At 35.1% G+C, this 72,089-nt stretch overlaps 2 protein-coding genes across 3 annotated transcripts; one reads left to right on the forward strand and one right to left on the reverse strand.

Annotated features, from left to right (window-relative positions):
• Window positions 1-1,429: 1,429 nt before the first annotated feature.
• On the reverse strand, window positions 1,430-40,094 carry LOC122055994 (UBX domain-containing protein 1-B-like). Of its 2 annotated transcripts, XM_042617716.1 has the most exons (12): window positions 39,860-40,094; window positions 39,618-39,765; window positions 38,511-38,606; window positions 37,742-37,818; window positions 26,705-26,784; window positions 21,505-21,565; window positions 3,788-3,855; window positions 3,604-3,685; window positions 2,594-2,677; window positions 2,408-2,485; window positions 1,876-1,995; window positions 1,430-1,800 (listed from the first exon to the last, which is right to left on the reverse strand). In XM_042617716.1, the coding sequence occupies exons 1-12, from the start codon at window positions 40,025-40,027 to the stop codon at window positions 1,624-1,626; spliced, it is 1,239 nt and encodes a 412-aa protein (XP_042473650.1). In that variant the 5' UTR covers window positions 40,028-40,094; the 3' UTR covers window positions 1,430-1,623. The 2 variants fall into 2 exon arrangements, with proteins under 2 accessions (XP_042473650.1, XP_042473651.1); XM_042617717.1 differs by lacking the exons at window positions 39,618-39,765; window positions 39,860-40,094 and adding an exon at window positions 39,523-39,609.
• A 19,528-nt stretch (window positions 40,095-59,622) lies between these two features.
• On the forward strand, window positions 59,623-60,665 carry LOC122054707 (2-hydroxyisoflavanone dehydratase-like). The gene is made up of 2 exons (XM_042616144.1): window positions 59,623-60,028; window positions 60,130-60,665. The coding sequence occupies exons 1-2, from the start codon at window positions 59,623-59,625 to the stop codon at window positions 60,663-60,665; spliced, it is 942 nt and encodes a 313-aa protein (XP_042472078.1).
• Window positions 60,666-72,089: the final 11,424 nt, after the last annotated feature.

A 72,089-nucleotide genomic window follows, 5' to 3' on the forward strand; every position in this document is an offset into this window, starting at 1 on the left:
CCACATATGGATTTGCAAATTAACTAATAATACAATATATCAACAATTAACAGGGAATACATTTTGATAAATGTTCAAAAGTTTGAGGGATTCAAAACAAAGATTTTCAAATATAAAGGGTAAAGTACAATATTTTTAAAAAAATTAAGTTAACTGTGATGGGCAAAATGAAGTTCTCTTTTAATAATTGCATTACTACCGTATTAAATAATTTATTACTACCTTAAATTTTTATGAGTAAAAGGCAAAAGAGAGCCATTTTTTTGGAATCTTGCGTCCTATTTTATTTTTTTTATGAAAAGCATTCCACCCCTATGTACGCCCAACTACTTCCATTACACCCTAACAATTTATTCCTATTATTATCTCTCTTAAATTTTTTCCATTTAAATCTCTAGACTGTAGCTACTGTACAATTATAGTAATTATATTTTTATAACTACTATAACTGAGCTATTACACAATTATTATAACTACATAACTAGAGATACAATGTATCAAGTTTAAACCCGACCCCGTATTAAATCCGACTCGTTCGGGATGAATTTAAACCCGGTGAAACAGGTTATGGGACAGATTTAAACCCGTTGACCGGGTTTAGAAGCTGGTTCAAGACGGGTTACAAGTTTCAATGAGCTCACCCTGAATCCGCCTTTTATATTTATATAAAAGGCGGATTGACGGGTCCAACCCACCCTGAACCCATTGATTTCAAGACACATTGAAAAAATAGACGGGGCAGGTTCTGAGATTGATCAAACCCGACCAAAATTTGTCCCATTATCATCCCTATACGTAGCTACTATATGAAAAAAAAAATTAAGACAAATAGTTTGGAACCTCCAAAAATGACTTGAACAATTTTTTTTCACTTGAAACCTAACCATTACTAGTTCCACCCTGTAATAATTATAAATATCTAAACCATCTTCGATTTGATATGTTATACCTCTCATGATTCAATCCAAATCAAAAATTAATCTTCATATTATATCAACTATGGAATCATAGTTACTATAACTATATAACAACTATAGAATCATAACTATTATAACTATATGATAACTCAATTGTAACAATTATAATGCACCCGATTTAGATGGGAAACCGGAGAATAATAAGAACCATATTGAAGGACAGTTGTGTTCTGTTACTAGAGAAAGGACACCCTTTTAATAAAAAAAAAGCAAGCAACATACTTTGACGATTCAATAAAAAAAAAACTTTTTGACTTTTAATAATTTTTATTTTTAATTATGAGTCACTACCTACAAGCATACGCCATGTAAAGGTATATATAGGAAGACAATGCGATAGATCAAACGCCATAAAAAACGAAGCTTGAAGTTGTATCAAATCAATAATCAGCATTTGTCTCATTTAAGCTATTAAATAGATATGAAACAAGAACATGGGGCAAAACAACAAATAAATCAAAAGACAGCATGGCTTTCTCAAGAAGTACAGAACACATCATTAAAAGTTGTTTGGTAGTTGACAGCCTCATTTTTTGTATCCAAAAGTGAACAGAAAAATATCATTATTTTAAGATTCGGTTTTTAAACACGGAGACCAGGAAGGAAAATAATGCTACGTTGGCCAAGTGTTTTGGAGCTCTACCAATTATAAAACTCCAAAAAATGGATTCGCTATGGCAGAGTTCAGCTCAGATCCAGCGGTGTTCAGGATAGCCATGTCAACTTTATCACGAGGTAGAAACAAAAACTCACCATCCTGCAGCTTTTCAAATCCGCATAGCCCAAGGAAATCTATGCCCCCATGCAGACTTCCAACTCTATCCTGTTCCATGATGGAGAGGAAACAATTCTCAGTTTCTCCACAGAAATTTTGTAAAATAACATAGTTTATGCTTACTTGAAAAGTAGGATTGTTTAGTCGTATCTTCCGAAACTTCTCTTCATCTGGATTCTTTGCTACATTGCCCACGTAAGCAAGAAGTGTTTGGAAAGATCTTTTAACTCTAGCATCCTCATCCTATGAAATTACATGACAGAAAAATGGGGGAATCATATGGCAACAGATGCCACAAACTGCCAAATTTATGAGCAACTAGAAATAGCCAACTTTTTTTAAAAAGCAAAATAATCAATAGTAGAACATCGTCATCTTCTTTCAATCAACACAATGAGCAAAGTTTCAAGAACTAATCATAGAGAAAGCACATGATAAATTTTGCTGGTAAAATATGAGTATTCAAAGATGAGATATGAAAGAATCAGTAGCCAGGGAGTAAAATTCAAGTGTATTGAACATGCCAATGGGCAAAATATCACAATAATCAAATTTAGCCGAAAGAGGTATTTAATATCATCATTTATTATGTCGAGGTAGTTTGCAAGTGCCAAACTTTTAGGCAAAAGCTACAAATTTGAGACTAAATCAGTACCTTATGATGTTGCTTGAGAGCCCGTAAACAATCTCTCATATATTCAGCCTTAGTAGCAGGTTTGACAGGTAATGAGCTCTGGATAGTACAGAAAAAAAGGCACTGATACATCCAATTCTTGATTACAGTAAATATGACAAACGTATTAATTTGGTTAGATGGTAAAGACAATTTATTTAAACATACCTTCTTGTCCTCTACTTGAGCTGTACTGGGTTTTGCAGTCTCAGGGTTTTCAGGTGGCAATCCAAGTTTCCGTCTCCTTTCTGCCTGCATTTGAAAATCCATACCAGCTTTATGTCATAAAGCTAGTTTTTGATGCCAGTAGAAAGAAAAGGAATCATGATGTCATACAACAATGTGCTTGCCAACTCATCTACATCCCAATTTCAAATATTGAAGCCCACCTCTTAAATCTAATTATTTGATTGCAATTATTGTCAACAGTAAGGTCAAATTCTTTTATAACAAGAACTTGTAGTTGACAGATATCAACTGTAGTAGATTAGCTTCATCCGTTATGTTACTTGCTTCTGTTCTGCATGCAATTTTCAGGATTTAACTGAGCCAAGGCCTGATTCAAAATTATAAATGTTGCCACTGGTAGACCTGCATACCAATATGCATGGAGAGTACACTGGTTACTGAAGAAGCTATACAAATGCAAGCATTAGAGAATGGCCAGTTTCAATCTGTAGTTTGCTGTCTTGCTACAAGTTAAAGGCAACCATACGGGATATATTTAAAATGTGTTAGCTCTTTATGAACCAACAATCACTTAAGTTTCATTACCATTGAAAATCACACCACAAAAAATGAAAGAACCAACAACAATAGAAAAGAAAAAAGAAAGAAGCACATTAATCAAACAAAATACATACAAGAGAAATCAGAAATTAATATAACTAGTTATATTGCTCTAGCGCAAGTATTACTAGCATGTTAAAATCTCACTGGTGATAAATGAAAAGTAATTGATTCATGAAATGTGACGGTTTCAAATATTTCATATTTCATAGAACTAAGATAATAAACTAGGAATCTTAATTCATAATGCAAACAATAGAAGAATCAACTCAATTTTTTAGGACATTAAAACTCCCAAATAGATTATAAATAAATGACATGATTTACACCCAAAGAAACATGTAAAAATAAACTAATATCAAGGAAGAATATGATAAGGCTTTGCAGACCTTATCCTCCTCTAATTTCTGACGGATCTTTTCTCTTGCTCTTTTCTCTTCCTCTTTCTCAGCCTTCCGTAATGCCATAATTCTGTAAACAAAAGTTTGGAGTTTACCAGGAAGTGCAGGACATACTGACATTTCTAATGCTTCCATTACAGAAAGACTAGAAAACCAACTTAAATAAATGAACCTTTTCCTTTCATTTTCCTCTTCAATCCGTTTGGCTTCTAAGAGCTCTTTACCAATGCGTATCCTTTCCTGCAGAAAGAACAAATATTAGCAGTTAAGCTGAAACTAACATTTGTAGTTGAATTATATGCACAAAATGCATCTTAATAACTCACTGAAAATAGGAAGTTTCATTAGTAATTAATGTAACTAAATATAGACCAACTGGAGACACAGAGTAAAGCTAATATAACTCAATCTGAATGAGCTAAGGAACACATCAACTTTTTATTTTCAACCAATGGTCAACAATGACTCCAAATTTCACCTAAAGTCCAAGTTAATAATAGGGTGCACCTTGAACTTATCAATCTGTTTCATTGTCACAGTTTGACACTTATGACTCCAAATTTCAGCTAACAACTAAAAAATCATCCCTATTTTGACATAATGCAAGGTTTTATACTTCTAAAGTTCCATCCCCCAAGCTATCTTTTTTAAATTTCTCCATGTTCAAGATTTGATTTTTCTTGGACACTAATTCTCACATCTCACTCAAATGAAACATTGACCCACTAATTCTTCTAGACCAACCATCAACCCAAAATGCCTAAAACCTAAGTTAAACCCCTTTATTAGCTCACAAAATGTTGAACCCCAAAATTTTCACTCATCTAAGCTTATAAACCCCATTCATTAGATCACAACTTTACAAATGAGACTAAACAAGATGTCACATACAGATGACATCAACCTAGAGATGAGTAAATACTAGAAGAGAGTTTAATCTATCTCCTTTAGAGTTCATCAAACAAAGTCCATCAAATAACACTAAAAATATGGAATGACAAAGGAAAATGATAATGAAATTATAATGTGTACTCCAATACAAGGTTCAAAATGTTGATTTGTGTTGAAGTTTTGGACTTTTCAGTGAAACGATATTGTTTTGGTACTGTACAGGTGTTTTGATGTATGTGCCAATGGAGAATTGGATCGAGGAAAGAGATGAAAAAGAATAACAAAAGACACATCTATATTTTGACTCTCATATAGACTCGTGCAATTGTATTGCATAAACAAAAGTTACAAAATAATAAAAATCATCACTTTAAGTTGACGCGGTTTATAGTATGTTAGGGTGTTGAATGTTAGTATGACACTAAACATCACGTTGTGTTGTGCTGAGTAATTTTGAGTTTTGGTAATTTATTAGAACGATTCATTTCGACCGACATGGTATGAGATTTTAAACCATTAGAGCAAAGGTGAAGCCGTCACCTTAGCGGCCCCTACAAGGTAGCCCCATACTCTGGAAGGGGGACGAGATTTCAAGCCATGCTCCAACATGAGATGGAGAATGAGACAAAGATTCACTGATATTGTTAAGGGGAATTATTCCTCATTAGGTAGCCCCTCTACGTTTATATATGCATTATGGCAAAAAAGAATATTACAAATCAGTCTTTTACCCTTTGCATATTTGCCAGCCTATACTGCTCCCCCCTCAAGCAAGTTCAAAAACATACTAGAAGCCTAGCTTGTTACAGACATATTCAACACTCTTTAATTTGGTCAACACTACCAAAAGAGGTGAGGATCTAATTAGACTGAACTTTTCCTTTCATGAAATGGCATCAATCTCTTTGTGCTCTCTCGAAATATGAGAAATGAAGCTATATGCATCACAGTTTATTTATCAAAGTAAAGCTTCACTAGCTCTAAGGGGCATATTATAAGTCAATTATAAAATGCTTAACCCAAATGAGTTCACATGTTGCTAAGGTCAACATTGTTTGATTATTACTCTTCCAAGAAATGAGGTTGCCTCCCAAGAGAATGCAATAAATGGATGTAGATTGTCAATTTATAAGAGAGTCTACCCAATTTGCATCGCCAGTGTAAAGATGACTCCAACTATGAAATAAATTACCTTTTCCAAAAGAACTTCAACAACATTTAGGTAATATAGAATCTACATGATTGCTACCCACTGGTCATGACACAAACTCTCTAGAATCTGTAATCAAGTTACCTACTTATTAAATGTCGAGTGTGGTGACTGAGATAAATCAATTTTCCTACCAACCTTCTATACTTCCTCGGATTAGCTAGTGACCTTTGTCCTAGTACTAATTCGACACTAGGGTATATAAGAGAATCTACTAGTTTAGTCCTTAGCATGTGAGCCTCCTCAAGCATATTTAGTACATACTTTGTTGAGAGATATAAATAGCTTCTTTTGAATGAGCAACCTATATACTATACTAAGGAAATACTTAATACAAATTCTTTAGTTTAGAAGGGTTGATGTAGATGATCTTTTAATTTTACAATCCCAATGGATTCATTATCGATGATAATAGTATCATCAACATATACAATAATAAGAATATGTTTTCCAAACAAACAAAATGAGGTACGGTACTAAGTGATCTTCATTAATTTATAGTAATTCTAGTTATGTCATATTGTAAAAGTGCTAAGCTAAATTTCCTAAATCAAACTCCCTTAAGCTCTAGAAGTTTTAGTCCTTTGACTTCTTTAGCTTATAGATCAGAGAAATCTCCCTTGAGCAACATAACTCTAGAGGTTACTGCATATATACCTCCAAAAGATGAACATGAATGAAAACATTCTTGATATTAAGCAAATGAAGAAGAGCTTAGTGAAAGGCAATAACTAGGGAGAGGAAGAGCTGAACTGGAGTAACTTTGGCCATTGGAGAGAACATATAGTGGTAATCAACACTATAAACCTTGGTGTTCCCCTTTACCACCAAGTGAACCTTAAGTCAATCGATAGTACCATCAAGTGAAAACTTAACGGAGAAAACTCATCTACAAGCGACGGTGGACTTCCCTAAAGGAAGAGGACTAGCTCCCATGTGTTATTAAAGTGGGGAGCATCTATTTCATCGATTATAATCTATCACCTTGGATCTGCCTCAAACAATTCACGGAACCAATTGTGTGTATACGGAGCACACAAAGGCAGACTATTTTGGCGATGTAGATACATAAAATAGAAAATGAGCACCTTTGCAGAAGATGATAGGAATGTTGAAATCAAAAGGAGGATCTTGGCCACTACTAATGACTACAAAATGGGAATCTTAAGGAGAAACAAGAGTGTCTTTGAGATGTGATTGTTGATTGTGCACCTGCAAGGGGTGTTTCAGATGGAGAATCAACAACAAATGGACAAGTAGTGGGGAACACAGGAGGGCAAAGGTGGGGTAGGAAAAGTAAGAAGTTCTAGTGCTGTCTCAAATGAAGAATGTGTAGAGGAAAAGTAGATTCGAAAAAGATCACATCTGGAGGGATAAAGACTTGGTGTGTCTCAAGAGAATAACAGGAACCATTTTGACGACAATCATTACTTAAAATAATTCACTTGTGGTAAAGGAGTATATATAGCTTCTTATAGAAATAGAATAGTGAAGGGAATTTGCCAATGAAGAGAAAAGATGCATCCCTTTAATGAGATAACATATACTTATTGGTGGAATTATGCCCTAAATGATCGAGCTCGACCATGGATTTTGAATTGTTAGGCAAAAGTTCAATCTATGATATATGCTTAAAATTTTGCAGAGGCAGGATAGGCATTAAGTTCGCGGAGCTAGTGACTCGACTCACATGATGACTTCGCATGGCCAAGATGACATGCTTAATGGCTTGGAGGTCTAATGGATTTTAAAGAAGCATTTGAGGGATCGCAGGACGAGAAGCATTGAGTAGTGTTGGAGAAGCTCGTGGTACTTAACAAGGCGTGACCAAATTGTTTGGCTTGATGGCTTAAGGTCCATTGAAGATCGAAGAATGATGAAATAGGACATTTGAGAGACTGCAAAACGAGGAGCATCGAGGTGGCAGCGTTAACGATAGCCAAAAGGAGATGAACTACATAGAAAAAGAATGAGAAATGGACCAAGACGAGAGCTCAGTACATCCAAGGGACTTAAGACCTAACGAGAAACAACGTTGCTGGCAAAGTGTAAAATAAAGTTTGTATGAGAGTTAAGCGACTTGTACTTTAGGTTTAGGATAGCTCTAGACTTAGATGAGACTTGATCATTAATTGATCGTAGTGAGGTTCTGAATTTCTGATTGACTAAAGAGTTAGGCTTGATGACTCGCACATAAAATGTTTATAATCGAAACTAAGTGGACAGGGCAATAGATTGAACATTTTGAGTTAGCGTGAATGGCAGACAATTAATTAATCCTTTGACAAACTTAGAAAGAAAAGCATTAAAAGACAATCAACTGAAGTTGGCATCAATCAACTCAAGTAGTTGATGCCAAGGAGAACAATCTACTTGTGTGGAACTGAGTCGACTAAGAGACTCATTGGTAGACTAAGGCTAAGGTAATCACAAAATTAATCAACTGAATTGGTATTCAGTCAACAAATCAACAATAGAATAAAAAAGGAAAGGACGAAGACAACTTGAAGGCAATATAAGGAGAACCAAGGAGAGCCCTTAAAGGCTAGTAAATTTGAGCAAATATTGTGATACTATTAAGCTTCTTTGTATTGCTTTATTTCTTATTTTATGAAAGGTAAATATGTATTAATCACCAAAAAGAATGCACAATAGCCACAAGGCAACTTATCATGTCTAACAAATTTTCAAATTTGAGAAAATGTCCAATGTTGTATTCATGTATCTATATTTTATTATGTGTTGCTCTACATTAACCCTTTCCCCCTCGAACAAGCTGAAATTTCTAGCTTGCCATACAAGATGAATCAGGGCTGACATTGCTAGGTGGCAAGCTTTAACCAAAGCACGAGTCCCTCAGTAGTCTCATGGTGTTGCATCTGAAATCATCCTCTAACTCTCATCCAAATAGCAGCAACCACTAGACATTTGAAGAAGAGATGTTCGTGTGTTTCCTACTGACCCACATAATGTACACGTCTTTTCTGGCAAATGAGAGAATTTGTCTCTAGTGAGAAGCCTCCCATGGGCAAGCATCCATATTGTAAATGCATAGCTCAGAAGTAAGTATGGCTTCAACACTGTAGTCACCTAAGCCTTCCTCGGGCTGGGCTGTCTGAAGAAGTCATAAGCTTTGCCTGCTCCTCCAGTGTCATCGGAAACCATCTAGCTAAACATTGGATCTCTGATGGAGAGGCGACAGACACCAGGATTTCATCTCTGATCTGCATCAACTTCTTTGAGTGGAGTTTGTGTTTTTGGCTTGCCATGTCTACTTGTGCCAAGTAGGTGTGATGTATCCATCTGATCCAGAGCATATCCTACTTATCCTAGATGCGCGAAAGAACCTTGGATAGCAATGCCTTGTTCCAACCTTTGAAGTCCCTCAATCCACATCCACCTTCCTCCTTAGGCTTGCATATCTTAGCCCAATAAATGGGTGGGTGTTTTGATGTCCACATAAAGTTGTGGCAAACAGCATAAATCCTGTCTATAACAGCAAATGGCAGGGAAAGGGCAGCTAGCCAGAAGCATTCCACACCTTGGAGGACTGAGGATATGAACTGCAGCTTCCTTGCAGAGGAGATGTACTTAGGCCACAAGTTGATCCTTTGAATGAAAGAATCAACTAAAGCATTGTAGTTACATACTCTGAGCTTCTCAATGGCTAGTGGAATGTCCAAATACCAGAATGGGAAATGGCCCTCTTGAAAATTAGTTAGGTGAAGGTTGCCCCAGGTCTACTCATTAATCCTTGTCATGTAGATGCTTGATTTCATACAATTGGTTTGGAGCCCAACCATGCTTGCAAATTGATCCAGGTAGGAAATCAATCCCCTCACTAATGGCAAGTTTTTGACTTGCTTTTCTTATTTTCTCATAAGACTTGTAAGAGGTTTCTTCACCTCCAAAAGGCATCTGAGAAAGAAAAGGCATATGGTGATTCAAGAGTAACTCATTGAAGAGCAAGAGCATAGGCAATTGAGTAGGAAAAAGGTCTCGAACCATATTATATCAATATTGTTAGCAGTGATCTTGCTTGTATTTATCTTTATTGTGTTAATTGTATTTGATTAACGAAGGAGAATCTTAGTGCAATGGTAAAGTTATTGTCGAATGACCTTGTGGCCATGGTTTAAAATTTCGACCCGTGCCGAGGTTTTGGTCTCAGGCCGGAACGATACGGTTTCGGTATCGTATCGTATCGTGCCGTGCCGATATAGTTTCGGTATTTTTTATTTATCTATAATAATGATAAGATAAATATGTTTATTGTGTATATAAAAATAAGTTGTATATTGATTTATTATAAGTTTTCAATTATTGAATAATCTAATATTGTTAGAAAAAATAATTAAAAATAATTTTATTTAAATAGAATTGATATATCAATAATTCAAATTAAAATGGAAGTATCTATAATAATAATAATAATAATTAATACAAGATATTATTTTATATTAATAATAATTATATAAATTAACTATTTATTCATTTAATTAATTATTAATTAAATAATATATATTTTAAATAGTAAAAAATATCAAGTAAAAAAATTTTAAAAAATTAAAAAAAATCAGAATATAAATATAATTTATTAGAATTTTTTTACATTTTTAAAAAAATTTAAATGAAATTTAAAATAATAAAAATATATTAGAATATAAATAAGAATTATTATATATTTTTTAAAAATTTTAAATGAAATTTAAAATATTATTTTTTCAGTATATTAATTAATAAAATTTATTTAATTTATTTTAATTTTAAATATATTTTTTATATATTTTATTAGGATAATTTAACTAGGTTTATAAAAGCCTCTTCGAAATATCACACATGCTCTACCCATCCTCCTTAGTAACTATTTAAATTAATAAAATAAAATAAATAATTATTAAAAATAGAAAAAAAAAAAAAAACGTAGTATCGTACGCGAGATCACGCCCGCCCACGATCGATCTCGCGGAGGCGTCCGGCGAAGGCGTCCCGCGTCTCCTCCAGGGCCGAAGGAGGCGTCCCGCATCTCCTCCGGCACCGCCGAGACGGGGACGTCTCCCGTGCCGGTTTCGGCCGCCCGGCGGAACGGTAAAAACCGACCGTGCCGGGCGGCACGGAACGGCACTTCAAACAATGCTTGTGGTCATAGGTTCGAGTCGTGGAAACAACCTCTTGCAATACAGGATAAAGCTACATACCATAAACTCAATATGGTCTGACCTTCCTCGAGGCTCCGCATTGGTAGAAGTTTCATGCACTGGGTTGCCATCGCATCTCACAATCTAACAGTAATGAAAATAACATCACCCAAGTAAGAAAGGGAGCGGGTTAAGCAGTATTCACTCCCCCTTCCCTCTAGTCATTTGGCTATCGCACCTCACAATTGTACCAGAAGTGAAAAAAAACACCCAAGAAAGAAAGGGATATTAGTACCCTGAATGATTGAGGCAGAGAGCATTTGTACCCCAAGTGGTGTGGACCACAATCTTGATGTTCGGTCAAATGAATTTAAGTTAGGCCTTGTGTTTGATATGTGTGTCTAAGTGTGCAGGTGCTTAGGAGAATACACAAGACTACCCAATGACTCAGGGTTCAGTGGAGTACGGTAAAGGGTAGTATGGGACACTCGAGGGACTGAAACGACAAGGAGTATCAAAGACAATCCAACTTGAAGCAAAAGACGCAATCAAACAAGAAGGGAGCCGACGAGATCAATATATCATATCTAAGGGGCAAGAAGCTTGACAGAAGAGTACACCGGTAGAACAAGGGCGCACGAGAAGTGAGCCAAAAGCTCAGTGCATCCGAGGGACGAGAAGCCAAAAGGAAATCTACTCAATATAAGTTGTGATGAACCGAGTTTAGTGATTGTAATTGGAATGAAGAGTAGACTCAACGTAGGCGAACTCAATTGTATTCAAGTAATCAACCTAAGTCATGAGTTTCGGACGACTGAAACATGGTTCCAATAGAGTTTGAAACTTCCAGTTGATCGAAAAACACGTCCAATTGATTGGAATTTTCGGTGGACCGAAAAACATAAGTCGACTAATGTAGAGTAAACTTCTCTTATCTGTTTGAACAGGTTCTTTGTGAAGATCAAGCGACCGGAAAAGGCATATGATCGACTGAAAAGCCACGTGGAATATGATCCAACTTGGAGACTTAATTTGATCGAGAATAAAGTGACCAGTAAGAGATCTGATCAATCGGAAAGCTACCACATCGGCAAAAGTGATAGAGATGACTTGTTCGTGGGTGAGGTCAGGAAGTTGATTTAGTAGTTTCCGATTGACTGGATAAGATTTTTTGATCGACCGAATGTGCCACGTCAACTCAGAGATGAGCTCGAGATGGAGGCTATAAAATGAGGACCAGAGGCTCAAGATCAAAATACAACATAGAACCAAGCTCCAAATTTTTGCCTCCTCAATTACTGTAGTACTCCCTTAATCCTTTTATAATACTCAGTTATATAAGAGGTTTCTCCATTTCCGATCCTTTACCAAAGAGGAGAAAATTAGTAGATGATGCTCAATGCATTGGCCTTGGACATTGCAACCTGGAGGTTATGAACCAAGTAAATCTCGGTGTTATCTTGGTAGTGCGATGCTTTATTTATGTTTGTTTTCTCTAGTATGTGTGCATGTCCTTGCTAAGTAACTAGCAAGAGAAAGAAAAATGATTTTATTGCAAGTTCACTACTCACCCTTTTCCCCTCTAGCAATCCCAACTCTAGCTTCCGCATATCATCACCATCTCACTTCAACAAGGGAGGCATACATGTGTAGGAGTAAAGTACATGCAATCTCAAACAAGGTTTGAAATTTTGAGTCAGATCGAAATTTCAAACTTTGACTAACAATATAGTTTTGATATCATGTAATGTACTACCAATATGCTTTCGAGACATTGTAATTATGACCATTTAAGTAAATTGATAGTGTTGATTGGTTCAACAATAATTGATTAGATTTTATAATTTAATTAATACAATCAATTATATTAAGGTAATCTATTTTATGGATTAACTGAATGATCAATAAAGCCTTATTTTGACTAAGCCAATTATTTAGTTTAACCAAATCCAATCTAATTTTGTTTGAGTATAGTAACAATAGATATTTCATAATCAAATTTATAATCAAACAAAAATTGATTTAATACATAATTTATAATCAAATTAAATCTAATCTAATACATAATTAAATTTATATTAGTTAATACGTAAATGATTTAATACTTAATTAAATCTAATTACAAAAATAATTGTAACTATATTAGACAGTTTATATGAGACAAAAAATTTGCAAATAACAAATAAGACAGATTATATAATGATTTAATTATATAAAAAAATAATTTAGAAACATATAAAGGTATAAATTATATAAGTAACTCATAACTACATAAATTAGTAACTTGTGATTAAATTAATTGTTATAAATATTAATTTAAATTAATTGGTACATAAATCAAATCTGTTTATAAATTTAATTTTAAAGATATATTTAATATAAATTACATATAAGATATAATTATCTAAAGATATAATTTATGTAAGATGAACTTTATAATTAATAGATAAATTAATTTCAATTAGTTATTAAATTAATCTATGTGTATAAGTTTTATTATATAAGCTATAATTATATGACTTAATTTACATAAGTTATATATAAGAAATAATTATATTGTTATAATTTAATAGAACATATATGTTATAATTATATGAGAATGAGATATAATTATACAACATATAATGTATTTATGTTATATAACACATGATTCATGTAATTTATATTATATAATATATAATATATAATTTATACATCATATATCTTGTATAAGAAATAGTTAATGTTACATTAATAACATTTTAGAGATCCCAAACTCCTGATCCTTTTTGTCCTCATTGCACAGAATCAAGACAAACCTAGTGGCATAAGGCTTGGCTTCCCTCACTCCCTCTAAGCATCGAAACAAAATTTTTCATCACATCATGTCCACTTTGATCCCACCTACTTCTTTGCTGAGTAGATATCTGTTTTGCCTTATGTTGCATCCTCATTTGTTGCTTGATTGCTTATTGGAATGCCTCTGATACATCAATTTTTAGCCTCACCTACGTCCCCTTCTGCTCCCTATGTCATCCCTGTGTTTGACAACAAGAATCGGAGGATCATGGGATTGAATCTTATCAATTACTCCTATCTCCAACTGTGTTGGCACAAGATGGCATAGTTATCATATGATACCTTCACGAAATCTAGAATATTATAATGACATGGAAGGCACAAAGTATATTATTTGTGATGCCTAGTCTCATGTGCCAAATTTTATTTGGTACAATCGTATCATCTGGCATGGCACGAGAAATCAAAAGCTTAAGATAGAGCTAACTTGTCTTCGACCAAAACATTCAAATGAACTAAAGCAAAGTGCAAAAACACATTTATGACCACTGCTATAGAAAGGAACCATAGTGTATTTGCCTAACTATAATTCACATTCAAGAACTTAAATGTTAAATACTAAATTTTATCTATAATTTTTCACATCTTAAAAAAAAATCTAAAATTTTAAAACAATAAAATAAATCAGCCCACCATCAAAATAGAATCTGGGAATCAAATTGAAGTCAAATTGGGTTTAGATAAAACTCATCAAATAAGAATGGTGCTTAGGATTATGTGAATTTAAATTGGAGTAGATTTGGATTTGTTTTGGCTAATTTAAGGCCAACTAAATTAGTCGAATTAGAAGGAATTAGAGAATTTTTAAAGAGTTAGAGATAATAGTTTAACTTGCCTATTTTCTCTCTTGCATTCTTTCCCCCACCTGGACTCTTCACTCGAACGTCACCTCTCCTCGCCTCTTCCACACACCGACCTCCCCACTCGACATTGCATTCTTCTCCCTCTTTCTTACTCCTCTTCTCCACCATGCGAAGCCAATCATCACATAGTTTCCTCAACACTGACCACTATGGGATTTCTCTCCTTCCTCTTCTCTTCTTCCATCGTCGATTCCTCCCCTACTGACTGTCGACACTGAATATCATCCGCTAACCATCCCTTCTCTTCTTCCCAATTTTTCTTTTTCTCTCCTCTCAGTTTTCCTATGTCTCAACAACAACACCAATCACCGTTGAGCTAAGGGAGAGGGCCATCGGCCCTCCTATCTCCCTCTCTCATTGTTTCTCTTTCTTGTCACAGCGACAAGCCAAGAGGACTATTGACCTTCATTGTTTTATGAGCCTCATGGTATCCTTCAACAAGATGGTTATTCATACGTCGGTAACATAAAAGTAAAATTTTGATGAATAATTATATGGTTGATATTGAAAAATGATTGATTACAATATGTCAATCAGGTTCGATTGGCATTGCATTTCATATCGATGAAACATACATCTTGTTTTGTCAATTGAGGGAAAAGGTAAATCTTTTATTTTATTATATTTCTATTTTATATTGAAATGCCTAATTTAGAATGAAAAATAAATAATTGTTCGATAGCAATATGAATCTCCTTTAAGATTGTATGGTTGATATTGGAAAATGATCGATTACGATATGTCAATTAGGTTTGATTGGCTTAGCATTTCATATTGATGAAACATGCATCTTGTTTTGCCGATTGAGGGAGAAGGTAAATATTTTATTTTATATATTTATACTTTATATTGGAATGCCTAGTTAGAATGAAAAATAAATTATTGTTCAATAGTAGTATAAATCTCCTTTAAGAAACGAGATTATATCGAGGTAGGGATGTTAGTATTAGCCCTAGCATCAATTATGAGATGATTGAAAAGGGCTCATTTTGTATCATATATCATTATTAATAAAAGGCAAAGTTGATTATTATATTTATTTCAGTTCAGTGCCGATTGAATAAATATAATAATGTCCTTGGATAGTAGGTTCTTATCTACAGTATATCAATTAGTTGAATTGATAGTGAGATATTGTAGAGAACACTACTCTTAATTATTCCTAGTCGAGCATTAATATACAAAGACAATATTAATGCGTTGAGACTAGCATGTAGGTCTACGGATGACTTAATCTCACAAGTCATAGATATGAGATATCAAGTTGACACATGGATATATATTAGAGAATATATACTGAATGGCCCGCCATGAGAATATTTTATGGATCATTATATGAGTGTCATAAACATTCTCATGTGACTATTGGTATGAATAGTCCTTAGACCTGAAGTCGCTACGGTTCCCTACATAAGGAGTTGTATACTTTGGTATCGTCAAACGTCACCTGTAACAGGATGGACTATAAAGTCGATCACTGGGTATGCAATGAATTATACGGAGGGATGTGAGTGATGTAGATGGGATCTATCCCTTCCATATGAAGGAAGCGATATCTGTGGGCCCCTTGATTAGTAGGACACAAGAAAGCATGGTCATGCGCAAATGAGTCAATATGAGATATTGAGCTTATTTGATTGAGTGTGTCTACTTAGAGATCAAGAAACACAAAGGTTGATAAGGGGATGACACGGTCTATGCCTCATTGATCAATCTAGATATCAAGGATAGAGGGACCAAGTCATACAAGATAATAGCCACGGACAGGTTAGGTTGGATCTCGACTTTTTCGTCACTTGGGTAGCAATGATGTCTTGCTAGATGTCACTCATTGCTTATGTATCTAAATGTTGATTTGGGTACATTGTCGACGTTACGAGAACCTATAAGGTCACACACAAAGAACAAGTTGATATGGAGATGGGTTCATGTGATAAATCATTAGATTAAGTGTAATCCGAATTGGACTCATTGAGTTAGACTCAAATAGATCCAATTGTTGGATTGAATTCGATTCAAACTAGATTCGTTGAATTCGAATTGCATGAGAATCAATGGATTAGACTTATTGGGTGAACTTGAGTTCACCAAGGAAGTTGAATGGTCAAAATTGAACCATTGGATTGAATGGTCAATTTTGAGTCATTGGATTAGAAGATGAAAGGGCAAAACCCTTGGTATTCATGAGATGGATATATATATCATTTTGGATGATATTTTTGGGTAGATGAGAAGGTGAAAAGCCTTTAGCATTCTTCTTCTTCCTTCTTCCCTCTCTTGGCCGAAACTCCTATTGAGGTTGCTAGCACAACCTTAGGTGTTTTCTTCTCCATCTTGTTTTGTTTGCGAGACAAACAAAGACAAGGCTTGTTCGTGTGGATACCATAGAGACGCGGACGTATGATCGTGCTGAGATCCGAGCTGTCGGGAAATCATGTGCACGCATCAAGGGTATAATCCTATCATGTAACTTAGTATAGATTGGTTTTAGCAATATTTCTTCCCTTCGCATGGATCTGCTGGATAGAGGATCTAGTTAATTTTCGCTGCGCTTTCGCGTGTTTAGCGCGCTAGATCCCAACAAGGGGATCTCGATTTTATCCATTGACTTCAAATTTTAGTTAATTTTTAGATTTTTTTCATTATTATTATTAGAGATTCATTTTGAGTTTGAATAATTTTCATACTGTATTTGTAGATTAACATTCGAGTAAAGCATGTCGTGTTACAAACACTAAAAGAGCTTTTTGTTGTACATAAAGGTGGCTAAATCTATCCTTTGGCTTATATATAAATTTCCTTGTGCATAAATAAATAGATAAAATGCATTATATATGCTTCTATAAAAGGGGATTACACCAATACATAAAATAGCAAAATTGAGTTTTAAAATGGAGTAAACTATTGGGAGTCAAATAATTAGTATTCTTTCATGTTAACATGTGGGGGGTCTCATATGGGGATTAAAGGTTGTTTTAAAAATTAAAATGGATGTTCTAAATTCCTTGTAGCTATCAAAAGATCTTCTTTAGCTTTCATGATACTTGATGACTTTGACGTTGATACTTATACCTTTATATAGTATACCTTGAATCTGGAGACCATATGCTAATATATAGTAAGTTGTTATAACTTATAATAAGAAGTTGATTTAGGTTAGTTGTTTAGGCTAACCGATAAGGTGTAAACCTAGAATAGAATAATTGTTGTATAAAGATTAAAATAAAGCAATAAAGATTTTAAATGGACCTAGCCTAATACTAGCCGCCCACATGTGATTGTACTAGTGATAAGTCGCCTGCGGTCAATATTCATTTGCGCGAGGGCACTATATTTTTGTATATAATTAGTGTACGGTTTAAAATTTTGAGTCATGTCGGAATTTCGATTTATGACCGGAATACGTGCCAATATGCATATTTGTTAAAATATAAAATATATTAATTAAAAAATATTATTATGATCTTTGATTGTTATAAATACTTATTATTAGGTTAAATTAATATTTTTAAAACTAGAATTGAGTAAAAATTAATTTAGAATTAACTAAAATCTAGACATAATGATTAGGATCTAGGTTTAAATTAAATTCACATTTAGTTTATTTTAATTCGTTTGAGGAAATTTTTTCTTATGTATTTAAGGAAAAAAGGAAAAAGAAAAAAAAAATTAAAAAATCATGTGTTTAAGGATGAAAGAAATTAAAAATAATAATAAAATATGAGGAAAAAGGAAAAAAGAATTAATTATTAGAAAAATAAACAAACTAGTGGTTAAAAAAATGGCTAAAAAAGTTAATTATTAAAGACAAAAAATTTAATTGAAAAAAAAAAACTTGGCCTCGCACAAGGCCTTCGAGCAGCTAGTGTCGGCATTGTGCTAGTAGGTGGGCGAAATGAGATGTTTGTCCGTGCCGCCCGATATAGCATGAGATTTTAAACCATGAACAGTAAGGGTTTTATCTCATACGTTAGATGATATTATTATACTCTAAGGATACTAACTCTCATGGTTCACTGCTTAGTGGATTTATTGGTATGGATTCACCAAAAATGAACTATTTCTTTTGATAATCCAGGTATCCAGTTCTTCTCTTCAAATAAACTAATCCTGAAGGTGACCAGCCTGGCCTACCCAACCCCACGAAAATTTACCATCGGCCATCATAGTAAATTCAGGAAGCACAAATAGGTCTTGATAGACGACCCAATATCACGAGTGGTTCGAACACGGTATTAAATTATTGGTGATTGATGTATAGTTGGTGACTAAATTATGATAATTAACATTGTATTAAATTTAAAAAATGATAAGTTAGAGTAACAATGGACTCTAAATGTTGATAAATAATTGAAAGAAAAGAAATAAAAATAATCAATTAAATATATATATATATATATATAAAGAAAAAGGAAAATTTTAAGTTGTAATATAAAATTGTAGTTTATCTTATTTTATTGACCTCTTAATTAAGATTAAATTATACAAATCTTTCTTTATTGCTCACTAAGCAAATGCAATTTTGCAAGCAAAGTTATCATTTTGAAATTATAATTGGTTTCAACTAAGTACTTAGAGTTGCTCAGATATCTAGATATCTTGATACCAAGTTTGATTTTTATTTTGTTGTATTCTTTTGTTCTGTCCATATGGTTTACATGATACAGTTTCATTATATTTCTAAAAAAAAATATAAATTTATAAACATTATTGAATTTTTTGACTATCTAGAGTTAGTAATTGGTTGAGTGGCTATTAGTTCCTTTTTATCACACTGTTGCTAAGTGGGGCACCTCACATTATCACCAAATATTGCACATCCTGATAAGAAAAATTACACCCCAAGGGCGTGGCATTAAAGCTCAAATAAATTTGGGGGTTACTGCTTAAGTTTTGAAAGGGGCAATAACTAAGATAATTGAAAACCCGGAGGAGTGCAGATATAGCTAAAAGTGATGAAAATAACAAAGAGACATCTAATTGGTACAACATATGAGACTCATGTCGAACACCAATAACCTTGTCATCCTCAAAAAAAAAAAAGTAAAATTAAAGGTGATACAACAATTCAAGGATTTCATATGTTTATTAATGGACAACAGGTGAATGTTTCTAACCAATGAGTGAGAATTATTGGCTGTTATAACATTAACAAGAGATGTTGGTGATACAAGGTCATAAAAGGATGATATGTTAAGTGTAGGATCCAGGACAACGATGTAGAAGTACAAGAACAAATACCTCCTAGGCAGATTAAGTGACTAAGATAAGAACTAGCAAAAGCCTAGAGCCCATGATGTTGTGATTATTGAAATAACAACAGTTGAATTGGACTGACATAAAACATGAGATGAATGATAAAGAGGGATCTTAACTGCCCAAATGGTTCAGCAAAGAATCCTTCACCATCTCACCGTTGGGAATTTGGAATATTTTATGTTTTCTGTAAATTAAATCATCCCTCCAAGGTTTAGCCCAAAGAGGTGAGCTGGATATACTATCCAAGACACCTGGGTTGAGTCTGACTACTAATCCAAGTGGACATATTAAGGTCCTACTGTGAACAACAAATTTCTACTAGCCTAAAGGGGTAATGGGATGGTGAATTTGTGTTGCTACTACAGGGTTGTTAAATGCGGCTGTGAATGGCAACAATGATAGTTGTTAACAAGCAACGGCAGGCTAGTGTTCCCAAGATCATGATAATAGACTAGAGGCAACGTTGACGAGAGAGGTGACAATGAATGGCATTGCTATGAAGGGCATCAGCTAAAGCAAGTGGCATTACTACAGCGTCACTGAAAACTCATGGCCATGAGGGCGTGTAGTCAGATACAGGAGATATTCAACTTGGGAAGCTAAGAATGAAGATTAGGTCTATCTTTCACTGGGAGAAGGCAATAACACTCAGTGCTTGGGACTCACTAAACTCGTCATGCAGTTGACATATACACGAGTGACAAAGCAGAATTGTTATATATTGCACAACTGCGAGAAAGAAGCCACACAAGAGATCACACGGACACTAAGATATGCAAGGACAATCGGCCAAGATATGTGAGGCCTACAGTTGATTGGGAATGACATAAATGACAACAAGGTTATTCCTGAAGCAGCTTCCATTACAATAATATTCCAGTTTATAGGAAAAAGTTATGCTGGGTGCCCAATTTGAGCGCCCAGCATGCATGGGCAACTCTCACAGCTCGAGGTGCCCGGAACAACTCCGGACGCCCCGAGTGTTTTGGCAGTGAGATTCGCTCATGCATGCTAGGCGCTCAAATTGGGCGCCAGCAGATCTTTATTCCCAGTTTATATATGTATTATGGCAAAAGGAATATTACAAATGAGTCTTTTATCCTTTACATTTTTGCACATAGGACTTTGGCCAATAATAGACAATTCAAAATCCTAATTGCAAATAATATAACTTTTTCTTACACTGCATTTTCTTTGAAACAAGTTGTTCCTTCTGTAGCTACTACTACCTCCCCTCTTATCCCTACCCCTTCCAAAATAAATAAATAAATATCCATTATTATTTCAATAATCCATCTCCTATTTTATATTTGGGCATTCTAAAGTTATATATGCTTCCTTCTTTCAGAAATCTATCACTACAAGGAAACCACCCAAAAAAATGGGATGAGGGCTTAAACCTGGTCAAATATACAATGCAACTCAAAGAGCATAAATAAAGCTAACTGATCCCATAAGTTGTTTCTGGTCTTCATATGCTTGCATCAAAAAGTAAACAAATGGAAAGTTGAACACGTGGATTTCTGAAAAAGAAATTTAAGGTGATATTAGAGCAATGACATCATACCTGAAAACTTGAACAAGAAATGCATCCAACCAAATAAGTTGTTATTACTTATCAGCTCAAAATACTTTAACATGGCGAGTATCAATCCTAAGAGAAAAAAAAGTTGCGATAACCAGATGATACCTTCTCTCTCTCTCTTTCCATTCTTCTTTCTTCTTCTTCTTTCTTCTTTCTTGCACGTTCCCTTCATGTAAGAAAGCTAATAAGAACAATCACCAAGAAATAATGATACATCTTTCCCTTAACTATCTGTGCATTTGAAGTCAGCAGAAAATGAACCTTATACCTCAAATAAAATACAGTTGCATTGTGTCAATAAGTAGGGGTGTTCGTGGGACAATTTTGTCCATTTCTAATCTCCAACATAAACAAAGAGGCCACACAGAATCAATCAAAGCTTTATGTAAGTCAGATTGGTCAGGTCTGACCAATTTAAGATCAAAGGTATGTGTTTGTAAATGGGTCACATTGGATCTGACCAAAATAAGGAAATCAGAACATGGACCTATTAAATGTTGAAAAGTTGAAGCAATTCAAGAGTAGCAAACCTGAATTTTTTAGTGGGCCCAGGTTCTTAGGTTTACTAATAACACTATCAGTAAATGCTCCAAAATGGACTATCTTGACAGGCCAACAAAACCTTAACATTAATTTAGATAGAATCCACATGCAGACAAAGTTGAACTGAGTTTGAAAGAGGACAAATGAGGAAGTTCACAATGTCTTTAGCAGAGCATTAATGAGAGCAGCAGACAACAATTTCTGGAAAAAACTAAGACCTATCATGGTTGCCAAAATTGGTCGATATGGATATAAATCACCTGGGCTGGATCGTTATCAGCAAAGGGCAATATTATCTCTCCAAGAAATCAATTGATTCATATATTGATTGATGGAGAAATTTTAAGCAAGTAAAGATGAGTTAATGCCAGAAAATTGATTAAATTGATTTAAAGTTTTGTCAAGTCCTGAATGAAAGGATAGAACAGGTTGAATTTTTAACAAACTAAATTGATTTAAAAATTCTGGACCAATCTAGACAACTCTACCTTCTCATTGCCTAAGATTTGTTGCAAGATCAACAGTATAATCCTACTATTGCATGTGATCTACCACTAAGTAGACCAAGCATGTCATACATTTTTTCTTCATTGAATGTTGATCAAGAAAGAATACAATTGAATGAGAGAGAAAATAAGGCCTCTCTCAATAAATACTGCCACAAAATCTCCTCAATCAAATTCAATAACGTGGAATGTTAAATAAAATTTTATTTATATATTTAATAACCCTAGATTAACAAATGTATTAGTCAGTTCTAAATTAATAAAATATGATTTATCACTTACCAATTATCTAATATACACATCTAGTTTAATAATATAATATTCTTTAATATTACTAGAATACCATTTTTAAATAATAACATTAATAATCTAATATTGTTAACCTAATAATAACACTAATATGAAATTATTTATAATCTAACCAATCTAATTAATTAATATATTATTCATAATTTGTATTATGCTATATGCTATATTTTCATGAAATAATAGATATCCATATTATGCAATTAACATCAGTCGTCATCTTTTTGTCAAATTATCTGATTTCCACTTCTTTATTTTTTTCCTAACAATTCATCTTCAATCTTAGAGTTTTTTTTTATCATTCTATCCTGTTATCAACACAATAATTTTGACAACTATGATATTTTCCTATCCCCAAATTCTTATGAATCAGAGAGCCACCCATTTAGCTTTCAAAAAAAGGAAAAAAAAATATTCCCATGGAGGAGGTAAGCATGTGATAGGCAACAATCTCCCTCTTTCTCAACCTCTTTGATCTTCCAATTGGATCAGTTCTCTTCTCCTAATCAATTCCACCTACTACTTCCTTTTCTCTATCATGTGAGAAACTTCCAGTGAATCATCACAATGCCCACACTGCTTTCTCATGCTCCTTGTGCTACATAATCCACAGCTTCTTCATTGTGAGCAGTTCTCAGCATCCTCCAACTTCCTGCCATTCCAGTTGCCTACAACCGATGCTCCAACAGCATCCCTTGGCACAATCCATGACCACCTTAGGGTGATTACACCAACCTCTCCGCATTCAATCTACTACACAATCTAGATTGACATCTTAATCATCCGGTCTTCAGCTATCTAGCAGCCACTACAAAGTGACACTCTTACTTCCACGAGAGTGTCTTGAGTCCTACTTCACTCCAACAATGACCTCCAGTTTTTTAGGCAGGACAAACAAGTGCAAGCATCGCGCACTCCACTCTCATCCTCACGAGTGTAGATATAATGAATTCATTGATAAGGATTAGTTTGGCCAATCACTTATATTCATGATTGCATAAAATATTCACTTCCCAAATTCATCCATTCTCAACTCGTATCCCAACTGATCTATATGCCCGCAAAAAGCCCTTCTAAACATCTTCCTGCAGATGAAACACAAATGTTTCTTCTCCAGGGAAGATTTTCCCCAGAACGGTCATACCAAATCATGGCTTCTTCCCATTTCTACTTGTCTCATACGAGGTCACTCCATTTTATCATAAGTGAGAGTAGTGCCTTTCTCTTGTGAAGTATTTGCTACCCTACTACTTGCTTTTTTACGAATTAAGGAAGGCTAGACAAAAGTTATCACAGCTTTGGTTCACCCTTGCTTCTACGGAGACCTATTAACATGTAGAACAGTAGAAGTATTTAATCCTCCTCCTTCGTGCTTCTTGCTTCTTCCCAGCCACTACCACTTCTTCCTCTTTCACAACAATCCAACAGCCTAATCTTCTCTGCAATCAGATCTATTTCTTTTCTCCTCCTAGTTTATCATAAATCAACTATATTCTATTTGTGTAATGCATATGAGCCACCTAAAAGGAAGAATTGAATAGAGAAAATGTTCTCATTTTATTATGTCCAACAAAGGGTAAAGTTGTGTTATCCATTTTTCCTCCATTACCTTGAAAGTTTCTTTTCCCTAGATCTATTGAATATTGCTATATGTGCCCTTTAGGAAAACATCCACTTGAAAGATTTATTCCCAATATTTCTTTTATCCTCATTTCACTTCATCCTTTCTCTCTTCATCCTCTTTTTGTTGATGTGCTGATATAAGGTCGAAGAAATAGTTAGTTGTGTCCATCTACAATTCACAGAGATTTACTTAGTTATATGAAATATGTTCTTAGTTAGAAGTTAGCTTTTGTATGTTTATGAGAGTTTTTCTAGTTGACGTAAAAATATTGGATATATAGAGTACCTAATCTCCAACTAGTAAAGGAATGTTGGTGTAGGCTTGTATGAGAGTCCCGTAAAGGTTAAGTAAGCATTTCTTACAACATATACAGTTTTTCTACTCAAATTGTACAAAGGATAATGGAGAAAACATCATATTAATTTAGTAGTGTGGTTCATGGTTTAAAATGTCATTTTGTGCCTAGCGAAATACTCAAAATGTATCGTTCTAATAAATTATTGAAACTCGATACTATACTACACAAAACGGGCAATGTCTACCATGTTGTTGTGTCAATCATGTCAATGAATATCATTTCATCTAGCACTCAACATCCCTTGGCATGCATAAAGATGAATTGAGATAATGTTGTTATTTTTTTAAGGTTGTCTTCATACAAGATAATATCAAAATTGTATCATTTTAGATAGAAAATATTGTTTTCTTTTTATTCTTCATCCTATTCCTCCTTGTTGTCATGTGATTGGTCATAGGTTCGAATCACCGAAACAGTCTCTTGTATTATAGGATAAGGTTGTGTACAATAGACTCTTTCCCAAGACCCCACAAAGGTAGGAGCTTCGTACACCAAGTTGTCCTTTATCCCATTCCTCCTTCCACCTCCAATTCGCCACCGGCGCCATATATAGAAAAGTTGGCACAATATTGTTTCGATAAAAGACTAAAACACTACCATAGGTCAAGATTTTGTACTTTGGGGTGGTTTAAACAATTAAGAAAGTATGTCTATATTTTTTTGGAGGACGAACAATATGATTTCAAGAACTCAATTATTGAAAAGATTGCAAATATTGGCATTTCTATTTTAAAATTATTCAATTTCCCATTAGTTGTCATCCTCATAATTATGTGCATGATTTCTTGACTTTGCTAAAATAAAAATTATGAAAACAACTATCATAATGAATGAATCAAATGTTTTACATACTATATTTTTTAATGGTTTTGAGGACATCAAAGAGCTTTGTACCAAATGGCACACATGCTAGGTAACTTTTCAGCATTGGATATAAAAGAAAACTAACAGGTTATTGGTGAACACTGACCATAAAATTTGGTTGTGGATGCAAAGGTAATCCCAATTTTTGGAACAAGAGACCCATGTTTTGCCTTTTGTCAAAATGATGCCTTCATGTGTGAAGATCTCTGACTTAAAATGTCTTGAGGATCCCACTCCATGCCAACGTGGGACTTACTGGCATTAGAATAAATTATCCACTTTGGAAGTGGCATTCCCTCTTTTTACCATGGGACTAAAGATAATGGCCCTTTAAGCTAGCTTGGTTGGACTTTATAAATAATAGCACCTATGTCTCTGATACAAAGTTCAAGTTATGGTTTAGAGTACTGGGCCTATATAAATAATAGCACCTATGTCTCTGATTGCAAGCTTCCATCAAGTACGGGGGGGAAGAAACAGTGTAACAACAGAAGTTTTTGTTTTGCCTATGGATTACTCCAACCTTTTTTAGGGTTTTTATTATGTGATGAATTTATTTGTTGCATATGCTATTATTCCTCAGCTAACAAGGATTATTTCCATGTCAACCACAACTGTTCAGTACAATGCATATTTCTCAGTTTCTATTAGTAATATCAATAGGTTTAGGGCACCAAGAGAGCAGAATAAATACAGATCGCAGTTCATCATTTTGAAGAACCAAGTTTCACATACAAAGCCCAGTTCCTAAATTTTTTACACAAAGGTGTTAACGTGGCAATTATAAGCAACTAAACAATGCAAACAGTTCAGTTGTTGAGAATATACTCTGTGAAAACAACAATTATAAAAATCATTCTAAAAATTATCTGCTATATGGTCCCTTCCCTATCGCATGGCTAAGTTTACACAATCTTACCTATTTAGCAGAAACTTCCATAGGTGTTTGTCAATAACAAAACAATGGTTCCATTAACATGCTGTTAATGGAAAAATAAAACATTATACTGCAACTTTATATAGACTATTTGAGTAACAAGAATCATATCAATTATAAAGGTTTTTGTACGAGAACATGATGAAAAATAAAAATTGTTAACACACCTAAGCTCTTGTGCTTTCATCTTAACTTCTTCAGGAGTCAGAGCTGGTTTGTTTGCTTCAGTCTTTTCTTCCTTACGAACCTGAAAGTGCAAGGCAAATAAGACCAAAATTTGAAAGACATGCTCACCACAGTAACATCATAGGTAGAAAAATTGGCTAATCAAGATTCAGATCTGCCAAATTGGAATGAGGTTGGCAGAATCTGATCCATTTTTTCTGAGATCTCAGTTAAAAGAGGCGCAGCAAGACATGTACAGAAATGGGCACAAGCATGAAAAGCCCACTGAAATTAACAGAAGTTGATAAAGAAACAATAGAAATCAGCAGAAATCAAAGGTGTCCAGGTAATGCCATCTTTCACAGGTGGGATCCTCTGGTCCACAATTTGCGGACCAGAGGATGGTCCACTACTTGTGATTGATGGACTATGATGGCCCCCATCTATTTAAGTGATGGGGTCCATTGAAATGGACCAATCCACAAAGTGGACCATCCTCTGTCCGCAATTTGCGGACCAGAGGATCCGTGATCCATCTTTCAATGGTGAGGAAGGAATTCCAACAATGAGATATTCTCTATAGTGCATGCCTGCATGCAGAGCAATGGATGGGGTACTCAGGCATGCAGCTAAAAATTTAAGCAAATAACTTAATATAATCATAACTCAAGAGTATAATACTAGATAAAATCATATTATGATCACTCCTGTTAGCAATCCTTATTATTAATTGTTGCTAAGATAATTTGACTACTAGTAATAGTACTTAATGTTGCGTTGAATGTTAGACCTGTTTTGTTATACGGAGTTATATTGGGCTATGAAGCGAACACACGAGCAAAAGATGAGAATCGTAGAGATGAGGATATTAAAATGAAAGTGCGGATGGAGAGAATAAAAAATGAGAATATTAAAGAGAAAATCGGGATTGTACCTATTGAAGAAAACACCAAGAGATGTGTTTAAGATGGTATAGATGTGTACTCAAGCATCCAATAAATATTCCAATTATGCGATGTGAGACTATAACAAATACATATATTAATAAAAGAGGGAAACTAAAGAAGACTCGTTAGAAATGATAACACGAGATAAAGTCAAATGGCATAGGAGGGTTCATATAGTCAACCCCACTTAGTGGGATAAAAGATTGGTTGTTGTTGCTGTGTAATAGTACTTAATCCTTAAATTGATCTTCTATTAACTGATTATTAATATAGAGTTTAGTTAAAGACAATTAGACATTCTCAAATATCTTAATGTTATAACTATCAGTTATATTATGAATTAACAATTGATTAATAATTTTTTTAAAGAGCATAAATAGAATAATATTTAATATAGTATTTAGTTAAATAATTATAAAAACTTTTATTCTTCACTAATACAATAAATATAACTAGGCTAATGATAACTATTATTAGTTTCTATGATAATAATTATACAAATCTAATGGATCAAATAGATATGATTTTATAAATTCTTGCAATTTCATTTTTATTAACAAAATAATGAACGATCATCAGTTTTATATTAAGGCTTGTTTGGCGATGTGGGATTTAATAACATTGCTGAAATAATTTTTCAATTCATTGCATGAAACAATACATTTTATGATTTATGAATGGCACCAAAAGAATTGAGCAAAAATTTGATGTAAATTTATCACTTATTTTGGTCTTAATATAAAAAAGAAGTAAAATGAGATTTGTTTGGTCAAGTGACTGATACGTCAAATTTTTTAAATTTACAAAATGCAAATAGTATTCTTTTGGTACATTAAATAATCTTGCATTCCTTTTTTTAACATTATTTTACTATTGATCTCATACCGACAAGCTATTCAATTGATACTGAATCACCAATAGGTATCTTTTCATGATACAAATATCTAACAAAGTTTTATTATTCTATGTGATGAAATTGAATAATATCAGAAATGTTAAATACATAAAAGCTATATGTATATCAAGGTTTTTAAAGCGACATGTTAAAGGAGGAAGGAATAGGAGGCAGAAAAACCTCTCTTACCCCGTACTACAAATGGGGCATATTAAGCATGTTGAAATACCAAGATATTCCCCACTTTAAGTGTATTGGCATTTTATATTGGAAGGGGTTCCCTTTTAGGTTTAAATATGTATTCAATTAATGGTCGTTGGTGTTTAGAGGAAAAAGTGTCTAACATCAGTTCAGTAGGATCGGTCAGATTGAAATGGATAAAAAAAATCAAAATCAAAATCAAATAAAAAAAAATATGATAAAAAAATTTGTTTAACACATGCAATAACAAAGGCAATCAAAAAAACCTATTTATTATTAATCAAATCGTGATGACAATACCAAAAAAAAAAAAGGATAACCCGGTGCACGAAGCTCCCGCCAAGCGGGGTCCCGAGGAAGGATTCATTGTACGCAGCCTTACCTGCTTTTGCAAGTGGCTATTTCCAGGATTCGAACCCATGATCTTTTGGTCACATAATAATAACTTTTACCGTTGCGCCAAAGCTCCCCTTCGATGGCAATACCAATACACTAAAAACATAGTAAATATATAATAATATTAATCTGATAATAGCATCAAATTAATTAAAAGCTATTATTAATATGGCTATACGCTAATAATCTTATATTTATTATCAGATTGACAGGTTTCATTAATTTGGTATATACATTAGTATATATGATGGTAACAGATTAATATATGTGTGACATTAGTTTCACATATATAGTACATTATATAATAAGCATATTAGTATTGCATTACTAATAAATACTAAAGAAAATTATTTGATAAATAAATGATAAAAAAAAATGATACTAGAGGATAGAATCCGCTTCCAGCTCAGCAAGTCCAGCCTACATGGCATAGATCGAGCTCAGATACTCGTAGATATATTGGAGGCACGACCTGCAACCCTCAAGATCTAATAACACTATAAAAGCATAGGGGCCCTGGTACGAAGCCCTAGCTTTACTTTTCTCCTACTTCTTGGAGGGGATAATGATTTAGGCATCGGAGCGGCCTCGCTGAGGCGACTCCGACGTGTGTTAGTCAATGCAGGTCCTACCATTAGAGAAAGCTTCGTCAGGTCCAGCAAGCGGCAAATTTTTCCAACCGCGACATTAGCACCATCTGTGGGAACATGAGCAAAAGACGTTGAGATGGAAGATAGAAAGGAAGAAGCAGAGTGAAATCCTCCTCTGCATATCTCCTCAAGCTTGTTGTGCCTCCTTAATGCTGCCATCCCACACAAAAAGTAGATCCTCCTCTTTCTCTAGGCGCTATAAATCTCCTAAGCCGACCAGGGTTATCATTTTCTTTGACTCCATCGCCAGCCTCCCCTTCCCTCGCCTCTCCAGCATTGTCCTTGAGATTGACCTCTACACCGACAACTTCACCATCCCCCTCATGTAGTCTCCTCAATCTCTCCAAACCCAAATGGAAATGGGATACAAAGACGCCTCCATTCCCCACCTCGCCTTCTATAACCTTATTCATCATCCATACACTGCTTCCTCTACATCCATGGCGGCTGCTATCTTTGCGTCATATTCCAACTTCTCATTGAGGAACCCTAGCGTTCATTCCACAGCCAACTGCCTCGACACCAAACGCAAAATTAAAAGGAGGACGAAGCACAATACCAAGGGGTCGAACAAGCCTTAGTGGTCCTCGTGATGGAGGACCAATTGTCTACTCGCATGCTCAAGCAGCTCAGTGCCACAACTAGGTGCACTTACATAAACGACCTCACTAGCCGCAAGTCCAACCACCTCAATGTCGTTGATCTCTCCTCCCACCAAGGCTTCAGCTCCAAAAAAGCCTCAAACATTGGCTCCGACCACAATCTCTCTTTCCCTGTCATTCGCGAGCAGATCTTTGGCTCTAAAGATACCTCCGCGGTCACTCTCCCTCGTTGGAATTTTGCGACCGTGACTCCACCCAACAATCACGACTTTGCCCCCATTCGTGCTCCGTTCCCTACGTTTAAACATATGCTCAGAGAAACTCAATGATTTTTCACATGCATAAGAGTCACTGCTAATGGTTCTTAGTTTATTTAATAGGGTTTCCTTGTTTCACCAACTATTTCCTCTAGGCATTTGAGTTCCTCTTACTGCTAGAGGTTGGATTTTTCGGTGGGGAATTTGAACAATTTACGACCCTCTTGTCGTAATTTTTATATTCGGGAGAAACATCTGATCACTGAGCTACAGTCAGAGGAGAAATGGAATTCCAAAGCCTGAATCGCAAGAGGAAGGGGTTTCTTGATGTGGATTCTGCCCGTGGTTTGACCCAAAACTTAGACTTACAATGAATTATCATCAAAATGCTGCAAGTTTGAGATTGCTTTCATCCCGACTGATGGCGGACGAGGGTTAAGAATCTTTTGTTGATTGCTTCTATGAGATGTCATGGCTTGCTATTTCCTTTGAAAAAAAGGTAAATCCGCTACCTTAGCGGCCCCCCTAGTGTCGGCCCCATGGATATAGAGGGAGGTTCATGCAGGTACACAGGCCATAGGCGCATAGCGGGGTAAACCCCAGGTCGTCAGTTCCTGAGAATCAACCCCTGGCCATTACGCCAGAAATATCATGTGCACACCGTCTGCGCTACGCCCTGGGGACTTGCTATTTCCTTTGAAGACTGTCCATGATAGCCTTTGTTTAATGTTGGTGGAATACCACATCTAGTGGTCTTGGGTGATGAGGAGAAAACTTTACTATTGAGGTTGTTTACAGCTGAAAGGATATGAAAATTGAAGGAAACTTGCTGCAAAACAGAATTAAGTTATTTGAGGCTTGCTTGTTGCCTCTTCTCATGATTATGTCACCTCAGAGCATAATCATAAAGTACTTGTCTCCAATCTTGAACGAAGGATTGTTGATCAATCCGCAAATTTTGAGTTAGAAACAATTTCTACACTGGTTATAGTTGGCCCGAATGGGAAGACAAGACACTCCAATGTAGCACGGCTTATAGAAGAACAAAAGGCTAAGCATCTCCACTCTCCACTGATTAAAAAAATGCAGAAAAGAGAAGGCAAAGATGGAGTTTCAAACTCTGGTATCATTTATTGTTAACAAGGAGCAAGATTATGTCATTAGAAATGATGGTGTTATGGTTCCACTTTTTAAACTTGTTGATCAAGGAGAAGGAAACCATGAGTTCATTTGTGCCAAGTAACCAGGATGAGAGCGCATGACTTCTATAGGGGAATACCATGGCTAAGATGAACGGAAGTTTTTGAGTCATACATGTAAGATCTATGGCATCCCATCACTAGTAGCCATTAGCCCAATAGGTGTTGATCTCTTCCAATGTCGCTCCCTAACATTTAAGGTCTATTCAACTCAAGCTATCGAGTTATGTGGGTGTTCCTTATTATCCTCACCCGGCTTCGCTTGTTTTCTAAGCCGAGGGATCGAGGTGGTCTTCCATATTATCCTCTTCTAAGTTTCACTGGTCTTCTTTATTATTCTCTCCCTGACTTCTCTGGCCTTCCGAGACATGGGATTGAGACGGTCTTCTATATTATTCTCTCCCCAATTTCGTTGGTCTTCGAATATGAGGGATCGATGTGTTCTTCTGTATTATCCTCTCCCCCCTCCCTCTTCCCTGAGGGCTCAAGGTGGTCTTCTCTATTGTCCCCTCCCCCCAAGGGATCAAGGTGGTCTTATCTAATACGCTCTTTCCAACTTCACTTAATTCTAGGGATCAAGCCCGGTGTTCTTATATTGCTCTACCCAACCTCGCAAGTCTTCCAAGTTGTGGATCGAGCTCAATTTTCTTATACATTCTATGGGAACATCCCCAACCGAGAACATTCCCGCTTTGGTTGTGCATTATGGGAACATCCCGACCGGGAACATCCCCACTTCTCTTGCAGACCATCGGAACATCCACGTTTAGGAACATCCTCGATAAGCACGTGCATCTCTGCTTTGCATACTATGTACTTGGGAACATCTCCACTTGGGAACATCCTTAGTAAGCACACGCATCCCCTCCGCACACATACTGGAGCATCCTGAGATATATTAGGAGCACGATCCACACACAACCCACAACCCTCAAAATCCAATAACCAGTTAAGGTTTAAACCTTAGGTTGGTAGTAGTGTAAGCATAAGGGTCATGGTACGAAGCCCTAGCTTGACTTTTCTCCTTCTACATTATTCTACTGTTCTATTCATGGAGGGGATGATGACTTAGGTAAGTCTTGACGAGACGACTCCCGGCAAACCCTCTAATGCGTGTTAATCTATGCTATCCAACCATGAGAGAAAGATTCGTCCAACAAGCGGTAGATTTTCCCAGCCGCAACATAAATGTTATTATTATTTTTATATTAATCACGTAATAATTTAATAATTCAATTATTATTTAATTATTATTTGACTATTAATAATGGAATCAAATATCAATTGATAACAATACCATACAATAAGTGGTGTTATGATTTTATTATAGTTATCAACAAAAACTTTTTTGTTATCATTTATATTTATAATAAATAAATCTAACTGATATGACCATATAATTATTGTTGAATACAACAACAACAACCAAGTCTTTTCCCACTAGGATATAATTATTATTGAATAATAAAATTAATTATATAATTATCCATAGATTAAAATACCATTCTGTGCCGCCCGGCACAGACGGCTTTTACCATTCCAACAGTGAAGCAAAACCGACACCTGAAGCGCGATGATTTCGCATGATGCACATGCATGTTTTGAGCGCCAGAAGGTGATTCATCCCAGAGGCGCCGTCAGAGGCGATCTGTGACAGGCAATGCCGCCAGAGGAGTCGCACATGTTTTAGGGTTCCTGTTCACCGAATAAAATAAAATTTAATTTAATTAATTAAAATAATTCCCAAGTTGAGTGTGATACCTAAAAAGGCTTTCATAAATCCTAATTAAATTATCCTAATAAAATATATATATAAATATTTTTAAAAAATTAAAAATGATAATAAATTTTATTAATTAATAATCTAAATTTTTTTTACTACTCTAAATTTTATTTAAAAATTAAAAAATTCTAAAAAAAAAATTAAAAATTCAAATAAATCAAATTTATATTTTGATAATTTTTTTTTTTACTGTTTTAATGTTTAATTGATATTGTATTTTTTTTTACTATTTTAAATATATATTATTTAAATCAATAATCAATTAAATAAATAAATAGTTAATTTATATAATTATTATATATAAAATAGTATTTTTGTATTAATTTATATAATTATGATTATTTAATCTAGAGAACCAATATTTCCATCTGATTCACACTACTTGTTTTGGTATTAGTAAGGTAACATATTATGATATATCAATTTTAATTTGAATTATTGATATATCAATTTTCTTTAAAAAACTATATTTAATTATTTTTTAACAAAATTAAGTTGTTCAATAATAGAAAACTTATATAAAATCAATATACAACTTATTTTTAAATTATACATCATAATCATATTTATCTAATAATTACTATATATAAATAAAAAAATACTAAAACTGTATCGGTACAGCACGATACGATACCGATCATGGGTCGAGATTTTAAACCTCGTGACTATCAACGAATTGATGTTTTAGTTAGCATTGCATTAATCAAATAATAATAATAATAATATGACTAATTAAATTATACAGTTACCATGTTGAATATTTTTTGTCACCACCCACATATCCTTCTCATATTTGGGTCATGGTGTCAAACATCAAGTACTAAATCTTTCGATCAGTGAGAAACCATCGACTCTAAAACGCTTTAATCTCTTGTCTTTTCGCCACTCCCTTCTCTTCTAAAGTCAACTTCTCTCACAAAATCTAGCGACTAGGGCAAGAAGTGGAACAAAGAGAAGATTTCTTAATATATAAATATGCAGAATATCTCTCATCCTTCAAGGTTCATATTCTTTCTCCGATACATCAAAATGAAAGCAGCAAGAAATCAACCTATTTCTGCAGAATCTGTCAATTTCTTGTAAAAAAAAAGGGCAGCCCGGTGCACGAAACTCCCGCCATGCGGGGTCCCGGGAAAGGATCCATTGTACGCAGCCTTACCCTACTTTTTGCAAGAGGCTATTTCCAGGATTCAAACCTATGACATTTTGGTCACATGACAATAACTTTACCGTTGCGCCAAGGCTCCCTTTGTAGAATTAAACAATTTATTGCAGAACTGACTTGATTCAATGATTGCTAAGGTCTTTGCAATTTCCACTGCTATTTTCAAATTTTTCACCACTCTCAAAAACATGTCTGAGCAAAACACTCAAAATCAGATCAAGCCTTGCTAAAATTGCGATCCAATTCGACCCATCTATATCAAAATCAGCCAAGTTTGACAATTATGGTATGTACCATCTATTGTATTCATTTTGTTGTCATTGTTGTTGATGATGCTAGGTGGCCAAACAAGATGATGTTATCTTCTTCCTTCTCTTCCGTCTCTTCCTCCATCTTCTTCTAGCACAAATCAGTGTGCTTGTTCAGTGTAGACCAATAACTTGTATCAGCATAGTCCGACACAAGTATAATTTGTCTCAAGGTAGGGTCAGAAAAGATTTTGGCACCAAAACTGGTTAAACATATATATGGCATAGGGAACTGAAATATAAGTTTAAAAACTATTTAAAGCTGTAGAAATTTAGGCACCACTACCATAGGTAGTTTATATCACACAATCAGGAAGCTTAGATATTAAAAATTTCACTTATTATTTCATACTCCAGTTAAGCAAGTGGACTCTTTGAACATAAGAAAGAAAGCATAAAGGACACAAACTATACTTTGACTACACTTGGGATTTCTAGCAAACAATATTGACTCTTTTGGCTAAACCTTCAAGGCTTCAACTTCTCAAACTTTGACTTGCCAACATAGATTGGACTTTACATTATTTCCCAAATAGGTTAATCATCAGCCAAAAAATCGCAAATTAAAAGTTAGGCTTTGGATCTCCATCACTTCAACCCTTGTTTAAAGCCATTGCAATTTTGATGCATGTGTCTGTCAAAGTATAATTAGAAGGAACAAAATTCAAACATGAAGTAGGATCATAATTTGTGGCTTATCCAACCAACTTTTATTTTTTATAATCCCTTCTAATCAACTTTTTTGCCACATACCCCATCCAGGTGGCAACATGGTGGCAAAAGGTAATTCACTCGCCCCCAACACCTCCGCCAGCCCATCCCCAGGCCAACACGGAAAAGGTAAATCACGGGTAGCTACTAGTTTTGGGCAGTTGAATAGCACATGGGGGCACATACCCCATTAAGGCTAAGCAAGATAGTGGTCTAAACAGTATCACGCAATCATAGAGATCAACATCATTGATTGAAGTAGGAAGAGGTGCCTACATTTTCTTAGTTTCATAGCTGAATCAAGATCATACCTTGATAGAACCATCAGTTAAATTGAATATATCCAACCAATCCCCTGTTTTTCTTGGTTTTAACCTCACCAACTGTTGGGGGCATATTCATTGATACCTAAAAAACTTTACATTTTTCCATTATGCATTGAAACAAGAAATGATCATTTGAATTTTATAACACGAGAGACTAGCAGTATTATCTAGAAACTGGTCGCTCATAGATGGGATAGTCATCATGCATAGGGGTGTAATCGAGCCAAGCCGAACTCTTGAATATTTGAGTTTGGCTTGTTTATAATCAAGCCGAGCTCGAACTTTATTTAACGAATATATTCATAGCTCACGTGCTTATTCGAGATTTTATCGAGCCTAAACGAGCTTAATAAATATAAATTATAAATTTAAATATTCATTAAAAACTAAATTATATATTTAGATAAAATTATAATATTTTTATTAAAATTTATAATTTTATTCTAATAAATAAATTTAATATATTTGTCTATATGTTTCATAAGTAAAGTGTAAAATCTATAAATTCAATATCAAAACTATTATTTTTTTATTTAAAAGTTGATTCATGAGCTTAACGAACGTGTTCACGAGCTAACGAGCCGAATATTGTGAAGCTCGAGCTTGGTTTGTTTATTTTAACGAGCCTCATTAAACGAGCTCAAACGAGCTTTTATCGAATCGAGCTTCGAATAGCTCACGAGCGGCTTGATTCATTTACACCCCTAATCATGCAAGTCTCTGTAGGTATTGGAACTTTATATACAACTATCAAAGCCATACACTAATCCTTTTTAGAGTAATATTAATACCTTTGGGTACAAATGGGCTTGTAATGGGTAGCAAGGAGATTCTCAATTATGATGTATTACAACTACTAAGCTAGTGGACTGATCATTTAGTCAAGAAATAGAATGTATGTCCACTGCTGTGAACCAGAGTGAATGGAGTAGACAGTTGCAACTTTCGTGAGGAACTTGTGTCATGGACATCCATTCTGCGTGAATACTGTCTGATGCACTTCATTGTGTATTGCCACAAGGAAGGAAATCATTAGTTATTATAAGATACTTTACACTCACTCCTAAGCAATATTCACCTTTCAAATGAAACATTCAACCAAAATCCCTGCTGATTGCTGCCTGAAGAGCCAATTAATCGTTCCTTGAACTAAAGGTGTTTTAGGCTCTCATCATATCTGCTAGGATGAGAGGAATTATGCAAGAAAGAATCTGCCACTGTGAAAAACCTAAAACATAGATGAAACTATGAGTTTGGATTGTAGAACCAGCAATAGATACGACTTTGAATTTGGGTTGTAGGGCCAACGACGAAAACAACCAACTTTCCCATTCACTGACATGCACAAAAGGTTTTCAATGTGAAAATCATTTATTAAGAATGAGCAAGTAAATGTTGCATAATTCAGATTAATAATTATAAGATGACATGGCAGTCTCTTCTAAGTTTTTACTAACCTAGAGTAATCAAAAAACAATAGGAGAGTATGTTCTAATTTTTAGTTTCTGCATAGAAATTCTAAAAAAACATGTACTAGTCAATCAATCTGAATAAAAAAAAATACCATAGTGGCATCTACACATGCAAAAAATAGCATACCAAAGGCATCTGATCAATATCTGAATCATCTTCGTGTCCCGCTACCCAGTTTATTGCAGCTTCAATACTGCTATTACCTAGAACAGAAGATCTTGAAGTGTTTATAATCTCAGGGAAACAAGAAAAGCTAAATTATATGATATTTGAGTACAGAATCTTGTTTCTTAGGTATAAAGAAAATATACACAATGTCCCAATTCCTAATGCCTTGACCAAAATACTAATTTTCTGGTTCTAATTTTCCTGTAGAATCATGTTGTTGGCCAGAAATACAATGTCTCAGACATTTGAAGTACAGAATCATGTTCATTTTTCTTGAAGAAAATACTAACAGTTAGTGCATGCACCAACACAAGCAGAGTCCACAGTATAATAATCTTGATCAAAAATGAGCGGCCTCATCCCCTTTGACTTCTAGCTATGATTGCATGGTGCTACAAATTAGCATATAAGCGAAAATAGTCTAGGACAATGGTGAGAGTTATGTCATGTCTGATATAGTAGGATCATCAAATATAAAAGATAAAGAAACATGAGGCAGAAGCAAAAGGTACAAATTTTAAGTCCCAAATAAACTCAAAAAGTGAAAAGAATTTAACTTTAATAGCATAAGAAAATAATTTTCTATATAGTTAGAATTCAAGAAACAACCATATGAATAAATCATGCGCAAAGCAACATATTTTTCACTACAATACAAGAATAAATACCACATACTCTTAAACCAAAATTAGGAAGTTTATAGTTTAATTAGCTAATAAAACCAAACCAGAAAAGTGAAGTGCTCTGGTTGCACGAGCAGTTGGAAATCCCATTGATTCAAGTTGCTCGAGCAGATTTTTATCAACTTCTGGAACAATCATATCTGAAATAGAACAATATCAAAAGAAAATATTCAGTTAGAAAGGAATAATACAATATAAAGATGGAAAAATTTGTGTAGACTACTCAATGCAACTGGATAGTAGCATTAGAAACATAAAATGCTTGCCCAAGTTAATTATCAAGCAACTAGCTGTCCAACCTCATGAAGTCTTCAAGCAATCTAATATGACATCAAAGTCTGCTATTCAAATCATATACAATAATATGACATAAGATTTTGGTAGTGCCTCACTCTAAGCCCATTATATCATATTTGTTGCACACGACAAATTTCATTTTTTCTAAATGGAAGCGTCATCATAACATTTGTAGCAAGGGAACATACTTTGAACAATTGTAACTTGTTCAATATCCGCATGTGAAACCCAATTATAGACAAAATATTTTATTTTCGAAGAGTTATATCTTCACTTATCATAAGAAATGGTTGAAGAAGATAGGAAGATGGACAAGATCCTTCCAGGAAGAGGTAGGTTTGGTTTATTCAGGTAGATAACTAGCAAGGAGATGAGCAGTGGGAGGGAAAGCAACATAACTAAACAATAGATAGACCTACGTATACTCATCAAATTGGTGGACATTTACCCAACTAAACCATATATAAACCATTCTGACACCCTGTCTAAGCTGTCCCTTTTCGCATTAAAACAATTTGACTTCTTTAAGAAACGTTAGCTTTAAGAGAAGTAAATCTTTAAGTGGGGTTGTTCCTCAAACTGCTGTCGAACTCTCCCAACTATCCCTCTTTACAACTGTCTTATTCTTCCAGATCTTGTAGTGGTTCTCAACTATCAAATCCCAGATACTGCTGCAACACAAGAGAATCAACGGAGCCTGACCTAAATCAGCATTGGAACCAGAATAAGTTCTAAATTCCAGCGAGGAATATCATTTACTTGATTTGTTGCTTGCATCTGAAACCAGAATTCCGCAGAATCCAACCTTCAGAGAAAGAAACAACACGTGAAAACACGAATCAAGCAATAATCACCTTCAGTCTGGACACTTTCCTCACCGGCACTCTCCACCGATTCAGCAGCAGCTTTGTGGGAGGCCTCCAATTCGATTGGCTTCGCTGCCTCCAAAGTTCTGTCATCAAAATCTGCATGTCCCGTGCGCTTGGTGTGCAGATCGGACTCCTTCGCACCCCCAGATGACCGCAAATTAACAGACTTCAGCGGCTGTGCAAAGAAAAGCAAAAAAGTACGGGGGAAATGGGCGAGGAATCCGTACGGTTCTGGAGCGGCAGGGTTTGCTACAGGTAGTGCAGACGAGATTGAGGACGGCTTCTGTAGATTCAGAGAAGTTGGAGTGTTGGGTGAGCTCCGCGTGTTCCTGCGCCTCCTGCACGCTCTTGAGGAGGGCGCCGCAATCGCCGCAGCGAAGAGAGAGCCCCGCCATCGACTAGAGGATCGAAACGAGACGGGGATCCTTTGGCTCGGCCCCTCGAGCAAGAAATAGATACCTAACTTGTAAATTTCTCAAAAATATTTATCATTACTAGATTTTGAATATTTGAATTTTTAATTATTTTTATGAATTTTTTAAAAAAATAATATGCTTAAGAAAAAATAAATAATAGAATAAACATATAAAATGATGTGTCCATAAAAAGTAAAATGATATATCATGAATTTATGTATCTATTCTTAGCATTTCCTTGAGATTTTTACTTTTACATATTATTGCTCTTTTAAAAATATAGGTGTATTAAATTTAAATTTTTATAAACTCCATATAAATTTAGTGGTATCCAAATTAGATTTTTATAGAGTTTTAAAAATTCATATGGTATTGAAACTTGACTTTTTAAAACCTATGAAACTCTTTTGGTATCTAAGCTTTTATTGATTTTTATGAATTCTTTTAAAATTCTTTGAGTATAAACTTTTAAACTCTGGTAAACTTTAAAAAATAACCGAAAATGTCATATATTCATCCTTCAGATTTCTATGGACTTTTAATCGAACATGTCTCTCTTTTTTCGACCGTCATCGTCTCTCTTTTCCCGTCCTCTGAGGTTATGCCTCTTCCTTGCTTTTAGATCGACCTCCTCTGTCATGGAATCCAAGCTTCATCTGTTAATCAAGCGCTCTCTTTCCGTTTCCTTGGCTCTTCTTCGACCTCTCTCTTGCAAACAAGTGAACATCTATTGGGATTACACCGTTTAGTTTTATTGTTTTTGTTCGTCCGAAAGAAATCGTAGTGTTTTGTATTTTTTTAAATCAACTGCTAGAAGCATCCACTCTTGTCTGAGCATCAGCTATCTTGATTATTGTGTAATCACCAATTTATATGTGTGTATTTTGTTTATAAGCGTATTTTGTTTGTATGTGTGATGGTAAAAAATAATTTTTTTTCTTCTATTTTTCTTTTTAGTCAATTGGATGATTCTTTGTGTGCAATATGGGATACCCAATTTTTCTTCACATCCTATAGTGTTATTTCGTCATTTGTATTTATTTATGTCGTCAAAAAAATATTAAAATATGTGACATAAAAAAGAAAGGACAAAAATGATCTCTTTTTTTGCCAGATATATTTTTTATAATTTTAAAATTTTAAAAAAAAACACACATGAGAATAATCTTTTTCTTCTTGATAGTCATATTTGACGGGAGGGCTAGATTAAAACTTATAAGATATTATTAATTTATAAAATTCATTAATTTTCATGAAAAGGTTTACAAATGGTTGTAAAAGTGTTTATAGAATTTTTTTCACAACTCTATATAATTCTATAAAAATCAATAAAAATATATCTAACTCTCCTGAGAAAAATAATCCACTCCCTAAATCACTTTTATGCAGCATACTCTACTTAGAAAGGTTTATTGGGAAAGTACAATTCACCTTCCTTTTATTTGTATTTTTTTATAATTCAGATATATGAAGTGGGGGGTGGCTGTCTTTCACGCTTTAGACTATATCTCTATAGATCGTAAGCATCTGTATGAATCATCTCATCAAAACTATATTATATATATTAGCGCTCATTATTTTGTATATTATTGTCATTCATTCATCTTTATTTTTATTTTTCATTAAATAAATTAAATTTTAATTTTATTTATCTAATTTAAATAATTATTATTTAAAATAAATAATAATAATATTTTTAATATATTTTTATGTAATTTTTTTCTTATTTTATGAGTGTCTTTTATTTAAAATTAAAATATTATTATAAATTTGAATACAATAAACAAATCACACTTGCATAAATTTGAATTTAAGAGAGATTGGTGGTTGAATGATTGAAATAAGTTGAGTATATGATGAATATTTATAGATAAAAATTTTAAAAATATATATTAAAATAGTCGTTAAAAACTAATCGTTAAAAATTAATCATTTTATTCAATTTTTAATTTTAAAATTTTTATTTTTTTAATTAAAAAAAATACACTCTCATGGAGTGGGGCCAGCCTTGACTGACCCACCCCACACTATCTTCATTCAAGAACTTGAACACATTTAAGATAAGGGATATTATAACACTCATTCACATTGATTTTAACACCAAGGAGAGGTTTTACACCCCACTGATATATCTAATGTAGATGCTCTTAATTAGATTAAATTGTCTAAGCCTTGTCTTATCAAACTCGGATAAGATTGTAAGTATAGTAAGGAATATGCATCTTGCAACTAGTAGTAATACATGAATTTTCATGAAAGATGACACAATGAAATATGCAAGCTGGTTAATGTTTATTCTATGCCTAAGTGCATAGCTAGGTCCAAGTATTAATAGACATAATGCATATAATGAGGACTATATAAGATAGATATAGTTTTCAACTGTAAACTAATAGAATTGAAGTTGATGACCGTTGGATCTAGTTCAACACCAAAAAGAAAGTGAGTATAACTGTGATCAAGAGTAATATAGGAGTAAACATTAGGAAATGGTATGGTAGTCAAAAGAAAATAGTAAAATGTAAAAGTCGGAAGATTTAGCTCAAGTCAGTCCCTGAGTAAATCAAATGTAGGGATGAACAAAAAATTGATTAAATCGAAACCAATCAAACTAACTGAATTTTAAAATTCAATTTAATCTATTCAAAAATTTAATTTTTTTTCTTAAAAAATTGATTCAGTTTGATTTTGATTTTTAAATTTTTTATTCAGTTAAATTGAATAGATCAAATTAATTAAATTTTTGGACCAAATTAAATTTTTAGACCCTATTATTTTAAGACCAAAATGAATTTTATTTTAAAAAAATCAGTTAATTCAATTTTCGACCGGATTAATCAATATTTTATCAATTTAGTTTATTCATTTTTTTAAAAAAATAATTAGTTCAGTCTATTCGAAAAAAAAAAATCAGTTCGACAGTTAATTCAATTATGTTCGATTATAATTGAATACTCTCTCCTAATAAAGTGTAAACATAAATTAAAGGTTTCCAACCTAGAAGAATAGGTAAGGTCATCTATCTTAATCAAGTTATTACAAACCTCGCCACATAAGTCAAGATTTATCGTATGAATGCGGTAAAGGAAACTAGAGAAGCCATATCATTGACATGTGAAAAGCTTCCTATGTAGGTATCTAGTTGGCATGGACACCAACTAAGATCAGCTCCCGGGGCTATGGTGCAATAGTATGATATCCAAGTTGTCACTCAAGCACCCGCAGTTCAAGTTCGGGTTCTTGGACTGCGAGCGCTTCCTGATTTATCCTGGTGGTCGGTGGAAAATTTCCGTGAGATTAAGTTGGTCATCCCAAACTCAACGTTACCTAGCATGATTAATCATTTTTTTTAGTTGGCATGGGCATGAATACATGTTATGCATGCCTAATCCTAAATTCCTCTAAAAGAAATATGCAAGCTGGTTAATGTTTATTCTATGCCTAAGTGCATAGCTAGGTCCAAGTATTAATAGGCATAATGCATATAATCAACTCTATATAAGATAGGTATAGTTTTCAACTGTAAACTAATAAAATTGAAGTTGATGACTGTCGGATCTAGTTCAACACCAAAAAGAAAGTGAGTATAACTGTCATCAAGAGTAATATAGGAGTAAACATTAGGAAATGGTATGGTAGTCAAAAGAAAGTAGTAAAATGTAAAAGTTGGAAGACTTAGCTCAAGTCAGTCCCTGAGTAAATCAAATATAGGGATGAAAAAAAAATTGATTAAATCGAAACCAAACAAACTAATTGAATTTTAAAATTCAGTTTAATCTATTAAAAAATTCAATTTTTTTCTTAAAAAATTAGTTAATTCAGTTTGATTTTGATTTTTAAATTTTTTATTCAGTTAAATTGAATAAATCAAATTAATTAAATTTTTGGACCAAATTAAATTTTTAGACCCTATTATTTTAAGACCAAAATGAATTTTATTTAAAAAAAAAAAATAGTTAATTTAGTTTTTTACCAGATTAATCAATATTTTATCAGTTTAATTTATTCAATTATTTTAAAAAATGATTAGTTCAGTCTATTCGAAAAGAAAAAAAAATCAGTTCGATTCAATTCAGTTAATTCAATTATGTTCGATTATAATTGAATACTCTCTCCTAATCAAGTGTAAACATAAATTAAAGGTTTCCAACCTAGAAGAATAGGTAAGGTCATCTATCTTAATCAAGTTATTACAAACCTCGCCACATAAGTCAAGATTTATCGTATGAATGCGGTAAAGGAAACTAGAGAAGCCATATCATTGACATGTGAAAAGCTTCCTATGTAGGTATCTAGTTGGCATGGACACCAACTAAGATCAGCTCCCGGGGCTATGGTGCAATAGTATGATATCCAAGTTGTCACTCAAGCACCCGCAGTTCGAGTTCGGGTTCTTAGACTGCGAGCGCTTCCTGATTTATCCTGGTGGTTCGTGGAAAATTTCCGTGAGATTAAGTTGGTCACCCCAAACTCAACGTTACCTAGCATGATTAATCATTTTTTTTAGTTGGCATGGGCATGAATACATGTTATGCATGCCTAATCCTAAATTCCTCTAAAAGAAATATGCAAGCTGGTTAATGTTTATTCTATGCCTAAGTGCATAGCTAGGTCCAAGTATTAATAGGCATAATGCATATAATCAACTCTATATAAGATAGGTATAGTTTTCAACTGTAAACTAATAAAATTGAAGCTGATGACTGTCGGATCTAGTTCAACACCAAAAAGAAAGTGAGTATAACTGTCATCAAGAGTAATATAGGAGTAAACATTAGGAAATGGTATGGTAGTCAAAAGAAAGTAGTAAAATGTAAAAGTTGGAAGACTTAGCTCAAGTCAGTCCCTGAGTAAATCAAATATAGGGATGAACAAAAAATTGATTAAATCGAAACCAAACAAACTAATTGAATTTTAAAATTCAGTTTAATCTATTAAAAATTTTAATTTTTTTCTTAAAAAATTGGTTAATTCAGTTTGATTTTGATTTTTAAATTTTTTATTCAGTTAAATTGAATAAATCAAATTAATTAAATTTTTGGACCAAATTAAATTTTTAGACCCTATTATTTTAAGACCAAAATGAATTTTATTTTAAAAAAATCAGTTAATTCAATTTTCGACCGGATTAATCAATATTTTATCAATTTAGTTTATTCATTTTTTTAAAAAAATAATTAGTTCAGTCTATTCGAAAAAAAAAAAATCAGTTCGACAGTTAATTCAATTATGTTCGATTATAATTGAATACTCTCTCCTAATAAAGTGTAAACATAAATTAAAGGTTTCCAACCTAGAAGAATAGGTAAGGTCATCTATCTTAATCAAGTTATTACAAACCTCGCCACATAAGTCAAGATTTATCGTATGAATGCGGTAAAGGAAACTAGAGAAGCCATATCATTGACATGTGAAAAGCTTCCTATGTAGGTATCTAGTTGGCATGGACACCAACTAAGATCAGCTCCCGGGGCTATGGTGCAATAGTATGATATCCAAGTTGTCACTCAAGCACCCGCAGTTCAAGTTCGGGTTCTTGGACTGCGAGCGCTTCCTGATTTATCCTGGTGGTCGGTGGAAAATTTCCGTGAGATTAAGTTGGTCATCCCAAACTCAACGTTACCTAGCATGATTAATCATTTTTTTTAGTTGGCATGGGCATGAATACATGTTATGCATGCCTAATCCTAAATTCCTCTAAAAGAAATATGCAAGCTGGTTAATGTTTATTCTATGCCTAAGTGCATAGCTAGGTCCAAGTATTAATAGGCATAATGCATATAATCAACTCTATATAAGATAGGTATAGTTTTCAACTGTAAACTAATAAAATTGAAGTTGATGACTGTCGGATCTAGTTCAACACCAAAAAGAAAGTGAGTATAACTGTCATCAAGAGTAATATAGGAGTAAACATTAGGAAATGGTATGGTAGTCAAAAGAAAGTAGTAAAATGTAAAAGTTGGAAGACTTAGCTCAAGTCAGTCCCTGAGTAAATCAAATATAGGGATGAACAAAAAATTGATTAAATCGAAACCAAACAAACTAATTGAATTTTAAAATTCAATTTAATCTATTAAAAAATTCAATTTTTTTCTTAAAAAATTGGTTAATTCAGTTTGATTTTGATTTTTAAATTTTTTATTCAGTTAAATTGAATAAATCAAATTAATTAAATTTTTGGACCAAATTAAATTTTTGGACCAAATTAAATTTTTAGACCCTATTATTTTAAGACCAAAATGAATTTTATTTTAAAAAAAAATTAGTTAATTTAGTTTTTTACCAGATTAATCAATATTTTATCAGTTTAATTTATTCAATTATTTTAAAAAATGATTAGTTCAGTCTATTCGAAAAGAAAAAAAAATCAGTTCGATTCAATTCAATTAATTCAATTATGTTCGATTATAATTGAATACTCTCTCCTAATCAAGTGTAAACATAAATTAAAGGTTTCCAACCTAGAAGAATAGGTAAGGTCATCTATCTTAATCAAGTTATTACAAACCTCGCCACATAAGTCAAGATTTATCGTATGAATGCGGTAAAGGAAACTAGAGAAGCCATATCATTGACATGTGAAAAGCTTCCTATGTAGGTATCTAGTTGGCATGGACACCAACTAAGATCAGCTCCCGGGGCTATGGTGCAATAGTATGATATCCAAGTTGTCACTCAAGCACCCGCAGTTTGAGTTCGGGTTCTTAGACTGCGAGCGCTTCCTGATTTATCCTGGTGGTCGGTGGAAAATTTCCGTAAGATTAAGTTGGTCACCCCAAACTCAACGTTACCTAGCATGATTAATCATTTTTTTTAGTTGGCATGGGCATGAATACATGTTATGCATGCCTAATCCTAAATTCCTCTAAAAGAAATATGCAAGCTGGTTAATGTTTATTCTATGCCTAAGTGCATAGCTAGGTCCAAGTATTAATAGGCATAATGCATATAATCAACTCTATATAAGATAGGTATAGTTTTCAACTGTAAACTAATAAAATTGAAGTTGATGACTGTCGGATCTAGTTCAACACCAAAAAGAAAGTGAGTATAACTGTCATCAAGAGTAATATAGGAGTAAACATTAGGAAATGATATGGTAGTCAAAAGAAAGTAGTAAAATGTAAAAGTTGGAAGACTTAGCTCAAGTCAGTCCCTGAGTAAATCAAATATAGGGATGAACAAAAAATTGATTAAATCGAAACCAAACAAACTAATTGAATTTTAAAATTCAGTTTAATCTATTAAAAAATTCAATTTTTTTCTTAAAAAATTAGTTAATTCAGTTTGATTTTGATTTTTAAATTTTTTATTCAGTTAAATTGAATAAATCAAATTAATTAAATTTTTGGACCAAATTAAATTTTTAGACCCTATTATTTTAAGACCAAAATGAATTTTATTTTAAAAAAAAATTAGTTAATTTAGTTTTTTACCAGATTAATCAATATTTTATCAGTTTAATTTATTCAATTATTTTAAAAAATGATTAGTTCAGTCTATTCGAAAAGAAAAAAAAAAATCAGTTCGATTCAATTCAATTAATTCAATTATGTTCGATTATAATTGAATACTCTCTCCTAATCAAGTGTAAACATAAATTAAAGGTTTCCAACCTAGAAGAATAGGTAAGGTCATCTATCTTAATCAAGTTATTACAAACCTCGCCACATAAGTCAAGATTTATCGTATGAATGCGGTAAAGGAAACTAGAGAAGCCATATCATTGACATGTGAAAAGCTTCCTATGTAGGTATCTAGTTGGCATGGACACCAACTAAGATCAGCTCCCGGGGCTATGGTGCAATAGTATGATATTCAAGTTGTCACCCAAGCACCCGCAGTTCGAGTTCGGGTTCTTGGACTGCGAGCGCTTCCTGATTTATCCTGGTGGTCGGTGGAAAATTTCCGTGAGGTTAAGTTGGTCATCCCAAACTCAACGTTACCTAGCATGATTAATCATTTTTTTTAGTTGGCATGGGCATGAATACATGTTATGCATGCCTAATCCTAAATTCCTCTAAAAGAAACCTAATGTATGCTAGGAGATACTAATCTCAGTGATTCAACATTTAGGTCTAAACAGGTAATATTATGAATGAACAAGTTAATATAAAATAACTTGAAAAAGATCGAGTTAAGATCATTACCTAGGCATAATGCCAAGAAAGATGACTAGAACTCAAAACTTTTGTTTTGAAACGGACTTAACCGAGGCTAAAACTCGAGTTTGGGAGAGAGATTGAAGGTTTTGAAGATAAAATCTGGTTGCTATCTCGTGTCGCCTTTATAAAGGTTGTCAGATCAACTTAGAGAGTCTAACAGGGGGCACCCGTGAATGGTCAGATTGCCGACCGAAGTCAGGGTCTGATCGATCATGTGCGTGATTTTTACCGTTATATTAATGACAATTAATTTTGACTAATTTAAGTTTGGGTGACCAGAGGGTTTTTGTAGATCGAATTTTTACTTTTCACCTACCCTGGTTAAACCACTTTGTCGTTTTGGGGTTCAGGCAACTGCGACTGAAAAGTCAAAATGTTGACTTTTTGAGAAAACAATTTCTATCTAAGATTTTAAGTCTAACTTAAATCTTAATAGGTCATGTCAAAGAAATACACACTCAAAACTAGATTTTATAAAATAATGTTTTTGAAACATAATTTTTGAAAAATATTTTTGATATGTCCAACTTTCATTTCGAACTTAACTATTCAAAATTTTCAGCTTGTTAGTCACTTGAGCGAAAAGTTTGATTGATCTTATTAATGTTTTGGTTGACCTAAAAATCTTGATTGACACAATCAAAGTCCTGATTAAATATATTGTTATTTTCTTGATTAAGTTGATTAAAAATCTTATTTGTATTAATCTTTAAATCTAAATTATTTGAATTAATAAAATCATTTTTGATTAAATTAAAATTAATTGATTTTTGGTTAATGAAATTATTTTTGTTAAGTAGATTTGAATTAACCAATTTGTTAGAATAAGTGTAGCTAGAATTATCATGCAAATTTAATTTGCTAACATAATTTAAACTAGAAAAATTTAAAGCAGGTAAAATATCATGCAATTCAAATACTTGTTTTACAAAAAAATTACAGACCTTAATCACTTCCTTGGATCCAAGAATTCCCTTTTCAACGAGCGAGCACTGTCTGTTGTGATGAGTCTTAAAGCAGTGCATCTGTTTTATATTATCCTCTTTCTCTTTTCTTAAAATATATTATATAAAATTTAAAATTTGAATTGAAATATTTTCTTTTGAGCCATAGTTGGGGCTCTCTCGCTGACCTTCAATGACTTTAGCTCGATTTGAGCTTCTAACTTTGAGGAATCTTAGTGAAACTTGATCAATCGGATCCATAATTCATAGGCAGTTTAAAATTTTCTCATGCTGCATGAAATTTTGTTAGGTAAACAATTTAAAAATAATTTCATTACCATTGTATCTACTTCTAATTTTTGGGTAGATGGTCCCTTCAAGGCCACCTAACTGTCGAAGTCTCCCATTAGCATGAAGTCATCCATCGCCGAGCTTTAAAATTTGAATTCGTTGGAGATTTTCTTCGCACTCCATTTTTATGTACTTTTATATACACAAAAGGCAAATAACAATTAAAAAATAAAGCTTAAAATATAACTTATAGCCGTGGTGGCTCCTTTGGTTGTTAGTCTAATGATTGAAAAGTCTCCTACTCTCATTGTAAGAAAAAAAAACCTAACAACAAAAGTTTTTCATCGTTATCGTAATCCTTTTAGAATTATTGTTAAATATCATGTTGTTAAAGGGAGTACTCAAAAATAACGATTTTTAACTATTGACAGTTTTTCACCATTATCTTTAAACGTGTGCGTTTAACAACATGACATTTAACAACAATTTTAAACTATCTACAATAACGGTGAAAAATCGTTGTCTTTTTTAGATAAAAATAAAAAAAATATATTAAAATTTAATATACAATTTTCTAATATTATAAATAATTCAAAATACTAAATCTGAAAATAAAATTTAATATATAATTTTCTAATATTAGAAAATAATATTTACAACATTCTGAAAAAAAAATCATAAACAACCAATAAAATGATAACTAACGACACTATTAAAACAAAAGTAGAGCAACACAACATCCTAATCCTAGAAGAATAACACAACATCCTAATCCTAGAAGAATAACACAACATCCTAATCCTGCTATCCAATTTTGAAGAGTTTGATCATTCAAACTACTTTTGTCATGTACAACACTAGAAGAGTAACAAAAAACTGTTTCTTAATTATCCTAATCTTTCATCTTCTTCATCCTTGCTATGTTTGCATTTTACTTGGATTAAAGTGGATCGTTCAAACTCCACCTTTAAGAAGAAGATAAAGAATGTTCATTTGATCTGAACTAAATGCCTATGAATAATAAAAAAAATTGAGATATCATAAAGTAGGCTTAATTCATTAATAATACATCATATTGATAATGAAATTGTCATAACAGTTCAATAGGAAATATACATATTAGTAGATAATCATATACTAGTAGCCAACCATTTATTTATTAGAAATTTAAAGTATGAGGAAAATAACTGCAAATAAAGAATAACTACAAATCAAGTAATTGTAGGAAATCATGCAAGTGCATACATTCAACCCAAGAAATTGTAGAAAATCATGAGCTTCAAAAGCATATGGATTGTAAAGTAAAGATGATCATTTGTCACATAGGAGTAGTCATATGCCTACAGAAACATTAAGCTAGAATACACATGATCTGAACCATGTCAAGTGGAAGTCAAGATACCATCACTTCCTATTGTACATGCTTTCTTTCTTTCCTTCCTTTGTTCAAAATTAAACAATCTTAACACCCTTCATATATACATTCAACATGGATGATATATGAGTGTTTTATGACTAAATTAACTGCATAATAAAAAGCATATATGAACTCACATTTCCATTAGGGGTGTTGGACCATGCATTGTACTTCATATTTTTGTGAATATCATCCTCACTGTATGATTTTATGATAAAAGACTTTGCATTAGAGTATTTGTCAGAGATGTCTAGCTGGTTGTACCGCTCCCTGTCCATCGGTACTCTAGAGTTCTCATTCCGAAATGAAGATAGGTTCTGACTCTCACTAGAAATCACTCGAGCATGCCTAGCGACCGTCTGATTCTTCGAGCATACTTCCCTTGGTCTTTTTTTTAGCTCACTGAATTCATGATCATTATTACGGTCTCAAGGATGATAATTGCCATCCATTAACATACCTGGATGTCCATATCCAAATCCACACATTATGCTACTAACCAAAGGCACAGTTGGACTCATTTTAGATGTTGGCCATGGGCCATTCATTCCCTGGGAAATATATGAATAAACAGTAAATGTCACGGGATACGAGCATTTGTAATGTAATTGTTAACCTTGACCATCAAAGAAATATAACATAAAGATGTAAATACTCTAAAAAGGAGGCATGATAGAGTTTCTTTTTGTGTCGTGAAACGATATCAAAAGAATTTAAGTTCTGAACCCCTTCTAACTATACTAATGTAGTATAGAAATGACTCAAGTCGTCTCCTAATGAATGTAACGATAGGATAATAGTTTTTAGGATTGATTATTGCTTTTGAGATTTTTGATATGAAAATGGGGAGCTTGGATTTTGAAATCTAATCCTAATTAATGAAAGACAATGCATGTAAGAAAACCTAGTATAACTTAAACTATGATTATAAGGAAATTAAAGACAACATAAAGTGAGCAAATAATGAAATTAAGCATGAAACGTAATCTACCCTCACCTAATTGCAATAAATGAAGACATAAACATAAGAGAATCATGAAACATCCAATTAATAAAGCATTGCAAGAATCTAAGTTAAGAAAATGCAAAACTAGGATGACAAAGACGATTAGGGCATTTCAACGAACACTTGGTGAGCATTAAGCAAACTAAGCAAAGTACGTGCAAATTGAGCATTGGAGATCATTAAGTAATACAACCATTCAACACACAATTGAAACACATTAACTCAACTCAAAGAAGTAACTAACAATCAGCGCAAAGCAGTAAGCAAACTAAGCAAAATACATGCAAATTGAGCATTGGAGATCATCAAGTAATACAATCATTCAACACACAATCGAAACACATCAACTCAACTCAAAGAAATAACTAACAATCAGCGCAAACCAACTCTAAAGAAAAGAAACAACCCAACACATCTGAATGGCTTCGGATGGAGGTTGCTGGGCCGGGTCTCCCTCTTCTAACCCGAACAGAAAGATGACCGAAGATGACTGGACGGAGCAGCAATGGCTGAAGGCGATGAGAAGATGGCGTCGGGGTTGATGTGAATCCAAGAGAAGTTGTCCGTGTGAGGGCCTCTATCCGTGAGTTGAGGGATGTGAATGAAATGAAGTTTGTCGATGGGAGAGGAGATGGGGGTTAAGGATGACTGGATGGCGACGATGGATGAGCAGAGTTGGCCACTGACCATTAGTGAAGGAGGAAGGAGAAGGGGAGAAGGCGACAGGTGGGATGTGTCGTTGTCCCTAACCTTAGAAGAAGAAACGTGTTCCTCCCGAGAGATAGAAACATTGTACCGTCACGTCCCCTACTTTTACCGTCGACAGGTGGGATGTTAATGGACTATGCTTTTTCGCCCTCAGGGCGTAGCACAGACGGTAAGCGCATGACATCCTTGGCGTAATAGTTAAGAGTCGATTCTCAGGAACTGATGACCTGGGGTTTACCCCACCATGCGCCTGGCGCCTGTGTACCTACATATATCTTCTTCCATATCCGTGGGGTTAGCACTAGAGGGGTCGTTAATGCAGCGAATATACATTTTTTTAGGGATGTAAATGAGCCGAACCGAGCCGAACAGTATTAGGCTCGAGCTCGGCTCGTTTAAGTTATATTCGGACTCAAGCTCGGCTCAAGCTCGAATCGAGTTTTTATCACAAGGCTCGAGCTCGGCTCATTTTAGAATTATCAAGCTCGTGAACAGTTCGAGCTCAGCTCGTTATTAGCTCGATTATCAAAGTTAACGAGCCTAACTCGTTAAGCGAGCTTGGGCTCATTTTTGGGCTCGTTTAGAGCTCGTTTTAGAGCTCATTTTTTTGGCTCATTTTAAAGCTCATTTTAAGGCTCATTTTAGAGCTCGTTTTTTGGCTCGCGAGCCTATAAACGAACATGTTCGCGAGCTCACGAGCGGAATATCCTTAAGCTGGAGCTCGGCTCGATAAAACTGTCAAGCTCGAAATCGAGCTCAAGCTCGGCTCGATAAGATAAACGAACGAACTCGAACGAGCTTTTTACCGAATCAAGCTCCGAATAGCTCGCGAACTGTTTGGTTCATTTACATCCCTACATTTTTTTAAGAGAGGGTTTTCTCTATTTCAATCTGGTCCGTCCATACTTGAGATGAATAAACTGAAGATCTGACCGTCCAATCTTAAGATGAATGGTTCGGATCTCTTGAGATTAAATTGAGATTGATTTTTTTTTTAGATCTGACGGTCCACATAGCTTTAAATCTGGATGGAGGGTTAGAGATGACTTAGATTTGAATGAAGGAGGAAGATCTCTCTTAATCTAGATCAATGATTCATATTGATTCAGATTGATCTCCTCCGTTTGATCTTTAAATCAAGTCAAACTCGATCCGATCATACCATAATTTATGGCTCTTTGAATTTCATACAAAACCACATAAAAACATGAGATTAAATTCCACAATTTGTAACAAATTTATAATTAAGTCCAAAAATAGATCCTACTCACACAACATAATATAAACACAAAATTAAATATGCGAGAAGGTAAAAAAGAAATGCTAAGTCTATGAGCCAAAATAATATATCAAAATGTTAGTTACCAAGGCACACGATGATATGAAGGCTATCCAATATATGACCAGCAAACGGTTGCAACTAAAGCAGATATAGTTTGAAATTACATAAACAACGATTGCCATTTAAGCTGCATACGATGACACGAGGAATAAGTTGTTGTCCTTGGATTCTTATAGATGAGACAACGGAATGGTTTTAAAAAACCATTGTCTTTGGCATACATAAGACAACAATTTTTTAAAAACCATTATCTTTTTTAAAAAAAGCCAATAATAATAGTTTTCAATAAAATCATTGTTAAATAAAATAAGATAACAGTTTTTTGAAAAACTATTGTCCATTGAATATGGTTGAATCTCAAATTTTTTATCGATGCATTGCCACTTTACAAGCAAAGCGGGGAGAACGACGAGGAGCGTCTTTCATGGAGGAGTTGCAAAGGAGGAGTCAGAGCTAGGTTTTTGTTCATGGAAGAGTCCTGGAGAAGTGGGTTTTAGGTTTTTGTTTGTGAGTTTTTTTCCGTGAAGTTAAAAAAAAATATTACAACGGCTCCAAAATGTCATTACAACGGATCGCCCCTTTGTTCCTTTTGTTAGTGGTTTTCACCTTAACACACTCTATGCAGATATCAAAGTCTGACATGCCAAGAAAATTAAGAATTTCATGTGATATTAATCTTTCTAAGCATTATTTGGATATATATTCTAAAGGTTTATGCCACAACATGAAAGAATTTTCGTCGGTCAATTTGTGTTTCATACCTATACTATGCATTATTACGTTGTCAACCATATGAGTAAAGGTGTTTAATTTATAAAGCTTATTAACCAAGGAATTATTGTCAACTAACACTAAATTAAAGAAAATATTAAAAAAATTATTTTCTAAATAAACAAGAATAACTTGATTTATCCAAACAATAAATTGAAATTAAATTTCGTCGAAAAGATGGTACAATAAATGTATTTTCTAAATTTAGAAAGATATTTGTTCCTAAACAAACTCTAAAAACACTAATCAACTCGAATTTAGCCTTCTTTCTATTTCTTATATAGATGTATTTTTCACCATCAACCAAAAGTAGACTCCTGAGACGATCTTGCATAGTGACACTTATGTAAATAGTAGTATATATCCACTAAGTGTCAGTAGGTATAATAGCTAAATTGACTTATGAATTAACAAAGTTGAGAAGTTTATCCTTCTTTACATGCCAGTTGGCGTACTTGAGACAATCTTTCTTTATATGACCTTTTTCTTGTAAAACAAATAAGTGAATTCTTTATCTTGCTTCTTGTGCTCCTTATGACCATTGCTTCCAGAATGTGCAATTTGTTTTCCTTTTTCTTTGTTATTGATCTTCTTTCACTTTTTGCTCGCACTTTGAGCACTAGATGCTAAGTGAGCACTCTCAGATGTCTCAATCTTTAATCTCCCCTCCTCTTGCACACATTGAGCAATAAGCTCATTTAATATCCACTTTTCCTTTTGAGTATTATACGATATCTTAAAAGGAGTGAACTGTGCAGGCAGAGACCCCAAGACGAAATGCACTAATATACCCTCAAACATATTGAGTTTTAGTACTTTCAGACTTGTCGCTATATTAGATTATGCATAATGTACTCCCTTATGTTTTCTTTACCATTGTACTGTATGGTTACCAACTTCGTAAGAAATGTGGTAGTCTCGACATTTTCATTTGAGGTGAATCGGCTTGCCAATTAGTCAGGGAAACTTCTAGCATTTTCTCCCTCTGTTATTGAGTCCTTTATTGGTACCGGTATAGAAAGTCTCATGATATTCAAACATATGCGATTTGATTTCTTCCATAGCTAAAATTCAACCCTCTGCTCTATAGTGCTAGCATTGGTTAGAGGTGCAAGGCGATCATTCTTAACGCATAGTCTAAGTCCATGCATCCTAAGACTATGATTGCATATTCTTTCCATTCAGCAAAATTCAAATCAGTTAATGTTGGGATGTTATTAATACTGACAATTACAGATTGTACTAAAATTAAAGAGAAAAATTTATTTAAACTTACGATTTAACTAACGGCAAGAATATGTATAATATAAAATTATACAAATAAAATAAAATTTTAAATGCATATATATGAGCTTTTTATGAGATACAAAATACAACATTGTATTTTACTGTATAAACTAAAATATAATTTATTAGCGGTACTCTCAGATATAACTCAAATTTTAATTGACCAGGCAATGTGTCTTTTTTTAGACTGACCCATTGTACACGTAATATGATACTTTATATAAGTTAGATTTTGGTCCATAACTCACAATAACCTTAATCAACCACATAATATGTCTTTTTTTGGGCCGACATATTTTGTGCATAATCTGAACAAAATAATAATTTTGGTTCATAGCTGTAAGCTATCTTGTGCATATATTTAGCATAAAAATAACCTTCATTTGGATCAATTACTTTTAGCATAGATATATATCTACCAACAAAAAATGCATTAAACATACCTAAGGTGTCTTCCTTTAAGCTGACATATTAATTCAACTTAGTAGCATATTGTGTAAATAGACCCAAGAAAATCTTAGGAACTTAATTCGAACAGAAAATACTTAATCAGTCTTAACAATCCAAAATTAGGCATATTAATTAATGGATACCTTATGATAATTGTTTGATACAATCTAATTAATTATCCTAATCAATCTGAAATCCTACTATCTACATGTTCAAATATATATATATATATATATATATATATATATATATATATATATATATATATATATATATAATAATTAAATAGTATTATTTAATCCTTTAATTATTGTATTACAATTTATTTAATGTAATTATATATAAACAATAGACACGGTTAAAAAAAATTTAATACTTGTTCAACGTGAAAGTGTGAGGACCAAAAAAAATGCAAGGTTTCTTTTTTCCTTGCAGTGTTCACGTTGAGACGGTAGAAACACTGTTCCACATTTTTTTTTATGAGACAGTGTTTAGTTGTTGAAACAATGTTTTTTTATTTAATGGAAGACTGTTTCGTTATGAAACAGGATTGTTTCACTAAGCGATTAATTAAAAAACGTTAATCGAAACCAAAAATAGTTTTAATCTATTTTTATTATGAAACAGGACTATTTCACTAAGCGATTAATTTAAAAACGTTAATCGAAACCAGAAATGAAAACCTAAATGAAAATGATGAAACAGAAACTTAGTTTGGATATAAATTGATAGATCATGAATTTTCTCCTAACCACATGAATTCTAGGAACGAAATAAAAATTTGAATCGAGAAAATATAAGATATGATCTAGTTTCATCTATAAACTTGGCATAATAATTAAATACGAAATATTGTAATTACGAAGAACCTAAATGCAACGAAATTACCATTATTGTTCGTGTAGAGCTCGTCGATCCAATAATCTTGCGGAAGAAGAAGAATGAGAAGAAGATTAGTCTTCCGGAGGAGTTAGGGTTGACGGCGCCGAATCTTCTTCGGGAACGAAGAGATGTCTCAAAAGATGCCTTAATCCTCTGGGGATCAACCCATTATATAATGCACATTCATCATCAACTCATAAATGATAATAGATGTCGTTAATGAGTTCTACACATATAAGGTCCATATTCAATAATCCAAAAATCTAATAATTTCAAATTAGACCACTTAAACGGGTTCAATTCGTATTAGCATATACAAATTACAATTAAGTTCACGTAATAAAGATAAAATCCAACGGAATGAAAATAATCAGCTCTTCTTCTAATGATTTCACTAAGTAACTCATTATATCATCAACAAAATCTCCCCATAGTGTACATGACAATCAATTATTCCTAAAAAATTTGTATGATCAAACAATTTTTAGGAAGTAGAACACGAAGAAAATTATGAGTCTTGATTTTACTTAATGTCTTCAACTACAATATTGATTAGTTTTGTAAATCTGCCATCAATCTCTTTACTTTAGGGGTAGTCGGACAACAACTTTGCCTATAAGATCTTATGAGGGAACAGATTATATTATAGTAGTTATAAATTTAAAATTAATCCGAAAGAATTGTCCAAATAATAATAATAATAACTTACTAAAAGAATTGTTTTGTCAACCATGTCTTCCCTTTTCAATTGATCAAAGGGCTTGAATTCATAGATAAACGAATAAACGATGGAAACATGTCATCATATATTTTGCATACTTGAGTTTTCTAGACAAAGTTGATTTTGAATTTGTTAGTCGTTGTTTTCAATTCATTGGAATTTTCTGCTACTATCACATCTTTGATAGCATATAGATGCCCTTCTTTTAATTTTGACTTAACGCTCTTTAGAATTTGCTTTTTGATAGTAGCATGAATCCGTGAACCCTAAACAAAAAGTATAAAGTATTTTAAAGAACGACATTGTAGAAAATATATATAGTAAATAACTTGTTTAGAGAAACATATTATAAAATAAATAGGTACCTCTCGATCTTGGAAATTACATTCCATGCATGCTTAAAATATCATCTTTTTCAAATGTAGGTAGCTCGTAGCGTCGAACCAACTGCAGTTGAAGTGCCCAAAACATCTTCTCTTGGATAAGTTGGAATCAAACTGAAAAGTGGTGGCATTGTTTATCTCACACTAAAAAATAAACGATTTTAACGATAGAAATTTTCATTAGAATTCTATCGTTATAGGTGTTCAGTGATAGAATTACAACCAAAATTAATCTATATATAATTCATCGAGAGATATTTTACTGTTGGAATTCTGATTTCTATATCCAAATATCATTGATGGATATGATGTATGATCGATTGGTATGCTATTGTTGGTTCTGAATAATCCTATGTATCATCATAATTTTATATTTAAAAAGTCGGAGAAAAGAGACAGAGATATATGTATTTTTTAAAATGAAAACATAATGATTTATCTATAGGTAGAATTGAGGCATTGTCATTAATTAGACTTAATTTGAGTGGTGTGATGGTTAAAACATAGGTGTTACCATGAGGTTTTGTAATTTAGGTAGGATGTTTGGTAGTTACTTTTTTTAGAAAAAATTTCTATTTTATTTGTAGAATACTAATAGACTTCCTATTAAATGTGATTTGGAATTCATTTTAAATTGTAAAATATTTAGAATACTAACAGACATCCCATTAATTAATTTGATTGTAATTGAAATTGTAAAAACATTTTAATCGAGAGAAATTCAAAATTAATTAACCTTTTAAAATGAAACATAATGATTTATCTATAGGCAGAATTTGAGGCAATTTCATACAGTTGGGCTTTCGATTTTGGATACGTTATTTAGGCGGGAAGTCTAATAATTGCTTTTTTTAGAAAACGTTTCTGTTTATATATATATATATATATATATATATACAGAAAAGTTTTCTAAATAAAGCAATTATTAAACTATTTATCAAAATTAGCATTTGGAAACCCCAAAATAAACAACTATATATATTTAACAGATAAATCTCCAACGTGACAGAAGTGGCTACTTTTGTCTCCCGTGTAAATATATATAACCCATCGGCCTCAGTACTCGTGTTCTTGCCCCACCCGCAGCAGATATCCTTAATGCAAATGTGGTCGGCACGAGCAGCTGGAGTTCTTCTCTATATAATGGTTCTATCTTTGCTTTCGGGAATAAGTGGAATGGCATCGGACAACAATCCTGTCATCTATGACTACTCTCCTTACTTTCTCGTCTACAAAGACGGCTCTGTCGAGCGGCTCAAGGCGGAGGAGCAAACGCCGGCACCCGGCAGGCCTCGACCCCCTCACTAATGTCGACTCCAAGGATATCCGCATTTCCGACGATGTCTCCGCCCGCATCTATCTTCCTCCTATCAATATCAACTCTACTAGCACAAAGCTCTCCCTCATCCTCTACTTTCGCGGCGGCGGGTTCTGCATATACTCTTCTGCCTCCCCCATCGTCCACCGCCATCTCAATGGCCTCGCGGCCGTGTCCTCTTCTATCATCCTCTCCGTCGACTACCGTCGCGCACCGGAACACCATATCCCTGTGCAATATGATGATTGTTGGGCTGCTCTCGAATGGGTCGCATCCCATCGCAGCGACGCCGGTGAGAAAAATGATATAATAATTAACATAGAAATTAAAATAATATATTTTTTTTTTATAATTTGGCACATATATAATTAATATTCCTGCATGTGTACGTAGAACCTTGGCTCCTCGATCATGCTGACTATGACAGAGTCTACTTAGCCGGCGACAGTGCCGGCGGCAACATCGTGCACAACCTGGCTATGCGAGTTGGATCTCAAGGGCTGATCTCCAATTATGACTTGAAGCTAGCAGGGACGATACTACTAGATCCTTACTTCTGGGGGAAAAATCTGACAGCCTCAGAGAAAGCAGCCGATCCAGTATTAAGGAAGAAGTTGGACCAACTGTGGGGAATGATTTGCCCAGAGTCGACGGCCGGTAATGACGACCCGCGCGTGAATCCCTTGGCGGCGGGAGCGCCGAGTTTGGCAGATCTGGGGTGCACGCGCATGCTGCTGTGCACGTCGGAGAAGGACGCGATGAGGGATCGGGCGCTGATGTACTATGAGGCGTTGACGAAGAGTAGTGGGTGGCGCGGGACGGCTGAGTTGTATGAGGCGGCAGGGGAGGATCATGAATACTATCTGAACCATCCAGACAGCAACAGCACTGCTATGCTCCGTGCCAGAATCGCAGCCTTCTTGACTTGAAGTTGTTGAATCAATATGTACTCTAGTCTAGCTAGCATACCATGATAATAAAAATAAATGTCTAACGCATGCTTGGCTAAGGTTTGCTTTTGTATACCTTTTCTATTCGACATTAATTCTGAATAAAATTATAATATAAAATAACTCTAAAAAGTTGAATAAAATATACTATATTTATTGAAGTAGAATGTTATATCACTCATCTTTTGGCCTAGTTAACTCGACCATAATAATTAAGACTAATTATAAAATATTGATTCTTAACGTTTACTTTATATTATTGTTAAAATGAAGTGATCGATTGATAGATATGTAGGAGGGTTAGGATAGGGGAGTGTAACTCTATCATGGAGTAATATTCGATTCAATAAGTTTGTCAATTATTTTAATAAAACAATAGAATCAGGGTGTCGTGTCATGAAGGGGGCCCAACATCAGTTAGACCAGCATTAGCCTGCCCAACATTCCCTTGTCCCTGAGGAGCAGCCTCAGGATGATCAAAAGGAAGATTTGTTGCTTAAGTATCAATCGGTACCTTCACCTCTAGTCGATCCTACTCTTCCAGAAAGAGTCACTTGCCTAGAGGCATCTGCGACTAGCTTACGACGAGAGAAACATAATCTTTGAGAGGAAGCAAGGACTAGCAATCAGGAGACGTAGGCTGGACAACACCAAATCCTAGAGATACTCCAATCATGAAGTCCAACCCATCGTTCGTCATCCTCCTCTCAATAGACATTTTGAGTTGTATTTCTACTACTATTTATGTTCATAGTTTTTATTCTTACTATATTACTTGTAATTATGCATTGCTAGTTTAACTCTTATTTTGCTACTTACTTCCTTTCCATTCCGTTCTTATTATTTATTTTTTTGCTTCTGATGAATGCCAAAGGGGAGGGAGGGGTTAGATAGAAAAATAAACTAACTCAACATACTTTTTTCACATTATATATATATATATATATATATATATATATATATATATATATATATATATATATATATATATATATATATATATATATATATATACTGTGCTTATTTGTCTAACTTTAACCCAGATTGTCATTACATCAAAAAGGAGAAGATTGCTGGTGCAGTTAGCACTAATGATCCAACACTGGACATTCTGGAGATTGTCAAATGTTTACTTTGAGTTATATTATTTTTTCTTGTGCTAACTCTGTATTGCAGAAGATTAAAAGATAGAAAATCGGGCTCTAGGCGCCTGGAGCCTGTCTACGGACCAGGAGCCTGGGCGCCCAGAGTTGCTCCAGGGGCTTGGGTCAGGGGCTTCGAAGGAGCACCTGGGTGGCATTGAAGGCACCTGGATGGTCCAAGCGCTCGGGGTTACTCCAGGCGCTCGGACCAGCAAAAGTCATCCGTAAGCTGAGTTAGAGCACGTCAACTGGTCAATCTATGTCAGTGGTCCAGGCACCCAGACCGGTACGGGAGCCTAGAGATGGATAAAGTCTGCGGGATAAACTTTCGACGAGGTGCAACCACATCAGCACACTCCAAGCGTCCAGGGATGGATCTAGGGGTCCGGATGGGGTTGTAAAAGGAGGGTTCGACCAGCAGCTTTAACACACCAATTTCTCCAACTTTTGTTCTTATGCGCTGCTCCTAAAAGGCTCCTACGACATTGTAGCGCTCTTCCAACAATCTACGATCAAATTCTACTAATTTTCTTTCTTGTCGGTAACTTTTTCTTATAATTCTTATACATCACTTGTACTTCATTTTTGTAATATTCGAGCTATTAGTGGATTACCCAATGAAAGTACTTAACGAGTGTGAGCCTTTAAGTAGGAGTCGTTGAAGGTTCCAAATTAAGTAAATAATTACTTATGTTAGCGCTTACTTTTTTTCCATCTTATTTCTTTTTTCTTAGTTTTATTTTTGCTCTGAACTCAATTTTCTTCTAAAAGAACGATTTCAAAATCACATAATTTATCCTCCCAAGTTGTCATGATCCAACAATAATGATTTATCTTTAAGATAGAATTCGATGCATTCTCATTGATTAAAATTTTTATGTATGGAGATGTTATTTAGGTGGGAAGTTTGGTAGTTACATTTGTTTTTTTAAAGAAAACTCTTCCATTAATTAAATGTGATTTGGAATTCATTTTACATTGAAAAATATTTGGAATACTAATAGAAATCCAATTAATTGATTTGACAGTAATTGATATTGTAAAAGCATTTTAATCGAGAGAAATTTAAAGTTAATTTACCTTTTAAAATGCAGGTTTGACCTTTTAAAATGAAGACAATGATTAGGTATTTGAGATGTTATTTAGGTATAGTAACATTTTTCTAGAAAACTTTTATGTTTTATTTGTAGAATAAAGGAAATACTTTTAATCCCCTCTATTTTCTATCAAGTAGTATTTTACCCTCTCCTTTATATTTTAAAAATAATATTTAATCCTCTTTGACCAATGCCAAATGTGAAAAAAAATTATAAAAGATAACTATATCCTTATCTTTTTGATAATTTTTGATAATTTTAAAAGGAAAAAATCATATTAAATTTATTGATAATTTACTTCCACTTCTATTTCCTTGATTGATATCTGAACTAATTTTAGATAATTTAATATCTAAATTAATATTTTTCAACAAGCACATGATGGTTGATTTACTAATTAAAATTAATAAATTGTATGTAACCTTCAATAATATATAAAAACTAATACTTAATTATATGAATAAAATAAAATTAATTAATTTAAAAAATATATTTTTGTCTCCCTAGTTGCACAACCTTAGAATATAATGTATCATGATTATTTTCTTTACTTCTCCATAAATTTATAATTTTAGATCCGTCCATATCTATGATCAGGGACGAATCTAGAAATTAGAGATGGACTGGGCTGATCCTAAGTTAACTGCTAACGTTGACATTAGAGAGCCTGTCGCCGATAGTGAGATAGATATGGTTGGTCCACGAACACGATGTGAGGTCATGTTCAAGCGTCTTACGTAGGACCTCAATCTACAGTTGTTCATCTCTGACATTATTGATGTAAGGGTATGTCAGTGTGGAGGACATGTCGATCCGGTCGTGACAACCCAGTTGAGGGACGATGTCGACGACTATGTTGGTGCAACCTTAGGTCAAGGTTGACCTGGTTGACCCGACTCGAGTTGTATTTTGATGTTTGACGAGAACAGAAGAGTTGTATTTTAATGGGAGATTGTTGGTGCAACCTTAGGTCAAGGTTGACCTGGTTGACCTGACTCGAGTTGACCTGACTCAAGTTGTATCTTGATGTTTGACAAGAATAGAAACTTGGAAGATTGTGGGTGCAACCCTTGGTCAAGGTTGACCTGGTTGACCCGAGGTGAGTTGACTTGGCACGAAAAAGTCCAAGCAGGGAGCTTGGCATGGGAAAAGTCCAAGCAGGGAGCTTGGCACGGGAGAAAGTCCAAGTATGGAGACTTGGCACGGAGAAGTCCAAGTATGGGAACTTGGCAAGTGGAAGTCGGAGAGGGCTCGGTGGCTCGTTCTCCGGACTAGGTCAGAGAGGGCTCGGTAGCTCGTTCTCTGGACCGGAAGTGAAAGACGGAGAGGGCTCGGTAGCTCGTTCGTCGGACTAGGTCAGAGAGGGCTCGGTAGCTCGTTCTCTAGATCAGGAAGGCAGATGGAAAATCTGAGCAGTGAAGGAGTAAAATCTAAGTGAAGTGAAAGTCCCAGTGAGTGAAGCAGGCAGATGGAAAGTCCCGGTGAGTGAAGCCAGGCGGAAAAGTCCCGGTGAGTGAAGCCGGTGAAAACTCTAGTGAGTGAAGCTAGGTGAAAGTGAAAGTCCCGGTGAGTGAAGCTAGACGGTTGGTGAAAGTCACGTGAGTGAAGCTAGGCAGAGGAAAGTCCTGGTGAGTGAAGCCAGGCAGTTGGGAAGTCCTGGTGAGTGAAGCCGGGTAAGGAAAAATCCAGATGGATCAAGGCTGATCGGACATCTGGTGTTGTGAAGGTCAAGTAGGTCAAGGGAGTGGCCGGATACTTGGCACGAAGAGAAAAGTCTAAGTGGGTCAAAGGGTTTGACCGAACACTTGGTAGGGAGTCTTAGCAGGTCAAGGGAGTGACCAGATGCTAAGCATGTGATACCAATAGGTCAAGGTTGACCGGATATTGGTTTGGAAGGTGTGGGACTTGGTTTGGGCAAAAACCAAGAGCTGGATCGATCAGTGGATCGATCCAGTGATACACTGGGTTATCTGATCGGTCTGGTGACCGATTAGTAACCAAACAGTATGCTACTGTATGTTATCTGATCGGTCACCAGACCGATCAGGAAACGATCAGAGGCAGAGAGAAAGGAAGGGGGATCGGTCTGTGGACCGATCCACCTATAGGCTGATCGGTCCACAGACCGATCAGGCCTCGAAGCCAACTCTCACAGAGAGTTGGCTGATCGGTCTCGGGACCGATCAGTATAGGGCCTGATCGGTCTATAGATCGATCAGGGACCTCCTGGACCGATCAGGATGGAGCCTGATCGGTCCAGGCTTAGCCGTTGTGACACAACGGCTAGATTCCTTTCTGTGTCTTCTTTGTCTTCTTCGCAGGTTCATATAAGAAGGCTACTACAGTGAAGGCTTAACAACCTCTCGCTGAACGGTTCTTGCTCCTGCGATCTGAGCTTTGTTGAGCTCTCCATTGCTGAAGCTTCGCGTGAGCTTCCCTGCTGGTTTTCTAGCTGCTGTTGTTGGAACCGAGAAGTTGCTGCTTCATCAGGATTCCAGTCGACAACGAGAAGGCAAGCAAAGGGTTTTACATTTCGATTGTTCTTGTTTGCTTTCTCTACTGTTGTACTCCTTATTGCTGTTGCAAAGAGTTTGTGGCGAGGTTTCTCCACCCAGAAGGAGTTCATCTTAGCCGGTTATCCGGGGTCTCATCCACCGACGGATTGATAGGCTTCGTCCACCTTACGGACACGCCGAGGAGTAGGAGTATCATCTCCGAACCTCGTTACATCGCTGCGTCTAAGGTTTGATCATCTTCGTTTCGTTTCTATTGTTTTATTTCCGCTGCGCTAACTTGATTTGTAGAAAGAAACGCGAATTTGGGGTCGGCTATTCACACCCCCCCTCTCTAGCCGCGACCATCGATCCTAACAAGTGGTATCAGAGCAACGTTGCTCTTCGACGGATTAACACCCGAGGGAGCACAAGCTAGAGAATGGATGGACTTGGAGAAGACGTCACGATTCCACCCGTCTACGATCGCGACGACTTCGCGTTTTGGAAGGTAAGAATGAAGTACTTTCTTATGACTAACTTAGTTAATTGGAATTGTGTACAAGTAGGTTTTGTTCCTCCAAGGGATGAAGAAGGAGAAATTCTTGAGAAGAAGAGGTGGACGAAGGAACAAATCCACCAATCCGTAATCAACGACGAGGTAATGAAAAATTTTGAATTCTCATTACCTAACGATATCTTGTGTAAGATAGGTGGTTACAACAATGCCAAGGAATTGTGGAACAACTTGGCCAAGTTCCATGAGGGGAGCTCCACTTCAAGCCATGAAGAGGAGTCAAGTGAGCTAAGTAGCTCACACCATGGAGATGTGGAATTAGAAGTTGAGGGTTACTCAACATCTAAGGAAGAAGAGGAGGAGAGTTCTTCCTCAAGATCGGAGTAAGAAGAAGAAGCTTCTATCTCCGGAAGGGATGAAGGAGAAAGCATACAACCATCCTCAACCCTAGGTAATTCAAGCATTTTAATTTCGAATAAATTACACATAATGTGCTTTGAGTGTAGGGAATATGGACATTACAAGAGTAAATGTCCAAAGAGGATAAGGAAGACTCCACCGGCGCCAAAGGTCAAGGAAGCCGGAGTCCCGATACGCAAGGGCAAGGAGCACGTGGTGTGCTTCCAATGTAAGCAAAGGGGACACTATAGGAGTCAATGTCCGAGGGGGAGGCAACCTCACAAGGACAAGAGACCGAGCACGTTGATAGGGGGAGCTAAGGCAAACCCTAAGGTACCTTTTAAGACACATTATTGCAATTCTAATAAGACACATGCTAGTAGTTTTATTGCAATTGCTAATAATGATAAGCATGTTAATTATAGGAATCAATATATGTGCTTAGGTGCTAAACATGTTAGCTTGAATAAGGAAAACTCTAGAAATGTCAACCCTAGGATTAACTCATCTAAGGTTAAGGGAAACCTAGATAGGAATCCCAAAACTACTAGACATATGCCTAGGAGTACCTCAAAGAACAATGACAAATTAAAACTTGAGGTATTAGAAAAGGAGAATCAAGTCTTGAGGTCAAGACTTGACACTTTAGAAAAGACCCTTAAAAATTTAGAGAAGTCAACTCTAGGGTCTAAGGGTCAAAAACCCAAGTCCAAGGACATGAAAGGTTTGGGTCACAAACCTAAGTTCCAAGTGGTCAAGCCCACTTATCATAATGTTCCATTCGATTATGGAACAAGACCTAAGGCTAGAAAGACCATCACCAAGGTCACAAGGGGAGTCACCCCTAGAGTTGATCTTGATGAGTCCCAAATGACCAAGGCTTTAAAGCCTAGGAGGGTCATTAGGAGAGTTGCTAGGGAAGTCATCCCTAGTGAATATTTAGTGAACCCAATGAGCTCAAATAGGTATTGGGTTCCTAGGAGCGTGATTCCATCACGCTAGATGGTTTAGGGTGTGCCAACCTTACTTGAATAGGTAGTTAACCTAATCATGGCAAAAGGTGACACTTTAGGAATTTTCAAGGTGTAATCAAGCCTTGAAAATGGAATGGAAAGTTATTCCTAAGGTGATTAGGATGTGCCAACCACACTTGAGGAATTTTCTAGAGTCAATCTAATTGGCACATAGTGATCTAAAAATCTTTGGTATATGATTTCAGGTCTATTACACTTAGGAATATAGAACTTATGGTAAAATGATCAAAATTATTAAAAATGACAACTAAGGCTAGAATTAGGTATCTTCTATACCTTTATATGTTATTTGCCATATATTGTTTGTCATATGCCATGTCATGACATCATATTTAATTTATGATCATTTAAAATGTCATGATAATGCTTAGGTTAGTTAAATGTCATGCTTTATTTAAGTTTCATACTTTATGCCATGACATCATGACATTGGCACATGTTTTTACTTATGATATTATATTATGCCATGTCATCATCTCTTGCATTTATAATCAATTAAATTGGTTTAAGGACAAAAACACAATTTGATATGGAGATCAAATTGTTGTTTAGAAAATGCATGAGAACTTAGCCTAAGATGACCTAAACCCATATCTCACATCAAAATTGACTTGGATGTGTTTGATACACCTTAGATGTGTGTGAGATATTAGGATCATGAGTTAGGATCAAGGTGCATAGTTCTTGTACCTAGATGAGCCTAATTCGAAATTAAGGATCATAGGGAAAGCTTGTGTACAAGTCATGTACATTTAGCCCTAAGATTGTGGTCCTAAATTAAATGGTTTAAAATCATTTCAAAATTGATTTGAAAAACCTTGATGAAGCTTTTCTAGTGATAGCATTCATCATTGAGCAAGTTGATACAAAGTTTTTGAAACTTTGAGCTATTTCAAAACTTTTCAAACTTTGTATCAAGATTTGAAAATGGAAGTTATTTTCATCGAAAATTATTTTTCCATGATAATATATGTTATGAGGAATGTATCCTCAAAATTTACAATTTTTGAAATTTTATGTGATTTTTGAGAGGTTTCTGAATTTCGGAAGTAGAAAAATCAGAAACTTCTGATATCAGAGTTGGGGACCGATCAGAGGGGATTCTGATCGGTCCAGGGCACTCTGGATCGGTCACTGGACCGATCTAGGGAAGTGTGGATCGGTCTGGTGACCGATCCAGGGAAGGTCTGATCGGTCAGGTGATCGATCAGCGCGTGCCAACTTGCTGATTTTCGATTGTTGTGTCTGAAATTTCAGCTGGGAGTTGGTGTTTTGGATTTCTAAAGGCTTAAAACTCTCCAAGACATTGTTGGTGCAATGGTCAAGGGGGAGTTGACATTTAGGGGGAGTTTTACCTATTAGTCAAGGGGGAGTTGCTTTTAGGGGGAGTTTTTACTCCTAAAGACTTGAGTGATATGGGATTATCACTAAGTTAATTGTTGACCTTAGTATCAAGGGGGAAATTAAGGGTTTCAATGAAAGGTATGAGACCTTCATTAGAAAGAAACTCTTGACCGTGATTCACTCTTTTTGATGTGTGTCAAAAAGGGGGAGAGTGTAAGTTTGGGGAGAATGTTCAAGGAAGAACATTAGAAAACCTAAGTTAGGTTATGGTTTTGTCAAACATCAAAAAGGGGGAGATTGTTGGTGCAACCTTAGGTCAAGGTTGACCTGGTTGACCCGACTCGAGTTGACCTGACTCGAGTTGTATTTTGATATTTGACGAGAACAGAAGAGTTGTATTTTAATGGGAGATTGTTGGTGCAACCTTAGGTCAAGGTTGACCTGGTTGACCTGACTTGAGTTGACCTGACTCAAGTTGTATCTTGATGTTTGACAAGAACAGAAACTTGGGAGGTTGTGGGTGCAACCCTTGGTCAAGGTTGACCTGGTTGACCCGAGGTGAGTTGACTTGGCACGGAAAAGTCCAAGCAGGGAGCTTGACATGGGAAAAGTCCAAGCAGGGAGCTTGGCACGGGAGAAAGTCCAAGTATGGAGACTTGGCACAGAGAAGTCCAAGTATGGGAACTTGGCAAGTGGAAGTCGGAGAGGGCTCGATAGCTCGTTCTCCGGACTAAGTCAGAGAGGGCTCGGTAGCTCGTTCTCTGGACCGGAAGTGAAAGACGGAGAGGGCTCGGTAGCTCGTTCTTCGGACTAGGTCAGAGAGGGCTCGGTAGCTCGTTCTCTAGATCAGGAAGGCAGATGGAAAATCCTGGTGAGTGAAGCCAGGTGAAAATCCTGGTAAGTGAAGCCAGGTGAAAGTCCTGGTGAGTGAAGCCAGGTGAAAGTCCCGTGAGTGAAGCCAGGCGGATGGAAAGTCCCGGTGAGTGAAGCCGGTGATGGAAAGTCCTGGTGAGTGAAGCTAGGCAGATTGGAAATCCTGGTGAGTGAAGCCAGGTGAAAACCCTAGTGAGTGAAGCTAGGTGAAAGTGAAAGTCCTGGTGAGTGAAGCCAGGCGGTTGGTGAAAGTCCTGGTGAGTGAAGCCAGGCAAGGGAAAGTCCTGGTGAGTGAAGCCAGGCAGTTGGGAAGTCCTGGTGAGTGAAGCCGGGCAAGGAAAAATCCAGATGGATCAAGGCTGATCGGATATCTGGTGTTGTGAAGGTCAAGTAGATCAAGGGAGTGACCGGATACTTGGCACGAAGAGAAAAGTCTAAGTGGGTCAAAGGGATTGATCGAACACTTGGTAGGGAGTCTTAGCAGGTCAAGGGAGTGACCAGATGCTAAGCATGTGATACCAATAGGTCAAGGTTGACCGGATATTGGTTTGGAAGGCGTGGGACTTGGTTTGGGCAAAAACCAAGAGCTGGATCGATCCAGTGATACACTGGGTTATCTGATCGGTCTGGTGACCGATCAGTAACCAAACAGAATGCTACTGTATGTTATCTGATCGGTCACCAGACCGATCAGGAAACGATCAGAGGCAGAGAGAAAGGAAGGGGGATCGGTCTGTGGACCGATCCACCTATAGGCTGATCGGTCCACAGACCGATCAGGCCTCGAAGCCAACTCTCACAGAGAGTTGGCTGATCGGTCTCGGGACCGATCAGTATAGGGCCTGATCGGTCTATAGATCGATCAGGGACCTCCTGGACCGATCAGGATGGAGCCTGATCGGTCCAGGCTTAGCCGTTGTGACACAACGGCTAGATTCCTTTCTGTGTCTTCTTTGTCTTCTTCGCAGGTTCATATAAGAAGGCTACTATAGTGAAGGCTTAACAACCTCTCGCTGAACGGTTCTTGCTCTTGCAATCTGAGCTTTGTTGAGCTCTCCATTGCTGAAGCTTCGCGTGAGCTTCCCTGCTGGTTTTCTAGCTGTTGTTGTTGGAACCGAGAAGTTGTTGCTTCATCAGGATTCCAGTCGACAACGAGAAGGCAAGCAAAGGGTTTTACATTTCGATTGTTCTTGTTTGCTTTCTCTACTGTTGTACTCCTTATTGCTGTTGCAAAGAGTTTGTGGCGAGGTTTCTCCACCCAGAAGGAGTTCATCTTAGCCGGTTATCCGGGGTCTCATCCACCGACGGATTGATAGGCTTCGTCCACCTTACGGACACGCCGAGGAGTAGGAGTATCATCTCCGAACCTCGTTACATCGCTGCGTCTAAGGTTTGATCATCTTCGTTTCGTTTCTATTGTTTTATTTCCGCTGCGCTAACTTGATTTGTAGAAAGAAACGCGAATTTGGGGTCGGCTATTCACACCCCCCCTCTCTAGCTGCGACCATCGATCCTAACAGACTACACCTCAAGGGGCAAGGGCCTAGCCATGGAGGGAGTGGCTGTGGCCACGAGTGATGACAGGGAAAGGATATGGAGATGAGTAAGCGAGATCGAGGAAAGAATTATGTCTATCCACTTAATGTAACGGGTCGTTATGGGCGCTACTTGGTTATAACAAGAATAATAACACTAATAATTGAATTGCGAATGAAAATTCTCCACGTGAAATGACATGGTCATTTGGCCTCCGCCCAGCTTCAACCTCCGCAAGTCATCCTCATTTTCACCTTTCTCCTACTCTTACTCGTTGGTCAAGGAAAGATAGAGAAATTAGAGTTAGGAAAGGCAGGAACTTAATCTAATAAATTATATGTTATTATAAATTATATATAAATTACAATATATTATATTATTTGATATGGTGCATTATCGTAGGGTCGGTAAGATGATGTGGTTATGAGTCAAGACTACAGAGGGGTCAGAAGTCAAGCTTACGTGGAGGTCAGAAGTCCAGCCTCCGTGGCTGGTCAGAAGTCAAGCTGACTTGGAGGTCAGAAGTCAAGCTTACGTGGAGGTCAAAAGTCCAGCCTCCGTGGCTAGTCAGAAGTCAAGCTGACTTGGAGGTCAGAAGTCAAGCTTACATGGAGGTCAGGAGTCAAGCTTGCGTGGTTGTGGTCAAAGTCTCAGTTGACGTGGCAGTCAAAGGATAGGATTACAAGTTGGACCAGACCCAGCCTCGATAGCAATCAAGAACGGGACCCACAGACCAGATAAAGGCGCAGAAGGAAATGCCTCGAGCGAAACACAGAAGGTCAGGATATAGACTTGGCGTACAGGTCGTGACGTATAAGCCATGGATAACAGCAGATAGATGAGGGTCGGGATACAGACTTGGCGTACAGGTCGGGAAGTATAAATCAGGGATAACAACATACGGAAGTAGGTCGGGATACAGACCTGGCGTACAGGTCGGAACGTACAAGCCATGGATAACAATAGACA

This window comes from Zingiber officinale, chromosome 3B (genome assembly GCF_018446385.1).
Source record: "Zingiber officinale cultivar Zhangliang chromosome 3B, Zo_v1.1, whole genome shotgun sequence".
Taxonomy (NCBI): Eukaryota; Viridiplantae; Streptophyta; class Magnoliopsida; order Zingiberales; family Zingiberaceae; genus Zingiber; species Zingiber officinale.

What these genes read in the sequence shown, in the direction of transcription:
- LOC122054707 (XM_042616144.1), top strand. Translation starts at nt 59,623, where the DNA reads ATGACTACTCTCCTTACTTTCTCGTCTACAAAGACGGCTCTGTCGAGC. An exon ending in ATCCCATCGCAGCGACGCCG is followed by an intron (nt 60,029 to 60,129) that starts GTGAGAAAAATG and finishes ATGTGTACGTAG; the next exon opens with AACCTTGGCTCCTCGATCAT.
- LOC122055994 (XM_042617716.1), bottom strand. Translation starts at nt 40,027, where the DNA reads ATGGCGGGGCTCTCTCTTCGCTGCGGCGATTGCGGCGCCCTCCTCAAG. An exon ending in GGAAAGTGTCCAGACTGAAG is followed by an intron (nt 38,607 to 39,617) that starts GTGATTATTGCT and finishes GTTCTATTTCAG; the next exon opens with ATATGATTGTTCCAGAAGTT. An exon ending in ATATTGATCAGATGCCTTTG is followed by an intron (nt 26,785 to 37,741) that starts GTATGCTATTTT and finishes TTGCACTTTCAG; the next exon opens with GTTCGTAAGGAAGAAAAGAC.